This window comes from Triticum dicoccoides, chromosome 6B (genome assembly GCF_002162155.2).
Source record: "Triticum dicoccoides isolate Atlit2015 ecotype Zavitan chromosome 6B, WEW_v2.0, whole genome shotgun sequence".
In the NCBI taxonomy this organism is placed as follows: Eukaryota; Viridiplantae; Streptophyta; class Magnoliopsida; order Poales; family Poaceae; genus Triticum; species Triticum dicoccoides.
The window spans coordinates 580,784,067-580,856,155 of NC_041391.1; positions in this window are offsets into that span (position 1 = coordinate 580,784,067).

A 72,089-nucleotide genomic window follows, 5' to 3' on the forward strand; every position below is an offset into this window, starting at 1 on the left:
GGGGCGGCACTGGACGGCGTGTGCAGTGGCGGTGTCGGCGGCGGTCGACAGCGACGAGAGCGGCGGAGCTACGACGGCGGTGGCGAGATGCGGTGACGGCAGCGCGAGATGCGGGGCGAGGCGAGAGGAGGAAAAGAGGGGCGGCGGTGTCGGGGCTGGCCTAATAAAGAGGGGCCGGGGAGGAGCTGCTTGGGGAAGGGGGCGGCGCGGCGGCGTGGCTCGCTCGGACTTCGGCGAGTCCGGGTTGAGCACGGGAGGAGGAAGGCGGCGCGACTTGGGCCGGCTGGCTGGGCTTGGGCCCAGTTGGCCCGGGGAACTCTTTTAAAAAAAAAACATTTTCCGGGAAACAATAGAAATAAACCACCAAAATGAAAATATACTATAGGCATATAATATATCAAAATTTTCAGAAAAAGATTTCCTACAAGCTGAACATTATTTTAGCTTTAAATAAAACCTACAAAAATTCAAATAATTCAAATAGTGCTACTGTTCTAATAAAATCCAATACAAATCAATTTAAAAATACCAAAATGATTCAAATTTATTTCTCTCCAATTTTTCTGATGTAGGGAATCATGTTACCCTAATTTCTGTATATTTTATTTTTCGAGAAAAATAATTTGAATAAAACTCAAATAACTCCAAATTGAAAAATAAATTCAAAAGAACTTTGAATTTAATTCTTTTAAACTCCCAACTCATATTTCATATGTTTTGAAGAAGTCATTTTATCTTCTCTCATGAAAATCATTAAGCTGCTTGAAGTTTATGAATTGGAAATAATTTCAAATGAAATTCAAATATTTTGAACACCCCTTGTCATTTAAATAAATGGAAGAAGTCATGTCATCTTCTCTCCAGGGTTTTGTGGTGAAAAGAATTTGAATTCATGTAGATCAGAAATGCAAAATGAAAGTTTGGGAAAGTCCTTTTATTCCCTCTCATTTAACTTTCAAAAAGTTTCGAATTGCACTCAATTTCACACAATCAAACAAACAATCCATCAAATCTATCTATTTAATATAACATTCCAAAATTTAGAATTTTGGGATGTTACAAACCTACCACCCTTAAAATGAATCTCGTCCTCGAGATTCGGAGAGGCTAGAAAGAAATAGGTTAGGGTCGGGGTCTTCAAAATCCATCGATCGTCTCCGGGGTCTCGGGTGCTACCACCCTTAGAAGCATTGTTATTGTTCCATCAAAACTCATATACTCCATCCTTATTCTTGACAGTGTTGGTCTTCTCAGATTCTCGGGAAAATTCCTTCTCTAGGCTCTTTCGGTAGTGGCATAACCTTTTTCTCAATTCTTTTGTCCTTTCATCATGGTAAGGTTATTCTGAGACTGGGTCTTCTCAGCTGACGGGTCTGGCGCCAATACTAAACAACTATTGATATCTCCTGGTGGTCAACAATTTATGGTTTCTCCTGCAGAAAACGGGTCTGGGCTGAACCTCACCATATATCCTACGATTGGCAAGAGCTGTCATGTACAAGGGAAAAATACTTATACCATTCTAAGGTTTAAACAAGGTTTTGATCGTCGTCTCTCTACTATAGGTAAGTCACTTATATTTACCATCCCATATAGGAAGGCGAATAATAAGAGTAAGTCGGTATGGTGATCAATCCATCCCGCACCCAAATCATTACCCTGTATATGGTTTAGTGAATCTCGTATTCTAACACTCGGTCATCCTCACAAGCATTGTAGAATTTCTGTTGTCAACGAACCAAGTTCGGATAAATCCATTGATTCTGCAAGCTGGACAAACAACTATCGTTTCTTCACACCTCTCAGGTTTTGCGTTGCTCCTATATCGTCTGTGGGTAAGGTCGTAATCTCTTACAGGGCTTCTTGGCAGGTCCTGGGGCCTGTGGGTTATGGCCCATCTCATCACTTGTAAACCTTGAGCTCATCTTCGGGGCAACTGATCAATATTCCAACTTCCAACTTCTATCCAATTGTACTATCTTCCATCCTTCTATTGGCACCAAACTAGGACATGATTACTCAGACTCATCATGGAATTTCCATTGATCCCTATTTCCAACATCATACCTTCTTTATATCCAATAGTAATACATCTCTTCATCCTCGTGGGATGTCCCACATACGAAGATAAAAACTTATACTTATGAAGTCCATACTCCACTTTGTGGAACATCATTATCCTTTCCAGGGTCAAGCGTCCTTACAGGGGAATATTGGCCATCTCTGCATGGCACTTCTTCAACTGGGAAACGTGAAACACATCATGAACTCCTGACAGTGCTTCGGGTGACTCCAACTTGTTGGCCACTTCTCCCATACGCTCCAAAACTTGGTATGGTCCTACAAATCTCGGGGCTAACTTTCCCTTAACTCCAGATTGTTTAACTCCTCGCAGAGGGGACACACGAAGATATGCTCTGTCTCCAATTTCATAGACTACCTCCTTGCGTTTTTGAGTCTGCAATACTCTTCTGCCTGGACTGAGCTACCTTTAGTCTATCTCGAATCAATTGACATTCTCTTCTAACTCCTTGATCACATTTGGTCCAAACAACTGACGGTCTCCAACTTCATCCCCTATCAACGGTGTCTGGCTCCTTCTCCCATACAAAGCTTAAAAAGGGGCCATCTTCAAACTTGCTGGGTAACTGTTGTATGAGAACTCCACGTAAGGTAGAGTAACATCACTACTAGATCCATAATCTAGCGCACACGCTCTCAACATGTCCTCCAGAATCTGATTGACTCTCTCGGTCTATCCATCTATCTGCGGATGAAAGGCTGTACTGAACTCTAGCCTAGTACCCAAAGTGTGGCGTAGCTGATTCCAAACTTTGAGGTAAACTGTGTTCCTCTATCTGATATGATGGTCCTCGGAACTCCATGCAGACATACGATCCTGGTCAAATATAGCTTGGCCAACTTCGCACTTGTATAGGTGGTTTTCACTGGGATAAAGTGAGCCACTTTAGTCAAGCGAATCAACTACTACCCAGATAAAATCATATCCCGTTCAGGTTCTCGGAAATCTGGTAATGAAATCCATGCCAAGCTTATCCCACTTCCTTTCGGGTATCGGCATAGGCTGTAGTAATCCTGCTGGCTTCTGATGCTCTGCTTTTACTCTCTCTGGAATACATCACCTACGACTACATACTCCGCAATATTCTTCTTCATGCCAGTCCACCAGAAACACTCCTTCAAATCCAAATACATCTTGGTGTTTCCAGGGCGAATCAAGTATGGTAAGTCATGAGCCTCCTGAAGTATTTACTTCCTGATCTTTGCATTATTGGGAACATATACACGGTCCTCGAACCATAAGATGTCGTGCTCATCCTTACGAAAACCTTTGGCTTTTCCTTTGCTCATTTTCTCCTTACCTCAGCAATCTCTTTGTCATCCTTCTGAGCTTCATGGATCTTTCCCAACAATGTAGACTGAACTTCCATGGCTGAAACAAAACCTTTGGGAACAATCTCCAACCGAAGTTCCCTGAGATCCTCGACTAACTCCTTTGATAATCCTCCGCTTATGAGAGTATTCGTCCTTGTTTTCTTTATGGTTGGGTCCTGTTTCTCCACAAAGCTTGTATGCACAAGGTTTCTTCATATCCTTTCCATAAGGCTTCAACTTCTGGGACACAAACTAAGACTTTAGCAAAGTCAACTTAAATTCTTCCCAAACGGTTACTCCTTGCCATCCATTGATGGTTTGGTACATCCTCCACCAGGTAGCAGCACCTCTTTCAAAGCATTGAAGAGCATGTTGGGCCATATCCTTTCTAACTATAGGTTATTCTTCATGTGATCCTCCATGTTCTGAATCCATCGGTCCGTCTCCAATTGACTCATCGGTCCAGAAAATATAAACTCATGTCCATTCATCATCTATTGGGTCCATGAGTTTTGGGGTGGGATAGGAGAGATAGAGAGGGATGCACACAATACAATAATGGTTTTGAAAATGCGGATTTTATTGTGGCTGTCGGAAAAACATCAAACAAATGACAACTCATAAACGTTGCATCTAACGTAGGTATAAAACAGGGGTTTGGTCTTCTAATGGTCTATAGATCTCAACATCATCAAACTCTTCAAGTCTTGGTCATGTCTCCGATGGCTTCTTCTGATCAGGCTTGTCCTTCTCAAGTTCTTTTGCCAAATCATCTCTGTTGACACGAAGTCTCTTATGACATCCTTTAATATTTCTGGAGTTGCATTCCAAACTTCTAGGTTTCAACACCCTTGACATGATCCATGGTCCTACTGTCCTTGAGTTCTGGACAAATCTTTGGTATCTCGAGGTTTCGCTCCTCCTGCTTTGCTACTTTCAGCTTCTGGTTCCTGAGTTCTTCACAAACTGCTTCCTTGTCAAATACGGCTTCCTGCAGATCCACCCTAAACCTCTTGATGTAATACTCCAGATCCTAGTGATACACAAGCTAAGGTTAAAACTTGATCTCTTGCTGGTAGGTGCTCATCAACCTTCTACCATCCAATTCTTCCATGCATGTGCATGCTTAACACCTCACGATGACAATAACATGAGCGAGCGATAGCATCATGGATAGCCGTGTTTATGCCCATGTTATTGCCATGAGCTATCATTCCATAATTGATATCTCCTGCCTTGGAGCTTTCTTGACAAAACTTTGAGTTCTAATTCTCCATCTTCCGGTCTTTCTCCGATACACCTTGATCTCGGATATTGACAGCTTCCATAGTATGCCAAGTTCCATAAGGGGTGCCTTCCTTGGTCATACCAAATCTGGAAATTCTTCATATTCTCCTACTCTTCGGAGTCTTCATCGTTGTGGTTTCCATCATTGTAATGCATGGTAAAATCCTCTTCATTCCGAAGTGGTCTTAGTTGTCCGATATCTAGTCCTTCTTGGAGTAGTCTCATTAGCCGAATCTTCGAGTGGTCAAAAAGGGGAAAGGGGTATAGTCTCACTAAAAAGGAATATTTGAATAAGCTCAGAAGAGAAGAGAGGTAAAAGATTCTTTTGAAAAGAAAGTTGTAGAGAAAAATCATTCCTATGGGCTTGCCAGTTTCTAGGGTCACGTCCTCCAGTTAACATGTGCTCTGATACCATCTTGTAGCGACCCAACCCGAATGGATCAAGTCTCTGTGCTTACGTGCCATCCCTGGATCGGTATGCTGACACACACAGTACTCGAGGATTTATAACAGAGGTAAATCACATGTATAAAGTAACGTAAATACTATTACCTCAATCCAAAATAGCGGAAGCAACAAGGTTGTGGATTCCCATCAACACCAACGGCAAAGTTGAGTATAGGAAATCGTAACCCTAACGTATCACTTACTCGTCGTAAGATCCTGCAACATGAGACGTTGCAGCCACAAAGGGTCAGTACATTGAATGTACTGGCAAATTCACACCATAGAGCAATGATGAATAAAGGCTATCACTGCATGCATATTTGGCTGGTGGAAAAGCTCTATGGTTACAGTTTTGCATAAAGCCAATTTTTCCCTACTACAAAGGAATAAATTTATTTAACTATCATGGTGGTTGTTAAACATTGAGAATGGTTGACAGCATTCTCAATCCCAATTAAAAGTACTCATTAAAACCCAACAATATTAATTAAAGTAACATGATGAGATTCACAGGAAAATCAAGTACTAGATACTCAAGATGTCCATAACCGGGGACATGGCTAATCATGATTAGTTTATACACTCTGCAGAGGTTTGCGCACTTTTCCCCAAAAGACTCAATTGCCTCCGTTTGATTCCTCGCACTACATGATGTTTGAGAAACGGATGACCGAGACATAGTCTTTCGGAAGCGCTAGCACCTTACATAGGGTAGACCGGTACACCTACTTTCCCCTACATCTGCTAGTCTACCCGTAAGAGTTCGCACGACTTAATCAACTATGCCAGAGCCCATAATGGCTTGTGGCTGCACATGTAAGTTTCTAGTTTGAATAATCTCATGATCCCTTTGAGCCTGGGTGGCGGTCCGAAGAAATATAGGCAAGTCCTGGAAACCCAGGTGCCTAGACAGGCAAGTCCTGGAGTAACCAGGTGCCTCAATCCACCCAGATGTGTGTTTAAGTTGCCACCTTAAATAAACCATTAATTAACAATCTCACATCTGTCATGGAAATTCACTCAAACCCAATCCACGTCTACTAGCATAGCATGGCATAATAAGCAACGTAGAAGTAACTCCCAAGGGTTTGATAATAAAACAGGTAATAGGTACTACCTCAACTACTTCCCAAAACCCACAATTTAATTAGATCCTAATCATGCAATGTTTGAGGATTGATCTAATGCATAAAAACTGGGTATGAGAAGGGATATGATCAAAGTGTGAACTTGCCTGCAATGTTGATGAAGGTGATTCGCACTCAAAACTCTTGATAGTTCTACTCGTCACACTCCGGTCAATCTATCGTGAGCAAGCAATAGTAACCACACATAAGCAATCACTCAAAAGATCGGAAAGAACGAAAAAGACGATTCGGAAAACATCAAAAGCAAGAAAATGACTCTTCTAGCATAAAACAATTTCTAACAGTACCAAAATTATGTGAATTTGTCCTTATCGGAAAGTTTAGGTCAAGAGCTTCGAAATGCAAAAGGAATCAACTCAAACGGAGTTATAAAACTCAAGTTACGATCAAACGAATTTCAAATTCAAATCTAATCTAATTCAAATTTTAAACTTTCAAAAACATGTTCAAGTTGTTTTATTGGATAGAGGAGATCATAACGAAGAAGTGGGCATTGGTTTCGTTGGATTCCGACTAACGGGTAAAAAGTAGTGAGGGTTTGAAGATCAGGGACTAAATTGTAAATAAAACATCTACAAAGAAGTCCTCTGAGTAAAACTAATAGAAAAAGAAAAGTCTAAATAATGAACGCTCGTTTATAAGATATAAACAATGGGCGTTCGCTGCTTAATAAAACCTAAAAAAACAGATCTAGTCTAAGTTTTTTTAGAAAAACCAAACTTAAAATAAAACCATATCGGACGGCGATTATACCGGTTTGCGGCGGTTCGAGGAAATCCGGTGGTTCGCGGAGCGGATCGGACCGGCGAGCTCCGGCGAGGCGGCGCGGGGCTCCGGCGGGCGGCTTCGGTGGTCGGCGGTGGCGGCGTAGTAGACGGGGAGGGGCGGCGCTGGACGGCGGGTGCGGTAGCGGTGTCGGCGGCGGTCGACGGCGACGAGAGTGACGGAGCTGCGGCGGCGGTGGCGAGATGCGATGACGGCGGCGCGAGATGCGGGGCGAGGCGAGAGGAGGAAAAGAGGGGCGGCGGCGTCGGGGTTGGCCTTATAAAGAGGGGCCGGGGAGGAGCTGCTTGGGGAAGGGGGCGGCGCGGCGGCGTGGCTCGCTCGGACTCCGGCGAGTCCGGGTTGAGCACGGGAGGAGGAAGGCGGCGCGACTTGGGCCGGCTGGCTGGGCTTCGGCCCAGTTGGCCCGGGGAACTCTTTTTAAAAAAAACATTTTCCGGGAAACAATAGAAATAAACCACCAAAATGAAAATATACTATAGGCATATAATATATCAAAATTATCAGAAAAAGATTTCCTACAAGCTGAACATTATTATAGCTTTAAATAAAACCTACAAAATTCAAATAATTCAAACAGTACTATTGTTCTAATAAAATCCAATACAAATCATTTTAAAAATACCAAAATGATTCAAATTTATTTCTCTCCAATTTTTCTGATGTAGGGAATCATGTTACCCTAATTTCTGTATATTTTAGTTTTGGAGAAAAATAATTTGAATAAAACTCAAATAACTCCAAATTGAAAAATAAATTCAAAAGAACTTTGAATTTAATTCTTTTAAACTCCCAACTCATATTTCATATGTTTTGAAGAAGTCATTTTATCTTCTCTCATGAAAATCATTGAGCTGCTTGAAGTTTATGAATTGGAAATAATTTTAAATGAAATTCAAATATTTTCAACACCCCTTGTCATTTAAATAAATGGAAGAAGTCATGTCATCTTCTCTCCAGGGTTTTGTGGTGAAAAGAATTTGAATTCATGTAGATCAGAAATGCAAAATGAAAGTTTGGGAAAGTCCTTTTATTCCCTCTCATTTAACTTTCAAAAAGTTTCGAATTGCACTCAATTTCACACAATCAAACAAACAATCAATCAAATCTATCTATTTAATATAACATTCCAAAATTTAGAATTTTCGGATGTTACATCGGGCCTCCTCTTGCGGTGGGAGAACGAATACTCCTGTGGCTCCGGCTGGCTCTGCACCCTCACGAACGGCACACCATACTCGATCGACTCGTTATCCTCTGAGTGCTCGACCTTCAACCTATACACCCACCACCTCTGTCTGACTGTCGCCTTGGGCGAATCTGTTTGCTCCATCGCCCAGAGGAGATACTCGATGAACTTGGAGGACTGCGGCGTGACTGCCGCCGAGGAGTACATGTACATCGCTGCCATCTCGCTCGTTTGCATACATTGCCACATGGCCCGCACCATCCTCGAAATCTCCCACTCATTGTCAAACCAAGTAAGGATCTCCTTCAACCTGGCTAACTTTGTCTGGTCGCTGCCAGTGATCTGCCTGATTCGCTTCTGCATCCTCTCCATAGATGTCCTTCTGAGTGGCCCGGTGCTAGCTTTGGAAGATGGGAGGAGAGACGGTGGTCTTGCAATAGAGAAGAGGGAGAGGGGAGACGGTGGTTTTGAAATGGAGATGATGGAGAGGAGGAGGTGGTTTTGCATTGGAGAAGATCAGAAGAGGGAGAGGCGAGATGGTGGTTTTGGAATGGAGATGATGGAGAGGAGAGGAGGTGGTTTTACAATGGAGAAGAGGGAGAGGAGCGTGCGGCAGTGATTTAGGATTGGACGAGAAGGCCGGCGCGCTGTGACTAGATCAAAATCAAAATTAATTTACCCTTCAATTAAGAAAGCGACCCCACATTAACTAGTCTCCCTTTTATTCTGGGTCATAATTGACCATGATTTTCGCACATAAAATATATGTTATATGTTGCAAAAAGAATATAATTTGAAAGTACATTCAGTTATGAACCAAACGATACAATTTTTGGTGACATGCATTCACATTTTGCTTGTCAAATACAGTACGTGGTCAAACTTTGACCCAAAATATGCAAAACAACAAAAAAATACTTCCAAGACCAGCGCCGCTCTTCTGCTCTTCTCCTCTTAAACCACTGCTGCTCCTGTCCTGTTCCCATCTAAATCCAGCGCCGCTCCTCTCCTCTTCCATTTCAAAACCACCGCCCGTCTCCTATTCCAGTCCAAAACCAGTGTCGCTCCTCTCCCGTTCTAATCCAAAACCAGCGCTGCTCCTCTCCTCTTCCATTCAAAAACCACCGTCGGCCAGTGAAGGTGTTGTGGAGAAGTAGATCGACAGACGGCGACCCTGTGAAGCTAGCGAGGATGTTGGAGATACAGTCTTGGTTTGACAACACGGACCAACTAGCGGCGACGGCGACATCCATGGCCAAATATCTGCAATAGAGCAAAAAGGCGGTGATACACCCGGAGGGAGTCACCCCTGAGTACATAGAGCTGCTCCTCTGGGCCATGGAGCAAACAGATTCACCAAATCCGATCATGAGGGAGCGGTGGTGGGAGTATCGATCCCAGATGGAGCATCCACTAGAGATTGAAGGATCGGGCATCTACAAGGTGCCATTTGTGAGGGTGTCCTGCCAGAGCAAGCTGATGGAGTCTTCGTCGACCGAACCCAACTGCAAGAGGAGAAAAGCAGTTGGCCTGACGATGCTTCCCCGCCATCCTCTCCCTCACCGTTCACATCATCTCACGGGGCGGCTGTCTGCCGCCGAGGAATAGGAGGGGACTGCCCCCCCAGCCCAATAGTCGGGCAGGTTGTGAATTGTCAGGAGGAGCTTAGGGTTGTCAGTATTTGCAGGTTGTGAATTGTGTTTTGTGTTGTGTATTTTGAGAGTACTTTCAGATATGAATGTCTTTTGAATTTCAGATTTGTAGTATTGAGCATATGAAGTATTTTATGAATTCTAGAGATCTATTTTTAGCACTTAAAAAATGTGATTCTCAGAGAAGAAACTGCAAGTTTCAGTTTCAGATAAGAAACTGCAAGTTCAGTTTCAGACTAGAAACTGCAACTTTTAGAGGCAGAGCATTTATATTAACACAGCCTTTTCAAACAGGGTTAACATCATGTTGGAAGTTTTATTCATGGTCGAAAATGGAACTACCAGCCAGTTAACATCATGCTGATCAACATTCATGCATAGCACATCTTCATATGATGCACAGTCAAAATGCCCACACAATGTCGAGTGTGCGAAACACAGAGAAAACAAGGGAGGAAGTTTTGGCAAGTGTTGGACGTGGTGTGCGTAGATGACAATGGGGACCCACATGTCAATAAAGGCACTTGGGTAGTGTCACTTGGCCATTAGGCTAGTTCTGTAGTTTCGTTAATAATAAGGCACTTCCTCAGGTCGTTGGATCCCCTCCTGCGCCTTTGTGCGCTCGCCGCGACACCGCTGTCTGCCGTTGTGAACATGCTGAACAAACGAGAGGAATCTGGAGAGGACTGTATGTGGAGAGGCGGATAGTCGGGACCCACCTGGTCTATGGCCGTACGCAAGCAAGTGCCTCATCGAAAAAATACTTCCTCCTAATGCTATACTGACATTGGGGCCCACGGGTTTGTCAACATAGTTACATTTTTTAGGTGCTTCAACGTAGTTACTATAGGAGATAAATTCACAATGAAGCCGGGGAGCTGGCAGGTATCATTTATTATCACTGGGGCAGCAAGTATCAGCTGGGTTTTGGGCTGCCCCGTCTAGGCTTTCATTTTTAACATGTGCTTCAAACAGGCCTATGGACCTCCCATTCGAGGTTCTATTTTTCCTGAATATCGGCACCCCAATTTATGCATTTTTTTGAAGAAAACGCACATGTCTGTTCTATTTTTCTATATAAGAATAGGAACGCCAGGTCCAACTTATGTTTCCCTTCTAACTATATTATATATATTTAAATTATTTTATATGTTATTATATATTATTTTTATTGTCATCACATATTTAACAGATACTTACATATGTAAGAACACAATATCCCACATCTTATTAACTTATAAAAATAATTTCTTAACAATAAAATCCTGGATTGTTTTGGCACGAAAATCCTAGTAATTGTGTACAAAAGCTTGGTAAGATTTAAGGATGAATGTAATAATATCACTTATTATTTAAATATATTTATAACAAAATTATCAACCCCTTTTTATTTTTTCATAACATTGCTGGCCCAACCCAACATTATAATTAGAATCAACCTAGCAAAATCGTGTATTTCGAGAAAGTGCAAATGGCCTGTAATTTTTTAGGAAATAAAATAAATGGGTCACATGGACGCTACATTATTTGTTCACCCAGCCCAGCTAATGGCTGTAATTCAAAAAAAAGATCAAATTGACTGTAAATTCTATCGCACAAAAAAGACTGTAAATTCTGAAAAAATGGGTTGAATACGTGCCACATTTTTGGAGACCGAAATGTGGGCCAATAGGTAGAAGCCAACGCAAATCATTGTCAATTTAGTCAACAAATGATTCTGACATGTTAGCCGTTGTATTTACATCCAACGACCGGCATCCATCTTCAATATCTCGTTTTCTTCCTCCAGCGCCACCGGGACCACCTCCCGCCTCCTGCTGCTAGCAGCTCTGCTTAGCACACTTCGCTATGAAGCGCTACTCCACCGTTGGCCAGGCCACCCTCCACCCCTCCACACCTCCTGTTCTTCTCCACCAACTGCCGAACCACACCGCACTAGAACCAGTTAACCCTCGTACACCTCTCTGTCTGTGACTCTACTCCTGCGTCTTCCCATCTCCGGCTCGTTGCTGTCCGGGGCCTCGCCGTCGTCCACCACCTTGGATGCACTTGGTGCGGCATGGTCAACATGGTCAACGAAAGACACCATCAGAAGTAGACTGTGCATGGAGAGGCTGACAGCTGGGTCCACGGCTGCACATAAGGAAACGTACTACTCCCACCGCTGGCCAGGCCATCCCTCTACTCACTCACACCCCTAATATTCTGCGGCAATGGCAGCCTCACACCGCAGTCGAACCAGTGAACCCTCATACTCTTCTTCGCGTGGGCATCCACTGCTGCGTCTTACCCGGCTCCGCGTCGTCCACCGCCGTGCTGCTCTCGGCGCAATGTGGTCAATGTGGTCAACGACCGACTTCCATCGAAAGAGTAATGTGCGTGGAGAAGCTGACAGCTGGGTCCACGCCGGCCGCAAGGAAGTGCCTCCTTCTTACGCGCAAAATAATTATTCCTCCATCTGACAGCAGGGACCCACCGGATGGGCCACCATATTTTAAAAAAAAAAATATTTCCCCCTGACTGCTGGGACCCACGAGCTACACCTTCGCAGACAAGGAAGTGCGTTCGGGTAAAAAAAAACGATTCACCCCCCTGGCTGTTGGGACCCACCAGCTACATCTTCGCACACAAGGAAGTGCCTAACAGTCGGGACCCACCTTGTCGAAGCGTACATAGCATTGTCATTCTGGTCGCGAACGTTTACGTACATACTGGTGGATCTAGAGGCGTGCATGTGTCGTAGTAGAGGTGCGCACGTGTCGTAGTAGATGCGCGCACGTAGCATGTACACGTACGTACAGCGGCCAGTGTGCAAGAAAGAAAATACGGCCACGTATGTGTACATACGGGCGGGGTCCCGAACTCCTACTCGCGCATACGTATGGCCAGGGCTTGTGTACATGGCTGGGTCGGAACGGAGAAACAACGTCATCGTCGTGTTCATGGGGAGCCAACCGGCTGGGTCAGAACGGAATGCAGCGAAGTGTTCATCCGGGAGGGCTTGGACGGAACAGGCGATGGAAACGAGGCCTGGCGTACCGCAGAATGGAGGAAACGGCCTTGTGTTTGACCGGCCACATTTGAAACGGGATCCTGTTCATTGGGAGGGGTTTGGCGTACCGCAAAATGGAGGAAATAGACCTCCTATGGTCGAAACGGGGGTCCTGTTGATCGGGAGGGGTCTGGCATACCACAAAATGGACGAAACGGACTTGTGTTGGAGCGCTACGGTCGAAACGGGGGTCCTGTTCATTGGGAGGGGTGTGGCGTACTGCAAAACGAACGAAATGGACTTGTGTTGGAGCGCTACGATCAAAACGGGGGTCCAGTTCATCGGGAGGGGTGTGGCGTACCGCAAAATGGGACTCCACGGGATACTGTTCATTTCCACCGTCGACCTCCTCCAGCCTCCACGGGCTCCTGTTCATCCAGCCTCCACCACATGCTACTCCACCGACTACTGTTCAACCACCCCTCCACGGGCACCCCTCCACCGTCTACTATTCATCCAGCCCTCCACGGGGTCGTCCTGTTCATCCAGCCCTCCACACCATCGGGTCATGTTCATCCAGAGGCAACGCCACCACTCACTGTTCATCCAACCCCCCCCCCGCAACGCTCACTGTTCATCTAGAGGCAGCATCGATCGGCTTCAGTTAGCAGCAGTAGCGCGAAGGAATCGCTTGATCGCTCGGGTTCAGTAACGCATAGCCTACAGTGCAATCGCTCGGGTTCAGTTAGGCGACGCCTCGCTCGGGTTGAGTTAGAGCCCAACGCCTCGCACACACACACGTACGTGTACCAGAGAAACACACATCGCTCGGCCCCCGACCACGCACCGTAACCGGGAACTCCCTGAAATTTTCCTGGCCCTCGCTTCTACCACGGGTTTTTTCGCAATGGACGGCCCAAAGAATGTCATGCAGCTGCATCTCTGGCCCGCCCAGGATGAAAAGCCCATTTTCTGTCATGATTTTTTGTCATAGAAGTAGGAGCCCACCACATCTATGATGATACTGGGTTTTGTCCCAATTATCGTCATAGAAGTGTCATAAGTATGACAGGAAAAAAAATTGTTCGGCCCAAAATGTCAAGAATGTGTCTTTTTTTTGTAGTGAATGCTCATATTCATCAAGATCAATCAAGCAGGAAGTAGGGTATTACCTCCATAGAGAGGGCCCGAACCTGGGTAAACATTGTGTCCCCCGTCTCCTGTTACCATCGACCTTAGGCGCACAGTTTGGGACCCCCTACCCGAGATCCGCCGGTTTTGACACCCACAGCTATGTTGATTTTGTTTCAACTACATGCGTGAACATGTGCCAAGTCAAGCCACTCGAATCATTCAAAGGAGGATGCCACCCTATCATACCACATGACAACCATTTTAATAGCATGTTGGCATCCAAGGTAAACCATTATAAGCTCCTAGCTAATTAAGCATGTCATGAGCAACTATAATCTCTAATTGTCATTGCAAACTTGTTTCATCCATAATAGGCTGAATCAGGAACGATGAACTAATCATATTTACAAAAACAAGATAGGTCAAGTTCATACCAGCTTCTCTCATCTCAATCATTTCATCATATATTGTCATTATTGCCTTTCACTCGCACGACCGAACGGTGTGGATAATAATAATAGTGCACGTGCATTGGACTAAGCTAGAATCTTCAAGCATTTAATTCAAAGGAGAAGACAAGGTAATATGGGATCTTGGTTAGATCAACAATAATGCATATGAGAGCCACTCAATATTTTCATCGTGGTCTTCTCCTCTCGACCCCAAAGAAAAGAAAAGAACTAAAACTATTTACACGGGAAAGCTCCCAACAAGTGGAAGAAGAACGGGAAATCTTTTTGGGTTTTCTTTTAATATTACTACTACAAGCATGGAATGTAAACTAGCTAAAGGCTACAACTAATTTTTTGTTTGTTTTTCTTAAGGTTTTTCAAACACACAAGAAGAAAGCCAGAAAAGAAAATAAACTAGCATGGATAGTACAATGAAAAAGTATGAGCACCGACAACTAGAATGAGTGTGTGAACATGAATGTAATGTCGGTGAGAGATACGTACTCCCCCAAGCTTAGGCTTTTGGCCTAAGTTGGTCTATGCCCACGGATCGAAGCTACCTTCTCCGGTGTACTGAGGAGGGTCCTCGGGGTGCCACTGGTTAGCGAGCTCCTCCGGATCCCACTGATAAACAGACCGTCGATAAGGGTCAAGTGGTGGCTCTGTCTCAGGCTCTAGAACTTGTGTCAGATTCCGGTATGCATAAATGTCCTCGGGCAGGATGAGGTACGTGCCTGAAAGTATGTTAAACAAAGAGGGTGCAGGCAAGGTAATAGTCTCACAATGAGTTTTAGCAAATATCAAGTTATACTTAAGCAGTTTCTTCTTATTTTTAACAATAAAGTCATGTGCTACCATACTCTTATAGTCTAGAAAAATAGCGGGCACCAACTTTTCCTCTTTTTCATGATGCCTAATAGGTATCTCGAAGTGTTTAGCAAGGCGTGAGGCAAAGATACCTCCGAAGATGGGGCCTTTTGTACGGTTCAAACCTAACTGTTTAGCGACCATGGCGCCTAGACTGAAGTTGTATCACGAAATAAAGCATGGCGCAAAATAGCAAGATCAGGAGCACTAAGGTTTCCACTATACTCGCGACCAATTAAGCATCTACTAGCAAATATCGCAAAGTAATGTAGAACAGGAAAATGTATACTAGTAGTTCTTGCATCTGAAACCTTTCTCGTTTCCCCTACAACAATCCTATAAATAAATCCATCCACATCACTAGGATGTGGTTCCTCGATACTTCCCACAAAGGGCAACTTGCAAACCAAACAAAAATCATAGAGTGACATCTCCTTAAACTCGTCATATAAATAAAACTCCACTGAAGGTGGTGATTTTCTAGCATGGAAGTAAAAGTTTTGCATGAAAATATTAGCTAGTAGGAGATACTGTTCACGCTGGTCATGGAGGAAGTCGGTGACGCCTGCATTTTCAGCCAAATAATAAAAGTTGTCATAAATTCCGGCGGCCCTCAAGAACGCATCACAAGGCCATTCACACGGCCGGACCTCCGCGGTGCGAGGAAGATTGTATTTGGGCTTTTTATTCTCCTAATTCTACTTGTCCTTCGAGCTTCGGCTTGAGGAGCCCCTCAACATTCTCTTCAGCATTTTTTCTCTGAAAAATTTCTGAAATTTTTAGTGACTCGAAATAAAAGTGAACCAAACTCAACAAGATTGATAGCAACTACTCCCAGAAGTGCCCAGAGGCTATATCGTGCATTAAAACTACTTTGGACCATATAAAATTTGACCTGCAAGCTCAAGAACAGGGTCACCTTAGAAGCAAAAAATTTCAATAAATAAATCACTAGAACAAAAACTAATTGGACCATTGGAGGAGTCATACCAACGAACAATCCCCCAAAGCAGTTTTGTGAATGGAGCTTTGATATGTCTCCAATGTATCTATAATTTTTTATTGTTGCATGCTATTATATTACCTGTTTTGGATGTTTATGGGCTTTACTAAACACTTTTATATCATTTTTGGGACTAACCTGTTAACCGGAGGCCCAACCCAAATTGCTGCTTTTTTTGCCTATTTCAGTGTTTCACAGAAAAGGAATATCAAACGGAGTCCAAACAGAATGAAACCTTCGGGAGAGTTACTTTTGGAACAGTCGCAATCCAGGAGACTTGGAGTGGACATCAAGAAGCAACCGAGGCGGCCATGAGGGTCCAGGGCATGCCTTAGGGGGGTGGGCACGCCCCCTACCCTCGTGGCTCCCTCGTGGCTCCCCTAACCGACTTCTTTCGCCTACATATATCCATATACCCCGAAAACATCCAGGAGCATCATAGATCGGGAGTTCCGCTGCCACAAGCCTCTGTAGCCACCAAAAACCAATCGGGACCCTGTTCTGGCACCCTACCGGAGGGGGGATCCCTCACCGGTGGACATCTTCATCATTCTGGTGCTCTCCATGACGAGGAGGGAGTAGTTCACCCTCAGGGCTGAGGGTATGTACCAGTAGCTATGTGTTTGATCTCTCTCTCTCTCTCTCTATCTCTCTCTCTCTCTCTCTCTCTCTTGTTCTTCATTTGGCATGCTCTTGACGTACCACGATCTTTGCTATTATAGTTGGATCTTATGTTGTTTCTCCCCCTATACCTTCTTGTAGTGGATTGAGTTTTTTCGTTGAAGTTATCTTATCAGATTGAGTCTTTAAGGATTTGAGAACACTTGATGTATGTCTTGCATGGGATACCCGTGGTGACAATAGGGTATTCTATTGATTCACTTGATGTATATTTTTGTGATCAACTCGCGGGTTCCGTGACCTTGGGAATCTATGCATAGGGGTTTGATCTCTCTCTCTTTCGTGTTCTTGATTTGGCACGATCTTGATGTATCATGAGCTTTGCTATTATAGTTGGATCTTATGATGTTTCTCCCCCTCTACTTTCTTGTAATGGATTGAGTTTTCCCTTTGAAGCTATCTTATCGGATTGAGTCTTTAAGGATTTGAGAACACTTGATGTATGTATTGCATGTGCTTATCTGTGGTGACAATGGGATATCACGTGATTCACTTGATGTATGTTTTGGTGATCAACTTGCGGGTTCAGTGCCTTGTGAACTTATGCATAGGGGTTGGCACACATTTTCATCTTGACTCTCCGGTAGAAACTTTGGGGCACTCTTTGAAGTACTTTGTGTTGGTTGAATAAATGAATCTGAGAATGTGTGATGCATATCGTATAATCATGCCCACGGATACTTGAGGTGACATTGGAGTATCTAGGTGACATTAGGGTTTTGGTTGATTTGTGTCTTAAGATGTTATTCTAGTACGAACTCTATGATAGATCGAACGGAAAGAATAGCTTTGTGTTATTTTGCTACGGACTCTTGAATAGATCGATCAGAAAGGATAACCTTGAGGTGGTTTCGTACCCTACAATAATCTCTTCGTTTGTTCTATGCTATTAGTGACTTTGGAGTGACTCTTTGTTGCATGTCGAGGGATAGTTATATGATCCAGTTAATATATTATTGTTGAGAGAACTTGCACTAGTGAAAGTATGAACCTTAGGCCTTGTGTCCTAGCATTGCAATACTGTTTACGCTCACTTTTATCACTTGCTACCTTGCTATTTTTATATTTTCAGATTACAAATACACATATCTACCATCCATATTGCACTTGTATCACCATCTCTTGCCGAACTAGTGCAGCTATACAATTTACCATTGTATTGGGTGTGTTGGGGACACAAGAGTCTCTTTGTTATTTGTTTGAAGGGTTGTTTCAGAGATACCATCTTCATCCTATGCCTCCCACGGATTGACAAACCTTAGGTCATCCACTTGAGGGAAATTTGCTACTGTCCTACAAACCTCTGCACTTGGAGGCCCAACAATGTCTAGAAGGAGATGGTTGCGTAGTACACATCAAGCTCTTTTCTGGAGCCATTGCCGGGGAGGTGAGTGCTTGAAGGTATATCTTTAGATCTTGCAATCAAATCTTTTAGTTTCTTGTTTTATCACTAGTTTAGTTTATAAAAGAAAACTACAAAAAAATGGAATTGAGTTTGTCGCATACGCTTCATCTTTTTAATGTCTTTCGTGAAAATGATGGTAATGAGTTTGATGAAGATGATATGTTTAGTCCCCCAAGTTTTGATGAGCAAATTTATTATGATGAAAGCATGACTCCCATTTATGATGATTATTGTGATGATATGCCATAAAGGATAAACACAACCATGAAACTTGTCATCATGATGTTAATTTTCCATTGGATTATGCTTCACATGATAGTTATTTTGTTGAGTTTGCTCCCACTACTATTGATGAGAATAAATTTGCTTATGTGGAGAGTAGTAAAATTTCTATGCAAGTATATCATGAAAAGAATGCTTTATTTGCTGGTTATATAGTTGAATTCATTCATGATGCTACTGAAAATTATTATGAGGTAGGAACATATGCTTGTAGGAATTTCAATAATATCAAGTTTCCTCTCTATGTGCTTAAAGTTTTAAAGTTATGCTTGTTATGCCTTCCTATGCTAGTTGATTATTGTTCCCATAAGTTGTTTGCTCACAAAATCACTACGCATAGGAAGTGGGTTAGACTTAAATATGCTAGTCATATTCTTCATGATGCTCGCTTTATGTTTCAATTCTTATCTATTATGTAAGCATCATCGAAATTATCATGCCTAGCTAGGGGTGTTAAACGATAACGCTTGTTGGGAGGCAACCCAATTTTATTTTTGTTCTTTGCTTTTTGTTCTTGTTTAATAATAAATAATTCATATAGCCTGTCGGTGTACTAGATTAGGGGTACCCTAGTACCCCGAACTTGTGCACGGGCAGTTGCAGCACCCCGCGGCAAAGGCTTGCCGGGTGATCGCCAAGATCCCCCAAGGTTCCCTTGGAGCCATCCAAGAACAAAGTATTTAAGCTAAGGAGACAAGACCCCGGCAAGAGGAGCTTGCCGGGAAGGCCAACCAAGACGCTCTAATGAACTTGCCGCGACGCGCCACGCGCTCCGGCAAGGCGACAAGGCCCCGGCAAGAGGAGCTTGCCGGGAAGACAAACCAAGGTACCTCGAAACCCGGTGAGCGACAAGCTTCCGGACCCGACAAGATAACAACAGCAGCAAGGCGCTTGCCACGGCAGGCGGCCACTCTGCGTCCACGCTCCAGCGCATCCACCAACGTGTCGCTCTGGGGGCCTCTCCGGGCGTGCGTGGCGGGAGGCTGCACAGCCAGCGGTGCGCAGTGGCATGCGAAGCTCACAAGATCGCCATCGTGGCGAGCGGTGGCGCCCCTAACGGTCCTTTTCTGCACTGTTCGGGCGACTCAGACGGGTATTTAATGCCCTTGTCCCCTGCCGTCAGAGTTAGGTAGGGTGCACTGTACAAGCAACTATATCAACTACCTCACTTTTTACGTTTTTACCCTCCTCTGCGTTGCCACCTGTCGGTGTCCCCTTTAGCGTATAAAAGGAGGCCCATGCGCAACATAGAGGGGGTTCGGCTCATAGGTTCGAAGCCTCAGACAGTTTGCTTCGATCCATCCGTAGCCCAGAGAACATCACACTCTCGCTTTGGAGAGCAAGAACACTAGATAATACAATCAGACAAGCAGCAGTAGGAGTGTTATCTCTTCGGAGAGCTCCGAAGCTGGGTAAACTGCTCGTGTGCCTCGCCTCGATCCGCTCTTCGTGCGATCTCCGCCCCCCGCCAAACCGAAAGGGGCCTGGTCCGGCGGCCCCATAGGTGTTCGTGGATCAGTTTCCCCGACATCTTTGGCGCGCCAGGTAGGGGGCGTCGAGATTGCGTGAACCTGATCCGGTGTTCACACGAGCTATATCCTTATTCCCTTCATCAACATGCCACCGAAGAAGAAGACTTCGGTGGCGGCCGCTCCATCCACGTCACTTCCGCCACCGTTGGAGCAAACGAGTGGTGGGATGGACGCCGGCGGAAGAAAGGGCGTCGACGAGGAAGTCCATGATGCCTCCAGGTCCAAGAACAAGGCTGCACAGACCTCGGCGACTGTACATGTTCCACGCCACTCCCAGGAGGCACAAGATCAACAGCGTCATGGCACTAGCAGTGCCATACGCATGATAGCCCAAGACCAAGCTGGTGGATCTCGGGGCGCTCAAGACCAGCATGCACGCCAGCGTGCTGGCACGAGCGGAACACGGTCCCCTGGACGGGATACTGCTCCTTCTAACATAGTTAGAAGTTCGAGCACATCCCGCTCCTCGCGCCGTCCGCCACTGCCACCCACCACTCCAGCAAAAGCTTTGGCGCGAGCTCAACTTCTCCTAGATTACCCTCCGACGTCAGACAAGATCGACGAATGGAGGGCCACCATTCAGAGTCTCATCGGCTACGCTAACGGCGACACTCCACGGCAGCCGAGCGCGTCGCCGCCGCGGCAGGACCGCCGGACGCGAGCCGGTGGCGACGAAACGGGCGGAGGTGCAACTACCATGCAATCACCGCCCCGAAGGCCAACATCGCCGACTCGTCGGATCCACCTCGACAGCGACTCCACTGCATCGTCGGATCCACGAGCTCGTCGTGATCAGCGCCAAGTTCTTCATGATCGACAACAAGAAGACGCTCGAACCCGCATCGAGCGCCGAAGAGAAGCGCGACGTCAATCCGACAAGCGCGCTGGGCCCTCTATTGACATGCATGCGCCAGGGGAACCAGGCGATCTGCCGTATGTGGTAGGTTGTCCTGCGTTCACTCGTGAGCTGCGGCAAGTCCAGTGGCCCAGTACAAAGAACTTCAAGCCAGACGTACCGGAGAAGTACGACGGCAAGACGCATCCGTCAGAGTTCCTCACCATCTACACCATTGCGGTGCAAGCTGTCGGGGGACGAGATGACAAGATCCTTGCCAACTACTTCCCGCTGGTGCTCAAGCCCAATGTCAGATCCTGGCTCATGCACTTGCGGGGCAACTCCATATCCTCTTGGGCTGATCTGTGCCATCAGTTTGTCGGCGCATTTACCGGCGGACACAAGCCTCATGGCCAGGAGAGTGATCTTCATTTGCTCACCCAGAAGGAAGGAGAGCCCCTGCGCAAGTACATTCAGAGATTCAGTAGCGTGCAGCACAACATCCCAGACGTCCACCCTACCGCGGTGATCAGCACATTCCATCAGAACATGCGGAACCACAGGATGCGAGAGGAAATGGCGATGTGCAAGATCAGGGACGTCAGTGAGTTATATGCACTGGCCGACAAGTGCGCGCGTGCTGAGGAAGGGAGGAGACTCCCCGGAGAAAATATAGGAGCGGGAGGATCTGACAGCGAAGATGCCGCCCCGACAAGGAAAACCCGGCGGCGGAACAACAAAAGAAGGAAAGGCAAAGAAGTGCTAGTTGTTGAGCAGTCCGGCAACGGTGGCGGCGCCAAGGAAGCCAAAGCTGGTGACTCCGGCAAGGAGGTTGCCGCGGAGGTGGCGGTCACCGACAAGCAGGACGGCACCAACAAGCAGTATTGCAAGATTCACCGCACCAAGGGCCATGATCTTCAAAACTGCAAGAGGGTCGAGCAGCTTGTTGAGCAACAGAAAGCTGAATACGAGCGGCGCGACAAGGAGAAAGCCCAGGAAGGAGCTGGTGGATCCGGCAAGAAAAGTCCTGGCCGAGGAGGACGCCACGGTAAGGCCAAGCAGCGGCAAGGAGACAGACCTCCTCGTGGCCACGACAAGGATGAAGATGACGGCGACGATGAAGATATGGATGATGAGGAGACTGATGAGCAGGAGTTCCAGAAAGCCACAGATGTCTTGTGCGTTGACGGTGGTGCTTCTCTGCATGCCTCGCACCGCCAGCTCATGCAGTGGGTGTGAGAAGTTAATGCAGCAGAACCACCCGTTGAGTCACGCAAGCCTCTGAAATGGTCCGGCACGCCTATCATCTTTGATATTGAGGACCACCCAGATCGCATAACTGCGGTCGGGTGCTTGCCGATGTTGGTTTCACCAACAATCCGCAACCTCAAGGTCAATAAGATGCTAGTTGACGGCGGGGCCGACTTGAATTTGATCTCCTCCGCAGTGCTCCAGAAGCTCCAGATCCCTGACAGCGAGCTCGAAGAGACCGGCACATTTCAAGGAATCAACCCAGGAAGGAGCAAGCCAAAGGGAAAGATCACGTTGCCGGTAACATTTGGCAGTGAGCTGAACTTCAGGACCGAGAGGGTCACGTTTGATGTTGCCGACATTCCATTACCTTACAATGGAATCCTTGGCCGTCCGGCACTCGCCAAGTTCATGGCAGCCTCTCACTATGCGTACAACGTACTGAAAATGCCAGGCCTAATAAGTGTCATCTCTGTCCCTGGCGACAAGAAGGATGCTCTTATTTGTGCCGACAAGATCTACCGGGAAGCAGCAGCCACAGCAGAACGAAGGACACTTGCCACTGAAGCTCCCGGGGCGAAGAAGAAGACCAAGTCCGGCAAGAGCTCTGATGCCCACTCCGGCAAGCGCACCTCTTCGGAGTGCTGCACTACCGTCGAGGACGCACCATCGAGCTCCACCGGCAAGTGCAAGAAGACAATGGCAGCTCCACCTGAGACTAAGAAGGTGTCCGCCAAAGAGGATGGCACTGGTGGTACCTTCACCATCAGCGCCACTCTTGACCCCAAATAGGAAAGCGCGCTCGTTGCTTTCCTGCGGGCGAATGTCGACGTGTTTGCGTGGCAACCGTCTGATATCCCCGGTGTTCCCAGGAAAGTGATTGAGCACCACCTTGCCGTTTGTCCTCATGCGCGGCCCGTCAAGCAGAGAGTCAGGAAGCAGGCAGTAGAGCGCCAAGAATTCATCGCAGAAGAAATCAAGAAGTTGGAAGCAGCAGGCCTTGTCAGAGGAGTACTCCATCCCACGTGGTTGGCCAATCCTGTTGTTGTGCGCAAGGCTAATGGGAAATGGAGACTTTGTATTGACTTCACTGATGTTAATAAAGCTTGTCCCAAAGACCCATTTCCCTTGCCGCGTATTGACCAGATTGTTGACTCCACAGCCGTATGTGATTTGCTTTCATTTCTTGATGCATACTCAGGGTACCATCAGATCTTCATGGCAGAAGAAGATGAAGAGAAAACCGCATTTATCACCCCGTGTGGCACGTACTGCTTCGTATGGATGCCTTTCGGTTTGAAGAATGCTGGTTCAAAATTTGCAAGGGTAGTCCACCATGCTTTTGAGCCACAAATACACAGAAATGTGGAAGCTTACATGGATGACATAGTGGTCAAGAGCAAGAACAAAGCGACCTTGACTCAAGATTTGGATGAGACATTTGCAAACCTGCGCAAGATCAACCTCAAGCTTAACCCCGAGAAGTGCGTGTTTGGAGTCCCTTCTGGCAAGCTTCTCGGGTTCTTCGTGTCTCAACGGGGAATTGAAGCCAATCCCGACAAGATCAAAGCCATCGAGCAGATCGAAGCACCAAAGCGCGTCAAGGATGTATGAAGGCTTGCCGGTTGCGTGGCAGCTCTCAGCAGGTTTATCTCTAGATCTGCTGAGCGCGCCCTACCATTTTTCAAAATTTTGAAAAAGGCAGGTCCAATGAAATGGACTCCGGAAGCGGAGGCTGCGCTGCAGGACTTGAAGAGATACCTGTCCTCCACTCCAACGCTTGTCGCACCTAAGCCGCAAGAGAAGTTGCTGCTGTATATAGTAGCAACCAATCAAGTGGTTAGTGCTGCGTTAGTGGCGGAGAGGGAGGCGGATGATGAGCCAGCAACCAAGGCAGATCCATCCAGCGACAAGCAAGAAGCTTCGCCGACAAGCTCTGGTCCCGACAAACATAGGTTTGCGCAGGAGCATGATGAGATGCCAAGGAGAATGGTGCAGCGCCCAGTTTACTTTGTCAGTTCCCTTCTGCAGGGGGCTAGATCAAGGTACTCTGGTGTGCAGAAGTTGCTTTTCAGCCTCCTCATGGCCTCGAGAAAGCTGCGCCATTACTTCCAAGCACATGAGATCAGAGTCGTCACTCGGTTTCCGCTGAAGAGGATACTGCAAAATCCAGAAGCAACGGGCAGGATTGTCGAGTGGGCGCTGGAACTGTCAAGCTTTGGCCTCAAGTTTGAGAGTACCTCAACTATCCAAAGCAGAGCATTGGTAGAGTTCATAGCAGAGTGGACACCAACCCCAGATGAAGAAATTCCAGAAACGAGCATCTCCATCAAAGAGGCAAGCAAAGAGTGGCTGATGTACTTTGATGGTGCCTTCTTGCTGCAAGGCGTCGGTGCAGGCTTACTGCTTACCGCACTCACTGGAGAGCACCTCAAGTACGTAGTCCAGATGCACTTTCCCAAAGAGCAAGCAACCAATAATACTGCAAAATATGAAGGATTGCTTGCCGGTCTCAGAATCGCAGCAGACCTTGGGATTAAGAAGCTCATTGTCAGGGGTGACTCACAGCTTGTCGTCCGACTAGTGAACAAGAACTACCAGAGTCTGTTGATGGAAGCGTACGTCGATGAAGTGAGGAAGCTAGAGGAGCACTTTGACGGCCTACAAATGGAGCATATCCCACGTGGTCAGAATGATATTGCCGATGGCCTGTCAAAGTGCGCCGCACTAAAGTTACCTATGGAACCAGGGATCTTCGTGCTTAAGTTGACTCAACCATCCGTAACACCATCAACTGGACAAAGCAAGAAGAGGAAGTTGGTTTCTGGTGACTACTTTCCGGCAGAGCTCCCCGAAGCCGCCGCCAAGAAAGTCCCCAAGATCAACACCACAGATGCTGAGGGGCAGTCTGCTCCAGCAAGCCTTATGGTTTGTTCCGTTGAAGCAGACGCTCCCGACAAGTTTTGCTCCGGCAAGCTTGCCGGGGAACATCAAGCTCCGGCAGAGCCGCAAGTCCTTGCCGTAGAAGCAGATGTTCCCGCAGCAGCAGATGTGCATTTAATCCTTGTTGTCGAGCCACAAGCTCCAGCATGGGCACAGCAGATTGTCCGTTTCCTTCTGACAGGAGAACTTCCCAAAGAGCAAGAAGAAGCGGAAAGAGTAGCCCGGCAGTCAAGTATGTACCAGTTTGTCGATAGCATACTGTACAGAAGAAGACTCAACGGTGTGAAATTGAAGTGTATTCGCCGGGAAGATGGACAAAAGCTGTTGGCAGAGATACATGGAGGCATATGTGGCCACCACATAGGCGCAAGAGCACTTGCCGGCAAAGCTTTCCGGCAAGGTTTCTTTTGGCCGACAGCCCTCCAGGATGCAACTGCACAAGTAACCAAGTGTGAAGCGTGCCAGTTCCACTCCAAATAGATACACCAGCCAGCTCAAGCTCTCTAGACGATCCCTTTATCCTGGCCATTTTCGGTCTGGGGGCTCGATATCCTCGGCCCCTTCCCCCGAGCTGTCGGGGGCTTTGAGTACTTGTACGTTGCAATCGACAAGTTGACAAAGTGGCCGGAAGTGCAGCCAGTGAGGAAGGTGACAGCACAGTCAGCAGTCAAGTTCTTCAGGTCAATTGTTTGCCGTTTCGGGATCCCTAACAGGATCATCACCGACAATGGCACGCAATTCACGAGCCGCACCTTTATGCAGTACGTCCAAGACCTTGGCGCCAAGGTCTGCTTCGCTTCTGTTGCTCATCCGAGAAGCAACGGTCAAGCAGAGAGGGCAAATGCGGAAGTGCTGCGGGGGCTCAAGACTAGAACTTTCGACAGGCTGCACAGGTGCGGAAGGAAATGGATCGAGGAGCTGCCGGTGGTTCTTTGGTCGATCAGAACGACGCCAAATCGAGCCACTGGCCAGACACCTTTCGCTCTAGTCTATGGAGCAGAGGCAGTTCTCCCCACGGAACTCGTATACGGATCACCTCGAGTGCTTGCTTATGATGAGCTTGAGAAAGAACAGCTGCGGCAAGACGACGCGCTGCTCCTTGAGGAAGATCGTCTTCAGGCTGCTGTACGAGCTGCTCGATACCATCAAGCTTTGCGCCGCTATCATAGCCGCAAAGTTAAAGCCAGAAGCTTCGAGGAAGGCGACCTTGTTCTTTGGCGCGTTCAGTCCGCCAAGAATTCCAACAAGTTGACGCCGAAGTGGGAAGGCCCTTATCGGGTGAGACGAGTCACAAGGCCTGGCGCTGTCTGCCTTGAGACCGAAGATGGCATTCCAGTGAGCAGCTCCTGGAACATAGAACATCTTCGTAAGTTTTTCCCATAAGGCGCGGTTGCCGGAACCCGTTCCGGCAACCACCTTTTGTACAAGTCTTGCCGCTGTTGCATGTAATCCTTTGTACAAAGCCGCGCGCAGATCCCGTGCATAAGTAAAAACCCATGTGCTCCGCACAGCTTGTCCATTTCATGCATTGGTTCCTTTCTTGCATGTGATTATCTGACACTTTGTGCAGCACTTACATCCGGTAAGCAGTAGCAAGCCGAAGTGCTCCATATTATTATTTTCTCTCGCACACAAGTTTGCCGGGGGGGAAGGAGAAGATTGTGGTATGGGCCGGGCGTCGTTCAAGCAAAGACTTGCCTTACCGGGAAGCAAATGACAGAAAAGCTAAGTTGCCAAAGTTTGAGCAATCTCTTTTTAAATTTTTGGGTTATCTTCCTCGAACGACCCTGCTTTGTATGGAAAACCTGTGCGCGGAGGAACCAACTCGTGGCTAGTTGCGCCCTTACTTTGTTTCGAGTCCGCTCAACAGCTTAAGTGTGCTGCATCTAGTCGCGACAAGGCTTCTTGTCGGAAGCGGCGCCGCCAGCACGCTGCTGAAGTTCCGCACTTAGCGCTCGCGGCTCGGGCGCCTGCGCCGACAAGTTCCCTAAAAGCGTAGGGTGAAAACATACAAAGGAAGGAATCTAGTAGAGGAAATAGCATTGCAATTGATAACAGAAATAAAGTTATATTACAAAGATAACTTGTCGCAGCTCTAATAGACTGTTTCCATGACATGACTAGCAGCGACAAGGGAAAAGAAGAAATGGGCGGCCTAATCTACTCGCCCGCCCTCGACTCGCTTGATCTCGCTCACCTTGTCCACAATGGTTGCGACAAGGGCCTTGAGTGCGTCCAGATCGGCGTCAGGCGGCAAGGATCGGAGGACGTTGGTGAAGCTGAGGCCTGGATTGCGGAAGGCTACCTTCATCAGCACCTTCTGAAGAACCCCGGCGCAGATTTTGTGTGACTCATCGGCCAGCTGCTTCGGGATCCTCTCCCGGAGTCGCCGGAGTGCCGTCGCCACGCCCTTGAAGCATAGACTGAGCTTGGCACTGGGTTGAACGCTCTTGTCGGAAGGATGCCCAAAGTCCTCCATCCCCAGCTGCGCCAGCTCCTCGTTGATGACGGCGGCAGTGTTCACCAGGCCCTCGGTCCAGTGCTCCACCGTGTCTCTGAACGAGTTCTGGGTCACTGCAATGCTCTCCAGCAGCGCCGCATCAGCCTTGACCTTCTCCGCCAAGGTCTTCTCCCGTTCCTTGGCGGCCTCCAGCGTCTGCGTCAGCGTGGCCAGCTTCAGCTCCAGATCTTCTTTGGAATCCCTGGCGGCGCTGAGCTCCTTGCCCCTCTCAGCAAGAAGGCCTTGCAGTTCACCATGGGCGGCAGCATCCTTCTCGCGCTCACGTTTGAGAGCGGCAATTTCCTCGCCGCTCTTCCCAATTTCGGCCTTCCACTTAAACAACCACCCACGATCTCTCCCACGATGCCGCAATCAACGCGTGCCATTATGGGAGAGTGCGGTGGATACGGAACAAGATTTGGCGTGGCCCAGCCTGCGTGTGCCCATGCCCTGTCTTGGGCCTGGCCCAACAGCGCTCGGCATCGTGTCTGGCCCAGGCCCGGGGGCTCCTGTCGGTGTACTAGATTAGGGGTACCCTAGTACCCCAAACTTGTGCACGGGCAGTTGCAGCACCCCGCGGCAAAGGCTTGCCAGGTGATCGCCAAGATCCCCCAAGGTTCCCTTGGAGCCATCCAAGAACAAAGTATTTAAGCTAAGGAGACAAGACCCCGACAAGAGGAGCTTGCCGGGAAGGCCAACCAAGACGCTCCAATGAACTTGCCGCGACGCGCCAGGCGCTCCGGCAAGGCGACAAGGCCCCGGCAAGAGGAGCTTGCCGGGAAGACAAACCAAGGTACCTCGAAACCCGGTGAGCGACAAGCTTCCGGACCCGACAAGATAACAACAACGGCAAGGCGCTTGCCGCGGCAGGCGGCCACTCTGCGTCCACGCTCCAGCGCATCCACCAACGTGTCGCTCTAGGGGCCTCTCCGGGAGTGCGTGGCGGGAGGCTGCGCAGCCAGCGGTGCGCAGTGGCATGCGAAGCTGACAAGATCGCCATCATGGCGAGCGGTGGCGCCCCTAACGGTCCTTTTCTGCATTGTTCGGGTGACTCAGACGGGCATTTAATGCCCTTGTCCCCTGCCGTCAGAGTTAGGTAGGGTGCACTGTACAAGAAACTGTATCAACTACCTCGCTTTTTACGTTTTTACCCTCCTCTGCGTTGCCACCTGTCGGTGACCCCTTTAGCGTATAAAAGGAGGCCCATGCGCAACGTAGAGGGGGTTCGGCTAATAGGTTCGAAGCCTCAGACAGTTTGCTTCGATCCATCCATAGCCTAGAGAACATCACACTCTCGCTTTGGAGAGCAAGAACACCAGATAATACAATCAGACAAGCAGCAGTAGGAGTGTTATCTCTCCGGAGAGCTCCGAAGCTGGGTAAACTACTCGTGTGCCTCGCCTTGATCCGCTCTTCGTGCGATCTCCGCCCCCCGCCGAACCGAAAGGGGCCTGGTCCGCCGGCCCCATAGCTGTTCGTGGATCAGTTTCCCTGACATAGCCTTTGGTTAGATGTGGTTTTATGTTTTAATTAGTGTTTGTGCCTAGTAGAACCTTTGGGAAGACTTGGGTGAAGTCTATGCGATCTTGCTGTAAAAAATAGAAACTTTTGCGCTCATGAGATTAGCTGCCATTTTTTATTGGAGAGTGATTTTAGGTTAATTCTCTTTGCATATGGTTAATAGACAAATTCCTCAGGTCCACCAATTTATTTCAGAATTTTTGGAGTTTCAAAAGTATTTGAATGATACAGATTACTACAGTCTGGTCTGTTTTTGATAGATTCTGTTTTCTATGTGTTGTTTGCTTATTTTGATGAATCTATGAGTAGTATCGGAGGGTATGAACCATAGAGAAGTTGTAATACAGTATACATTACACCAATATGAATTTAGAATGAGTTCACAACAGTACCTAAGTGGTTATTTATTTTCTTATACTAACGGAGCTTACGAGTTTTCTGTTGAGTTTTGTGTTGTGAAGTTTTCAAGTTTGGGTAAAGATTCGATGGACTATGGAATAAAGAGTGGCAAGAGCCTAAGCTAGGGGATTCCCAAGGCACCCCAAGGTAATATTCAAGGACAACCAAGAGCCTAAGCTTGGGGATGCCCCGGAAGGCATCCCCTCTTTCATCTTTGTTCATCGGTAACTTTACTTGGAGCTATATTTTTATTCACCACATGATATGTGTTTTTCTTGGAGTGTCATTTTATTTTGTTAGTATTTGATTTATGTTATTTATAATAATGTTTTGCATCTATATTTTCAATAAAAATGTCAAGGATAGCCTTTACCATGCTTATTTTGCAAGTATACATGTTGTTGTTTCAAAATAGAAAGTTTACCGCTGTTGAAAACATTCCCTAGAAAAGTCAGAGAATGATATAATATTAAAACTTTTTGCATATTGAGATCTGATAAATCTTATACAGTGTAGTATTTTTCTCATATTTTTTGGAGTTAGGGAAGTGTGATGAATCTTGCATTCTTTACAGACTGTACTGTTTTGGCAGATTGCTGTTATGTTTGCTTGTTTAATGATTCTATCTGAGGATAGGAGTACTAAATATGCAGAGACATTTAGTATGCAATGTTGAATAATAATTTTAGTGATTTTTATAGTAGAAAATGATAAGGTTTTTGCATTGGTTTATACTAACTTATCTCACGAATTCTTGTTGAGTTTGGTGTGGACGAAGCTTTTGAGATTTAGGAAACCAAGATATAAAATGAATTAAGGAGACACAAAAGCTCAAGCTTGGGGATTCCCAAGGCACCTCAAGATAATATTTCAAGATGTCTCAAGTATCCAAGCTTGGGGATGCCCTGGCAGGCATCCCACCTTTCTTCTTCAACAATTATCGGTTAGTATCGGTTGAACCTAAGTTTTTGCTTCTTCATATGATGTGTGCTATCCTTGAAATGTCATTTTCTTTTGTTTTGCCTGCTGTTTGAATAAAATACCAAGATCTGAAATTCTTAAATGTTAGAGAGTCTTCACATAGTTGCACAATTATTAGAATACTCTATGTGCTTCACTTATATCTTTTGCAGTAGTTTGTCATTTGCTCTAGTGCTTCACTTATACCTTTTTAGAGCACGGTGGTGGTTTTATTTTGTAGAAATCATTTATCTCTCATGCTTCACTTATATTATTTTGAGAGTATTTTAGAACAGCATGGTAATTTGCTTTGGTTATAAAATTGGTCCTAATATGATGGGCATCCAAGTTGGGTATAATAAAAACTATCATATAAAGTGCATTGAATACTATGATAAAATTGATACTTGATAATTGTTTTGAGATATAAAGGTGGTAATGTTAGAGTCATGCTAGTTGGGTAATTATGAAATTGAGAAATACTTGTGTTAAAGTTGGCAAGTCCCGTAGCATGCACGTATGGTGAACGTTGTGTTAAAAATTTGAAGCATGGGGTGTTCTTTGATTGCCTTCCTTATGAGTGAAGGTCAGGATCGCGCGATGGTTAACTCCTACCAACCCTTCCCCTAGGAGCATGCGTAGTAGTACTTTGCTTTGAGGGATAATAAACATTTGCAATAATTATATGAGTTCTTTATGACTAATGTGAGTCCATGGATTATACACACTCTTACCCTTCCGCAATTTGCTAGCCTCTATGGTACCGTGTATTGCCCTTTCTCACCTTAAGAGTTGGTGCAAACTTCGCCGGTGCATCCAAACCCCGTGATACGATACGCTCTATCACACATAAACCTCTTTATATCTTCCTCAAAACAGCCACCATACCTACCTATTATGGCATTTCCATAGCCATTCCAGGATATATTCCCATGCAACTTTCCACCATTCCGTTTATTATGACACGCTCCATCAATGTCATATTGCTTTTGCATGATCATGTAGTTGACATCATTTTTGTGGCAAAGCCACCTTTACAATTATTTTATACATGTCGCTCTTGATTTGTTGCATATCCCGGTACACTGCCGGAGGCAGTTACATAGAGTCATATTTTGTTCTATGTATCAAGTTGTAATTCTTGACTTGTAAATCAATAAAAGTGTGATGATCTTCATTATTAGAGCATTGTCCCAAGTGAGGAAAGGATGATGGAGACTATGATTCCCCCACAAGTCGGGATGAGACTTCGTACTTTATGAAAAATAAAAGAGGCCAAGAAGCCCAAATAAAAAAAGGCCAAAGAATCCCACCAGAAAAATGAGAGCAAAAGAGAGAAGGGACAATGTTGCTATCCTTTTTCCACACTTGTGCTTCAAAGTAGCACCATGATCTTCATGATAGAGAGTCTCCTATGTTGTCACTTTCATATACTAGTGGGAATTTTTCATTATAGAACATGGATTGTATATTCCAATGATGGGATTCCTCAAAATTCCCTAGGTCTTCGTGAGCAAGCAAGTTGGATGCACACCCACTTAGTTTCTTTTGTTGAGCTTTCATACATTTATAGCTCTAGTGCATCTGTTGCATGGCAATCCCTACTCCTCATGTTCATCAACTGATGGGCATCTCCATAGCCCGTTGATTAGCCTCGTCAATGTGAGACTTTCTCCTTTTTTGTATTCTCCACACAACCTCCATCATCATATTCTAATCCACCCATAGTGCTATATCCATGGCTTACGCTCATGTATTGCGTGAGAGTTAAAAACTGAAGCGCGTTAAAAAGTATGAACCAATTGCTTGGCTGAAACCGGGGTTGTGCATGATGGGAGTATTTTGTGTGACGAAAATGAAGCATAGCCTAACTATATGATTTTGTAGGGATAAGCTTTCTTCGGCTATGCTATTTTGATAAGACATAATTACTTGTTAGTATGCTTGAAGTTTTACTATTTTTATGTCAATATGAACTATTATTTTGAATCATTTAGATCTTAACATTCATGCCAAAATAAAGAAAATTACATTAAGAAATATGCTAGGTAGCATTCCACATCAAAAATTCTGTTTTTATCATTTACCTACTCGAGGACGAGCAGGAATTAAGCTTGGGGATGCTTGATACATCTCCAACATATCTATAATTTTCGATTGTTCCATGCTATTATATTACCTATTTTGGATGTTTATGGGCTTTACTGAACACTTCTATATCATTTTTGGGACTAACCTATTAACCGGAGGCCCAGCCCAAATTGTTGTTTTTTTGCCTATTTCTGTGTTTCGCAGAAAAGGAATATCAAAGGGAGTCCAAACGGAATGAAACCTTTGGGAGAGTTATTTTTGGAACAAACGCAAACCAGGAGACTTGGAGTGGACGTCAAGAAGCAACCAAAGCGGCCACGAGGGGCCAGGGTGCGCCCTAGGGGGGTGGGTGTGCCCCCCACCCTTGTGGGCCCCTTGTGGCTCCCCTGACTGACTTGTTTCGCCTACATATATCCATATACCCCGAAAACATCCAGGAGCATCATAGATCGGAAGTTCCGCCGCCGCAAGCCTCTGTAGCCACCAAAAACCAATTAGGGCCCTGTTCTGGCACCCTGCCAGAGGGGGGATCCGTCACCGGTGGCCATCTTCATCATCACGGTGCTCTCCATGATGAGGAGGGAGTATTTCACCCTCGGGGCTGAGTGTATGTACCAGTAGCTATGTGTTTGATCTCTCTCTCTCTCTCTCATGTTCTTGATTTGGCACGATCTTGATGTATCGCGAGCATTGCTATTATAGTTGGATCTTATGATGTTTCTTCCCCTCTACTTTCTTGTGCTGGATTGAGTTTTCCCTTTGATGTTATCTTATTGGATTGAGTCTTTAAGGATTTGAGAACACTTGATGTATGTCTTGCATGTGCTTATCTGTGGTGACAATGGGATATCACGTGATTCACTTGATGTATGTTTTGGTGATCAACTTGCGGGTCCAGTGACCTTGTGAACTTATGCATAGGGGTTGGCACACATTTTCATCTTGACTCTCCGGTATAAACTTTGGGGCACTCTTTGAAGTACTTTGTGTTGGTTCAATGGATGAATTTGAGATTGTGTGATGCATATCGTATAATCATGCCCATGAATACTTGAGGTGAATTGGAGTATCTAGGTGACATTAGGGTTTTGGTTGATTTATGTCTTAAGGTATTATTCTAGTACGAACTAAATGATAGATCAAACGGAAAGAATAGTTGTGTGTTATTTTACTATGGACTCTTGAATAGATCGATCAGAAAGGATAACTTTGAGGTGGTTTCATACCCTACAATAATCTCTTCGTTTGTTCTCTGCTATTAGTGACTTTGACTGACTCTTTGTTGTATGTCGAGGGATAGTTATATGATCCAGTTATGTTATTATTGTTGAGAGAACTTGCACTAGTGGAAGTATGAACCTTAGGCCTTGTTTCCTAGCATTGCAATACCGTTTACGCTCACTTTTATCGCTTGCTACCTTGCTGTTTTTATATTTTTCAGATTACAAATACTCATATCTACCATCCATATTGCACTTGTATCACCATCTCTTCGCCGAACTAGTGCACCTATACAATTTACCATTGTATTGGGTGTGTTGGGGACACAAGAGACTCTTTGTTATTTGGTTGCAGGGTTGTTTGAGAGAGACCATCTTTATCCTACACCTATCACGGATTGATAAACCTTAGGTCATCCACTTGAGGGAATATTTGCTATTGTCCTACAAACCTCTGCACTTGGAGGCCCAACAACGTCTACAAGGAGAAGGTTGCATAGTAGACATCAAGCTTTGAGCAAGGAGATCGAAAATGGCAGCAAAATGAGCTAGAACACGGGCTTGAGCTATGGGATGATTTTTTCTGGAGGAATACGAAGTGAGTGGGTGCTGGAATAAGTGGAGTGGGGCACGTGGGGCCCACGAGGCAGGGGGGCGCACCCAGGGGTGTGGGCGTGCCTTGTGCGCTCGTGGCCAAATGGTGGGTCCCCCTAGTGTGTTATGAGTGCTAGAAATTCTTAAATATTCTACAAAAAAACATACTTCATTTTCAGGACATTAGGACAACTTTTGTTTTGGGGGTATTTTTTATTTCATGGATAATTCAAAAAACAGACAGGAAATAACATTTTTTCTTTATTTAATCTAAATAACAGAAAGCAAAAGGAGGGTACAGAGAGTTGTGATTTCTAACTCCATCCATCTCATGCTCGTCAAAAGGAATAACTAACAAGGTTGATCAAGTCTTGTTAACAAACCTCTTCCGAATAACATGAAACCGGAGAATTTTCAAATAACACTAGGTTACCTCAATGGGGATATGCATGTCCCCAACAATAAGAATATCATAACTCTTTTTGACAGTAGTAAGAGGAAATTCAAAACCTCTAATAGTAATCGTTGAAAATTTTCCAATAGAATTTATACTATGGAGTTGAGGTTGTTTCCTCGGAAAGTGTACTGTATGCTCATTACCATTAACATGAAAAGTGATATTGCTTTCATTGTAATCAATAACGGCCCCTACAGTATTTAGGTCTAACAAGGATCATCGACATACTGTCGTCCTCGGGAATACCAAGGATAACAAAGTCTGTTAAAATAATAACGTTTGCAACCACAACAGGCACATCCTCACAAATACCGACAAGTATAGCAGTTGATTTATCATCCATTTGCAAAGAGATTTTAGTACGTGTCAACTTATTCAAATCAAGTGTACAATATACAAAGAGAGGCATAACACTAACACCGGCTCCAAGATCACATAAAGCAGTTTTAACATAGTTTCTTTTAATGGAGCATGGTATAGTTGGTACTCCTGGATCTCCTAGTTTCTTTGGTATTCCACACTTAAAAGTGTAATTAGCAAGCATGGTGGAAATTTCAGCTTTCGGTATCTTTCTTTTATTTGTAACAATATCTTTCATATACTTGGCATAAGGATTCATTTTAAGCATATCAGTCAAACACATACGCAAAAAGATAGGTCTAATCATTTCAGCAAAGCGCTTAAAATCCTCCTCATCCTTTTACTTGGATGGCATAGGAGGAAAAGGCATGGGTTTCTCAACCCATGGTTCTCTTTCTTTACCGTGCTTTCTAGCAACGAAGTCTCTCTTATCATAATGTTGATTCTTTGATTGTGGGTTATCAAGATCAATAGCAGGTTCAATCTCTACCTCATTATTATTACTAGGTTGAGCATCAACACGAACATCATCATTAACATTATCACTAGGTTCATGTTCATTACCGGATTGTGTTTCAGCATCAGAAATAGAAATATCATTGGGATTCTATGGTGTATCAGCAACAGGTTCACTAGAAGCATGCAAAGTCCTATCATTTTTCTTTTTCTTTTTCTTAGAAGGACTAGGTGCATCAACATTAGTTCTATGAGAATCTTGCTCAACTCCCTTAGGGTGGCCCTCAGGATACGAAGGTTCCTGGGTCATTCTACCACCTAGTCATAACTCTAACAACATTATCATTATTCTTATTATTTAACTCATGAAGCAATTCATCTTGTGCCTTAAGTTCTTGTTCTACTTGAGTGGTAACCATGGATGCATATTTACTAATGAGCTTAAGGTCACCTTTAACTCTAGACATATAATCACTCAAGTGTTCAACCATATAAGCATTACATTTCAATTGTCTACCAACATAAGCATTGAAGTTTTCTTGTTTAATAATAAAATTATCAAACTCATCCAAGCATTTGCTAGCAGACTTATTACGAGGGATACCACCTTCATCAAATGTATAGAGGGAATTTACCTTTACTACCTGTGTCGGGTTATCAAGACCATGTATTTCTTCAATAGGTGGTAAATTCTTAACATCTTCAGCTTTAATACCTTTTTCTTCCATAGATTTCTTTGCCTCTGGCATATCTTCAGGACTGAGAAATAGAATACCCCTTTTCTTCGGAGTTGGCTTAGGAGTTGGTTCAGGAAGTGTCCAATCATTATCATTACTCAATATATTATTCAACAAAAATATGGCTTGCTCAACAGCTCTTTCCCGGAAAACGCAACCAGTACAACTATCGATGTGGTCTCTGGAAGCATCGGTTAGTCCATTATAAAAGATATCAAGTATTTCCTTTTTCTTGAGAGGATGATCAGGCAAAGCTTTAAGTAATCGGAGAAGCCTCCCCCAAGCTTGTGGGAGACTCTCTTCTTCAATTTGCACAAAATTAAATATTTCCCTTAAGGCAGCTTGTTTCTTATGAGCGGGGAAATATTTTGCAGAGAAGTAATAAATCATATCCTGGGGACTACACACACAACCAGGAGCAAGAGAATTAAACCATATCTTAGCATCACCCTTTAATGAGAAAGGAAACAATTTAAGGATATAATAATAGCGAATTTTTTCCTCATAAGTAAATAGAGTGGCTATATCATTCAATTTAGTAAGTTGTGCCACGACAGCTTCAGATTCATAGCCATAGAAAGGATCGGATTCAACCAAAGTAATTAACTCAGGATCGACGGAGAAATCATAATCCTTATCAATAACACAAATAGGTGAAGTAGAAAAAGTAGGGACATATTTTATTCTAGCATTCAAAGACTTTTTTTAAGTTTGGCTAATAGTTTCTTAAGATCATATCTATCTTTGCAAGAAAAAAGGTCTCTAGCAGTTTCTTCATCCATAACATAACCCTCAGGTACATCAGGCAGTTCATATCTAGGGGGAGAATCTTCAAAATCAATATTATCAGTGTTAATAATTTCATTCTCTCTAACCCTAGCAAGTTGTTCATCAAGAAATTCACCTAATGGCACAATATTATCAAGCAGAGAAGTAGTACCATCATATGCATCATGCACAGCAGAAGTGTCATCATCAATAACATGCGACATATCAGAATCAATAGCAGGTGCATGTGTAGGTGTCGCAAATTTACTCTTAACAGAAGGTGAATCAAGTGCAGAGCTAGATGGCAGTTCCTTACCTCCCCTCGTAGTTGAGGGAAAAACCTTAGTTCTTTCATATTTCAAGTTCCTCATAGTGATCAGCAGATTTAAATCCCAAGTGACTCAAAGAATAGAGCTATGCTCTCGGAAACGGTGCCAGAAAAGAGTCTTGATAACCCACAAGTATAGGGGATCGCAACAGTTTTCGAGGGTAGAGTATTCAACCCAAATTTATTTATTGACTCAAAGAATATTCTCAATTATTAGTAGCTGAGTTGTCAATTCAACCACACCTGAAAGACTTAATATCTCAGCAAAATATTTAGTACTAAAGTAGTATGGAGGTAACGGTAACGGTGGCAAAAGTAATAGTAGTGGTTTTCTAGTAACCGCAACAGTGGCAACGGAGAAGTAACTAAGCAAAATCAATATGTGAAAAGCTCATAGGCAATGGATAAAAGATGGATAATTCTGTCAGATGCAATTTCTCATGCAACAGTTATAACATAGGGTGACACAGAACTAGATCCAGTTCATCAATGTAATGTAGGCATGTATTCTGAATATAGTCATACGTGCTTATGGAAAAGAACTTGCATGACTTCTTTTGTCCTACCCTCCTGTGGCAGTGGGGTCCTATTGGAAACTAAGGGATATTAAGGCCTCCTTTTAATAGAGTACTAGACCAAAGCATTAGCACTTAGTGAATACATGAACTCCTAAAACTACAGTCATCACCGAATTGTCCCGATTATTGTCACTTCAGGGTTGTCGGATCATAACACATAATAGGTGACTATTGACTTGCAAGATATCATCAAGAACTCACATATATTCATCAAAATGTAATAGGTTTAGATCCGAAATCATGGCACTCGGTCACTAGTGACAAGCATTAAGCATGGCAAAGTCATAGAAACATCAATCTTAGAACATAATGGATACTAGGGATCAAACCCTAACAAAACTAACTCGATTACATGGTAAATCTCATCCAACCCATCACCGTCCAGCAAGCCTACGATGGGATTACTCACGCACGATGGTGAGCATCATGAAATTGGTGATGCGGGATGGTTGATGATGACGATGGCGATGGATTCCCGTCTTCGGAGCCCTGAACGGACTCCAGAACAGCCCTCCCGAGGAATATTAGGGCTTGGCGGCGGCTCCGTATCGTAAAACACAATGAATCCTTCTCTCTGATTTTTTTTCTCCCTGAAAGTGAATATATGGAGTTGGAGTTGAGGTTGGTGGAGGTCTAGGGGGCCCATGAGGCAGGGGTACACACCCCAAGGGGGCGCGCACTACACCGTCGTGGACAGGGTGTGGGGCCCTTATGCTGATTCTTTCGCCAATATTTTTTATTAATTCCAAGATGTGTCTCCATGGATTTTCAGGTCAGTCCGAGAAAAAAAATTCTGCACAAAAATAACACCATGGCAATTCTGCTGAAATTAGCATCAGTTCGGGTTAGTTTCGTTCAAATCATGCAAGTTAGAGTCCAAAACAAGGGGAAAAGTGTTTGGAAAAGTAGATATGTTGAACTTGTGAGACCACATTGGAGCAGCCCTCTGCTAACAGGGGAGGAGGCGGTGACCAAGCATTATCTGGACCACGTTGGTCAGCTTGCTGCCGGTCTCCATCATGTTGGAGATACATTTTTGCAGCATCTTCACCTCATCGGTGGATCCCCAGTTCAGACCTTTCCTGGTCCATGAGGTCAATCTAGCGGGGGGGGGGTCCGGATCTGAATTCGCGAGCTGCCGCCCAGGCTGCCTCCCATGGTTCTGTGATATAGAACCATTCCTTCTGCCAAACCTTGACGGTCTCGATGAATATGCCCTATGGCCATTGGACTCGGGCGAGCTTGCTGACCATCGCTCCATCGTAGTCCGCCTGGGCGCCACCGACTATCTTCGGCTTGACATTGAAGACCTTCAGCCACAAGCCAAAGTGCGGCTGGACTCGTAGAAGGGCCTCACAGCCGATGATGAAGGCCGAAATGTGGAGGAAGGAGTTTGGGGCTAGATCATGAAAATCTAGCCCATAGAAGAACATCAGTCCCCGGACAAAGGGTGTAGCGGGAATCTGAGCCCCTGGATGAAGTGGGGGATGAACACCACCTTCTCGCCTGGCTTGGGCGTGGGGACAACCTGGCCCTCCTCTGGGGCCCGGTGCGCGATCTTGACGGATAGGTACCCAACGTGCTTCAGATCTCCAATGTTGTTTCTGGTGACGACATAAGCCTCCCACTTGCCGTTGGCCCCAGACCCAGCCATGTTTTGAGAGAGGGATGTCTTGGATTGATTATTTGCCGAGGAACTAGACTGGGCACTGGAGCTTTAGAGTTGGGAGAGCAGCGGCGGGAGAAGGAAGAAGGCGTGGGCCGATAGTGGCAACCGTTCCCCTTTTTATATGCCATTAAGATTCCAAGCGTCCATTTTTCCGCATCGCAGGCCTCCCCATTTCCCAATATACTCACGACGTTATGCGTGGGTGGGATGATTATTGATCATATCCCCTAAAAAGCGGGGCATGATCTCCACCTTGATGAGACATGCCAATGGAGGGGTGACCTCGAGCTGCGCAACAAATACTTCCAACCGTTCGGTGTTATGACCGGATGTGACCCTTCACCAAAAGTTGTCAGATAAGGGTATTGTTCACATTGGAGCGCCTTGACCTTCTGGGCTAAGTGAAGCTAATGCTCCGTATTCCGGGCACCACTCAAATCCGAGCACGCACAGGACGGGATGGAGAACTTGCCTCGCAAGATGAAGACTGCGGGATATGCAAATGCCAATCACAAACCCTAGCATTGGAGGCTAGTTCGGGGGCTACTGATGGAGTCCTAGATTAAGGGGTCCTCCGACCCATTCCTTATGGGCCATACTGATGGGCTATTGTGGTGCAAGCTAGGGCATGGACCCATGACTGGATAGAAGACCTCCGAAGCCTTGGGGTGTCCTCCAAGTCAAGATTTAGCATGATCTTCCCTTTATTTTAACCGGCCTTCTGTAACCCTAACCCTATTGGTGTCTATATAAACCAGAGGGCTTTAGTCTTTAGGGTTAGAGCAACACGCATTACCCTATCAACCTAGGGTTTAGCTCGCCTGATCTCGCGGTAGATCGACTATGTAATCATACCATACACATCAATACATTCAAGCATGACATAGCGTTTTAGCTCCTAGAAAGGGCCTGAACCTAGGTAAACATTGTGTTCTTCGTCCCTTGTTCCCCATTGATCCTAGATCCACAGCTTGGGACCCCCTACCCAAGATCCACCGGTTTTGACACCGACATCATGTAAGCAAATTCGTCACAGTAATGTTTGTCAGTACACCACATATATTTGGCACATGAATAATTTATCATCGTAAGATTTTGTGAAAAGAGGGTCAAGTGAACCGGGTTTGAAGCCTTTCTTCATGAGGAATTCCTTCATTGTGTCATACCATGCCCGAGGGGCCTGCTCAAGGCTATAGAGGGCCTTGTTGATTCTGAAGACTTTGCCTGGATGCTTGGCTTGAACAAAATATACTTCTTCCTCAAGCTTACCATTCAGGAATGCACTTTTCACATCCATTTGATATAAGATGATGTTATGATGGTTAGCATAAGCAAGCAATATGCGAATAGCTTCAAGTATAGCAACAGGTGCAAAAGTTTCATTAAAGTCAATTCCATCAACCTATGTGTAGCCCTGAGCTACAAGACATGCCTTATTCCTCACCACTTGGCCATTTTCATCTTGCTTGTTGTGGTAGATCCAATTGGTACCTATAATATTGTGCTTGCGAGGATCTGGTTGCTTGACAAGCTCCCACACATTGTTGAGCTCGAATTGATGCAATTCTTCTTGCATTGCTTGAATCCACTCAGGCTCCAAAAATGCCTCATCAACTTTGGTGGGCTCTGTGATAGAGACAAAAGCGAAGTGCCCACAAAAGTTAGACAAATGTGTAGCTTTTGAGCGTGTGCGAGGACCTGGTGCATTTATGTCGTCGAGGATTTTGTCAATCTGCACTTCATTAGCCACACGAGGATGAGTAGGTTGACGACTTTGATTGGGCTGAGCATTTTCTCCAGCGCCATTTTCCTCAGGTGCACCAGCATGAAAATCTTCATTATTTTGTATAACTTCTTCAATAGGTTCTTTAGTGATTATGATATCCTCAGTAACGTTGAGCTTAATGGATTCCTCAGGAGGCATTTCATCTAGCACATGAGGTAGGTGCTCTCTTTGTGAGTCATTAGTCTTGTCGAACCACACATCTATAGTTTCAACAACCTTGTGGTGATAGGTGTTGATGACTCTATAGGTGTGCGAGTCCTTTCCATAACCAAGCATAAAACCTTCATGTGCTTTCGGTGCAAATTTAGAATTGTGATGAGGATCTCTAATCCAAAATTTAGCACCAAAAATTTGAAATAACTCACATTAGGTTCCTTGTCTCTGAGGAGCTCATATGAGGTTTTCTTCAAGAATTTGTGAATATATACCCTGTTGATGATGTGGCACACAATATCAATAGCCTCATGCCATAAGTGATGAGGTGTCTTGTATTCATCAAGCACAGTGCGAGCCATCTCAACAAGAGTCATGTTCTTGCGCTCCACGACGCCATTCTACTAAGGAGTGTATGGGGCGGATAACTCTATAGTAATACTGCTATATCTTGAGCATGCGTTGGTTTTCCCTTGAAGAGGAAAGGGTGATGCATCAAAGTAGTGTAAGTATTTCCCTCAGTTTTGAGAACCAAGGTATCAATCCAATAGGAGACGGTAGACAAGTCACCTAGTACCTGCACAAACAATCAAGAACCTTGCAACCAATTCGATAAAGGGGTTGTCAATCCCTTCACGGTCACTCGCAAAAGTGAGATCTGATAGAGATAGTAAAGTAAATATTTTTTGTATTTTTGTTGTATAGATTGGAAAGTAAAGATTGCAAAATAGTAAACGAGATGCGATGTAAATAAAAGAGATGTAATATAATAGAAAAGAGACCCGGGGACCATAGGTTTCACTAGTGGATTCTCTCGAGATTGCATATATTACGGCAGGTGAACAAATTACTACCGAGCAATTGATAGAAAAGCGCATAATTATGAAGAAATCTAAGGCAACGATCATGAACATAGGCATCATGTCCGTGTCAAGTAGACCAAAACGATTCTGCATCTACTACTATTACTCCACACATTGACCGCTATCTAGCATGCATCTAGAGTATTAAGTTCATAAGAACGGAGTAACCCATTAAGCAAGATGACATGATGTAGAGGGATAAACTCAAGCAATATGATATAAACCCCAGCTTTTTATCCTCGATGGCAACAATACAATACGTGCCTTGCTTCCCCTACTGTCACTTGGAAAGGACACCGCAAGATTGAACCCAAAGCTAAGCACTTCTCCATTGCAAGAAAGATCACTCTAGTAGGCCAAACTAAACCGATAATTCAAAGAGACTTGCAAAGATATCAAATCATGCATATAAGATTTCAGAGAAGAACCAAATAATATTCATAGATAATCAAGTTCATAAATCCAAAATTCATCGGATCTCGGCAAACACACCGCAAAAGAGTATTACATCAAATAGATCTCCAAGAAAATCGAGGAGAACTTTGTATTGAGAATCAAAGAGAGAGAAGACGCCATCTAGCTAAAAAGTATGGACCCAAAGGTCTGCGGTAAACTACTCACGCTTCATCGCAGAGGCAATGGTGTTGATGTAGAAGCCCTCTATGATCGATTCCCCCTCCGGCAGATTGCCTGAAAAAGCCCCAAGATGGGATCTCACGGGTACAGATGGTTGCGGCGGTGGAAAAGTGGTTTCGTGGCTCCCATTGATGTTTCTAGGGTATAAGAGTATATTTAGGTGAAAGAAGTACATCGGTCGAGCTACGAGGGGCCCATGAGGGTGGGAGTGAGGGAGTCCTGGATTAAGGGGTCCTCGGCCGTCCGGACTATGTGACGTGGGCCAGACTGATGGGCTATGAAGATACATGACAGAAGACTTCTTCCCTTGTTCGGATGGGACTCTACTTGGCGTGGAAGGCAAGCTTGGCATTCGGATATGAAGATTCCTTTCTCTGTAACCGACTTTGTACAACCCTAGTCCCCTCCAGTGTCTATATAAACCGGAGGGTTTAGTCCCTAGGGCAGAATCATAATCATACAGGCTAGACTTCTAGGGTTTTAGCCATTACGATCTCGTGGTAGATCAACTCTTGTAATACTCATATTCATCAAGATCAATCAAGCAGGAAGTAGGGTATTACCTCCATAGAGAGGGCCCGAACCTGGGTAAACATCATGTCCCCCATCTCCTATTACCATCGACCTTAGACGCACAATTTGGGACTCCATACCCGAGATCCGCCGATTTTGACACCGACATTGGTGCTTTCATTGAGAGTTCCGCTGCATTGTCACCAGAAGGTTTGATGGCTCCATCAATCATCTACAACAATACAGTCCAGGGGAAGGTTTTCCTCCCCGAACAGATCTTCGTATTCGGTGGCTTCACACTGCGGGCCAACTCACTTGGCCGTCTAGAGCAGATCGACAGCTACACCCCTGGCAATCAGGTCAGGTTTGGAAGCTTGAATTATGTGGCCGATATCTGTGGAGACTCGATCTTCGACGGATTCGAGCCCATGACAGCCGCTCCCTGCCACTGCAATGAACATGACCTAAATTTGTCATCGGACCATGCTCAGGAGATAGCGCCTGTAACTGCTTTGGCCCTAGATCCGGAGCAGATTGTGTCGCCCGAGGACGGGAAGCTCAACCCCGCCACGGAAGCCGTAGACTCAGCAGCATTGGAGCCGTACACAGACCCAACCTCGAGCGGGCTTGTGTCACCGGAACCTCGGATTCTTCTCCGGCCATAGGTTCCGAACCACGTGCATCCGCGCCCATCGAACCTGATATGGCGCCGATCGTTGAGTTCAGCTCCGCGGACATCTTCCGGCACTCGCCCTTAGGCGATGTGCTAAGCTCATTAAAAGCCCTCTCCTTGTTAGGAGATTCTTAGCTGAATTATATCCAGTTTGAGTTGGATGCTTATGGCGTAGAATTCCGCCCCCACCCACCACCCACTTCATAGCCATTGTTGAAGACTTAACCGACATGCTTGATTATGACTCCGAAGACATCAACGGTATGGATGACGATGCCGGAGAGGAGCAGGCACAAAAACCACTGCCTACAGGGCGCTAGGCAGACACCTCCTCGTATTACATATACATGGTGGATACACCCAAAGAGAATAACAGTGACAATGGAAATGATCCAATCGAGGATAAGCCTCCTAACATACAGCCGAAGCGCCAACACCAGCGACGCTGCTCTAAACCACGCTGTGGAAAAAACAGCAATACCATCATGGGAGAAAATAATACTCCGGACGATGCCTAAGACAATGAAGATCCCATTGAGCCAACCTCCAAACAAGACGAACGGGAAGATGGGCGAGTTAGCCCTGATGAACATGCCATGAATGAAGACTCGGAGGACAGTAACTACCTTCTGCTCTCCGAGGACGAGGTGAGCCTCGGCGACGAAGACTTTATCATGCCTGAGGAGCCCGTCAAGCAGGAGCGCTTAAAGTGCCGGTTAATATCCACTGCAAGGAGCCTAAAAAAGAAGCAGCAGCAGCTTCAAGCTGATCAAGATCTGCTCAATGATAGATGGACTAATGTCTTGGCAGCCGAGGAATACTTCCTCGAGGGCCCAACCAAAAGTTACCCAAAGCGCAAATTACTACCCCAATTCGATGACGAGGCGCTAGAGTCCGTCCTACCAGCGCATAATGCGGCTGACCGACCACCACGTGGCTGAGACAAAGCGGCAACTCAAGCCGAACACCAGCCCGCACTACCTCACCGTAAAGAAACACAACAACTTGGGGATACACATATGACCTACGGCATGACTTGGAAAATAGAGCATGCCAGACCAGATCGATCTATGGATCGTGGGGGCGTGCCCCGATGCGCGATGATGGCCACCCGGCCGGACGTGATAAATATAACCACATCCGAGCCGAAAACCGTAGACGAACTCCATCCGAGTTACGTCACGACTTGGCTCTATATAGAGGCGGCGCACACCCCCTATGCTTCAATGACGAAGTAATGGAACATGAATTCACAGAAGGGTTTAAACCCGTAAACATCGAATCATATGATGGGACAACAGACCCCGTGGTATGGATTGAGGATTTTCTTCTCCATATTCATACACTACTAGGGAAAACCCTATACACAGAACTTTAGCAGTAGCGTGGGTTAGAAAAGCACGCTGGTGCTAATTAGCAGTAGCACGCTAGTGGAAACCGCGCTGCAGATAAAGATCTAGCAGTAGCGCGTCTTGCTGAACTCACGTTACTACTAAAATTCCCACGGCTTAGCCCATAGGCTACACATAGTAATAGCGATCTATGACGAACCGCTCTACCGCTACGTTGTTTGTAGCAGCGCGTTTTAGTATAAACTCGTTGCTGCTAAAGGTTATAAAATTAAATGGAAAGAGAATGGAAAGGTAATTGAAAATGAAAGAAATAGAATAAGGTGAAAGGAAACAAATAAAATGTGAAGAAAACTAAATGGAAAAGGGAAAGAAGAGAAAGGAGTAGTAGTAGCGTGTATTAGAGAACACACTATAGCTAAGATAGCAGCAGCGCTTTTCCCGGAACGCGCTACTGCTACTTCTGACTTAACCACGGGGTTCGTCCTTCCCCACGCCACTTTCCCCCAAATCCAACTCTCTCCACTCTCGCCGCCGCCGTCTCCCGTCGGCCGCCGCGCGCTCTCCGCACCCTCTACGCCACCCCCGCCCCCGACCTCAACGCTGCCCCGGACGCCGCCCCGACCCCAAATTCAACGCCGCCCCCGCCCCCGACCTCAATGCCACCCCGGTCGCCGCCCTGACCTCGATGCCGCCCTGCCCCTCCCTCGTCACAGTCACCCGAGGTGAGCACGCCCGCTCCTCCCTCTCCCCTACCTCTGACTAGGGTTTCTTTATATTTTAGTTGCACATTAAGTTTATTTTTATTTATAGTAAGTTTATTTTAGTTGCATATTAAGAACTAGGTACTAATTAGGTAGTAGAATATTTTTATTTATATTAAGTTTATTATTAGTAAGAACTAGTTGAATTAATAGAACTAGTTAGTAAGAACTTGTTTATATTTTTTAGTTAAAGCAATTTTTCCCGCCTCGACGTGGACGATGCCTATCCCACATCCTCGTCATCGAGTCGGCGGAGGACGACACCTGCTTGACCAGATCGGCCATGTCCGGGACTGGGCTCCGCCGGGGTGGTACTAGGAGGTGCTACCTACCGGGGGGCGCAGGTTGGTGAGGAGCCAGCCTGTCGCTGACCCGAACCTTCTTTGGTGGCGGTCGCGTGGGCCAGTGACGATCGAGAGGCTCGAGGACTCCGCGGAGGTGGTGCGTCACCGTGTCAGTGGGGAGGACGTGCACGTCCGTCGCTACTTGTTTGCGTTGGAGCACAGGTCGTTCTCCAATACCTGGCAAGTTCTCCGGGGATCTCACTAGAGCTACGATCCCGTGATGGTTCCTTCTCTGTGGGTGTCCACCGCCCGCGCCGATACCCGGCGTGTGCTAGGGTTTTAGTTGTATTAGTGATGTTATATGTATGACACTATTCGTGATGTATTAGTGATAATATTCAACGATGTACGGACGTATGAGATGATTTACTTTTGCTTATTGAATGCATGCTAATTTGAGTCCTATAAGATATTTTGAAATGTATATCTTGTGTTGCTCAATATCCAAGTGGCCCGTCATGTTTGCAGGTTACACCTCCGAGTGGCCTATGTTTTGCCGGAGTGTTGATTCATTTCTGTTCCGGCAAATTTCAGGCCTTCGATATGTCCTATTTTAGCAAAGGTCATGCCGGATTTTTCCGTGAATTTTGGCATGACTTGTGCCAGAATATGTAGGAAATATCGAGTGCCCCGGATTTGTGTCTTGAGTATCTTGGTAGTTGTCTTCGATCGATTTTCAATTAATGTTTTAACTATGAACATAGGAAATGTCTGACGATGAAAAGGATTTCGGTATTTGCAAATACTGCGAAGACGAGCGCGGCCTGTGCGAGGGAATCTTCCTAGATGATGATAGGCGCTTCAGCATCAAGCTGGATGAGAACTTCGATGTGGATACAGTAAGTCACATCGACAAGTCTTTTTTCGTAATTAAGCATGACATCTGCTTCATTTGCTTCCACTTATATATTTTTTTTACTATTCTACTAGCATATCCCCTGCCATGCAAGAGTTTTTGTATTGGACGAGATAGGTTTCAGTCATAGTATGGAAGAAAAGAAAGTTTACTTGAAGACCGAGCATGGTTATATTTTCCATGCAAAATTGTACAATTCAGACGACTACACCTATTTTGGATGCAAAGCATGGCGAGCACTATGCAAGACTTATGCATTTGAGCCTGATATGGTTATCACCTTTGATATTCGTCCGGAAGATGATATTGAAGGTAATACCGACATCTGGGTCGATGTGCATATGCCTCCAGTTATACCATTATGTAAGTTTCTCAACCATATTTATGTCTTTGATCGATATTGTTTATTCAAAAATAGTTGACAACTAATTTGTATTGTCAGCTTATTTCGGTGCAAGCAAACATGTCCAGCGCTTGGTAGACAGGACTGTATACTGTCCTGGGGCTGAACTCAACTGCGAGGAGCTCACTCATTATGTTTCATGGCTTGAGGATCTTGATACTATTAAGACAAATTTTCTTCCTGCATTTAGAAATGTTAGTACTGAAAATGTGCGACCAATAGTGTTCGTAATGAACTACGGTCACATCTATTTAGGAAGGATGGTAAGATTTTTACTATTTGTCATCAGTGCATCTTTTCCATACATTATTTTTGAAACTAAACTTCATTGCCAAGTATGTTAACATACGATGTTCTTCAACAGGGACTCCCGATGAATGTTGTGCCTTATGGGATCGAGAATAAAGGTACCATGAGTATTATCAGCTTACGGCCAAGATATCCTACAGATTACTTTAGTGCATTGAAGATTAGCGATGGATGCTTAATAGTGCAAGACTGGACCAAATATGTGATGGGGGAGCGCAGAGAAGTACTAGGGGGAAGCAAACAGATGTGCTACCCACGATTAGGAGACAGGTTCATCTGCATGCTCCAGCTTGATCAAGGAGGAGAGCTATACATGTTTTATGTTATTTTAACTAAGAGAGAGCAGCAGGAGTGATTAACTAGCTAGAAATGAGTTTCAGGATGATGATGTGCTACACTATATTACTATAAGGATAAAATAGCTAGTGTTGGTGGTAATGACTATGATGATTATTATTAGCTAGTGTTAGTGGTGATTCAATAAATACTGTTTTTTTAGACAGAAATAAATACTGTTGGTGGTAATGACTATGAGAATGATTAAATAGCTTGTGCTGGCGGATTAGATTCAAGTGGAGGCAACATGTGGTGCACATCGAAAGTACTACTAGTCCAAACTAGATCAAGTTTGGATTAGTAGTATACTTTTGACATGCACCACATATTGCCTCCAGTTGAACCTAATCCACCTTCATTTGACACACTGTTATGGACATAATGATGTAAACCTCATAACTGGTATTGTATCAATATTTGTACGATGGCGCATAAATACACTAGAAATGAAAAAAAAGTACTAGTAGCGATGGACAAAAAACACGTTGCAAGTAGTTACCTTAGCAGCAGCGTGGTACCGAACAAACGCTGCAGCTATTCGTCCTAGCAGTAGCGCGGGCATGCACGCGCTGCTGCTAAGCAATAGCTGTAGCGCCTTATTAGTAGCGCGCCCTCCCGCGCTACTAGTGAGCACAAAACCCGCGCTGCTGCTAGGGTTTTCCCTAGTAGTGATATGGCCCACAGCGATGATCTTCACGCCATCAAATACCTCCCACTAAAACTCAAGGGACCAGCTCGACACTGGTTGAACAGTCTGCCCGAAAATTTCATTGGCAGCTAGGAGGACTTGGAAGATGCCTTCCTCGACAACTTTCAAGGCACATATGTCCGACCTCCGGATGCCGACGACTTAAGTCACATAGTTCAATAGCCCGGAGAGTTAGCTAGGAAATTTTGGACTAGGTTCTTAACTAAAAAGAACCATATCGTCGACTGTCCGAATGCTGAAGCCCTAGCGGCCTTTAAGCATAGCATCCGTGACGAATGGCTTGCCCGACACCTTGACCAAGAAAAGCTGAAGTCCATGGCAGCCCTTACGACGCTTATGACCCGCTTCTGCGCAGGCAAAGATAGCTGGCTAGCCCGTAGCAATAACAATGCAAGCGAACCTGGCATTTGTGAAGCCAGAAATAGCAACGGCAAGCCCCGACACAATAGACACAAGCGTCGAAACAACGGTGACAACACCGAGGACACGGCAGTCAACACCGGATTCAGTGGCACTAAGTCCGGTCATCTGAAGAAGCCATATAAAAGAAACATTCCGGGCCTGTCCAGCTTGGACCTCATACTCGATCGTCCATGTCAAATCCACGGCACTCCTAATAAACTAGCCAATCATACCAACAAAGAGTGTTGGGTTTTTAAACAGACTAGCAAGTTAAATGTCGAGAACAAGGAGAAGGGGTCGCACATCAAGGACGATGACAAGGAGCCCCGGCCATCGAACACAGGGGGACAGAAGAAGTCCCCCTCCCCCCTGCAAGTTAAAACGGTGAACATGATATATGCCACCCATATCCCAAAGAGGGAGTGCAAGCGCGTGCTCAGGGACGTCTACGCGATGGAGCCAGTCGCCCCAAAGTTCAACCCATGGTCATCCTATCCGATCACTTTCGATCGCAGGGACCATCCAACCAGTATCCGTCATGGCGGTTCGGCTGTACTGTTCCTTGACCCAATCATTGATGGATTCCATCTTACGCGAGTCCTCATGGACGGTGGCAGCAGCCTGAACCTGCTCTATCAGGACATAGTGCGCAAAATGGGTAATGATCCCTAAAGGATCAAGCCCACAAAAACCACCTTTAAAGGTGTAATACCAGGTGTAGAGGCCCGCTGTATGGGCTCAATCACACTGGAGGTGGTCTTTGGATCCCTGGACAATTTCCGAAGCGAAGAGTTGATCTTCGATATCGTCCCTTTCCGCAGTGTCTATCACGCACTGCTCGAACGAACCGCATTCACTCGATTCAATGCAGTGCCACACTACGCTTATCTCAAGCTCAAGATGCCCGGACCACGCAGTGTCATAACAATCAATGGAAACATGGAACACTCCCTCTGTACCGAGGAGCACACCGCTGCCCTCGCAGCAGAAGCACAGAGTGGCCTTTTCAGGTAGAACTTTAATTCGGCGGCCAAGCTTCCGGACACTTTCAAACGAGTCTGAACTACTCTATAGTAGGACAGTCCAGTTCATCAAGAGCTTGACTAGCAATTCGGCCTCCATCCCAGTCCCGATCAAACAACGACATTTTTACCGCGCGTACATAACTATGCACTCAAAATACCATGGTCATATACAAAGGCACGGCTAGATCGTGGTCCATAATACGGCTCAACCGCTCCTAGACCCACATACTTTTACTTTTTGTTTTTCTTTTCAGGTTTCTTTTCCCCCAGGCCTTTTCCTGGTGACCTGATCGTCGGACCTAACAAGGGACGGATACACCAAGACGGCAAGAAGCTTTGACATATAAGGGAATTTCCAGGTGGTATCTTTTAATGATCGTTATACCTGTTTTAAGGACCCACATGCAGCTCGCCCTTGGTCGTGGCATGTTAAATATCCCTATTTGCTTATCGCACTACTTGTACAAATACGCCTTGACGTATTAATAAAATTACATTAGAAAATATTTTGCGGCTCAATTTTTGCGGCATCAACTTATTACTTGATTTTTCATTTTCTTTATATTCTTATCAATTGCACCCGTACACTCTGGTATGCCTTAATTTGCCAGGGGCTTCATTACGCCCCATAATACGACAACAAAGTCCGAACACTTTTACAGTATAGTTCAGCATCCCGAACTTATAACATTATATGCATCGACTCCGAATCATGTCTTTGGTCAATAGTTGGGTTGCCCGGCTCATGTGCTTACTACCTTACGTTCCGCTATATCATCTAGGGTAGTAAAGGGAGAACTACTACGATTGTGTTCTGGTTCTTCGGGATGAGCACATCAGTAGAGAAAGCCGAAAACTGACTGTCATGATGCGGCAAGAGCCGGTCAGCTGTTCCATAGGTTACAAATCTTTAGCGATTTCTTCCGCATTGTGCGATGAATCGGTTTTTACCCGATCAGGTGTTTACAGCACCCCAAGTTCGGACTTACGAACACTAGGGGTTGTGCCTAAATTTTTATTGTCAAACTCCTATGGCTAAGTGAGGGTGATAAAGCCACATTGTCCGATTGCCTGGTTAGTTGTGCTAAACACCTCCTTAAAGGACCAAAACTTTGGATAAAGAGTGTTTAGATTCATCCCGAAGACCCCCGTACTGCCTATGTGGGGGCTGAAGTCGACGACTGGCCAACTATCAGATTTAACAAAACGGCCGCACAGGAGGTAAAAATTTCAAATAACAGACATTATATTACATAACTGATCTGTTTCATAGTACATGACATGATAACATGAATGTATTCATGGAAATATAATATCCTTAGCACATTGCTCCGCCACAAGGCGGGATCCTTCCAAGACATTGTCAAAATAAAGCTCGGGTGTGCAGTGTTCCTTGCCTGCGGGCGGTCCCTCCGTCATTAGCTTCACGGTGTCCATATTCACCCAGTGCATCTTGACTCAGGCGAAGGCCATTCGCGCGCCTTCGATACAGACCGACCTCCTGATAGCGTCAAGCCAAGGGCAGGCACTAACCAGCCTCTTCGCGAGACCGAAGTAGCTGTGGGGTATACCTTTGGCAGGCCATAGCCGGATTATTAAATCCTTCATGGCTAGTTCGGCCACCATATGCTGCTCGACCAGCTGTTTTAGCTGATCGCTAAAGGGCACCGGATGTTCTGGCGCAAGATATTGCGACCAAAACAGCTTCTCGTGGAGCTCCCCTCTTCTGCTCGGAAGAACACCGCAGCATCTGAAATGTTCCACGGCAGATCCGCAAACGCCCCGGGAGAACTCCAAATTCGGGTCAGTGAGAGGAACCTTTTCTTCACATATTTGCTCTGCATAATAAATGCCTTACCCGCCGCGATTTTTCTGGCCTCCTGGATTTCCCGGAGGGTGCCTTGGGCTTCAACCCGGGCATCGTGTGCACTTTGACGGACCTTGGTGAGTTCGGACTCTTGATCCGCAATATTGCGCTCCAAGGACTCGCATTTCTTCACGGCATCCTGGAGCTCCTGCTGAACCTCATTGACCCTGGCCTCATGCTTCTCACGGGTGGCTTGTTCCTTGGCCGCTCTCTCCTCGGCCTCGGCCAATGCCTTCTTGAGGGTCTCCGCCTTGGTCGCCGCTCCTAATCAATATCATGGCACTTTAGTCAGAACAAATCATTCATACTTCCTCAATATAGACAAGGTTATTACATACCTTGGTTATCCTCCAGCTGTTTCTTCACGCGACCGAGCTCTTCCTCAGTCTGTTCCAGACTCTGTTTCAGTCCAGAGACCTCAGCAGCATGGGAGGTCGTAGCTAACAATGATGCCTGCTTGTTCACATTGACTCATCTGGTTAGTCTCCTCCAAAACTAGTTTGATCCTCTATCCGGATTTTCTTTTCGAACACCGGACAGTGTCTCAGGGGCTACTGTCTATACTATGACATTCTTCTTATATAATTGTGTTGCTTACCTCAAAGCCTATTAGAAGGCTTGTTCAGGCTTCGATCAACCCGCTTTTCGCAGACTGGATCCTCTCAACCACCGTACCCATAAGGGTACGATGTAACTCGACAATGGAAGCGCCTCGCAGCGCTTCCAGCAAAGTATCTGGTGCCTCTGGATGGACAGAGGTCACCAGTGGAATGGGCGTGCCTCCTTCTCTTGAAAGAGGCTGATTGCCTAATTCCGGAGCCGTATGGGTCTCCGGAATTGTATTCGGCTGGGGGCCGAATTCGATATGGCCCCCATCATTAGTGTCCATGGGGGTTTTCTCTCCCATGTGTCAGGCTGCCGAGGTTTCACCCTCCGGCGCCTCCCTGACGGCCTCCTGAGTCTCTCCCTGGCCTGGGATCCTTCGGGACAACACCTCGGTGTTATTCATGGCCTTGGGAGAGGAGGCCGCCGGAAGGGTCCCGCTGTCCATCGCCTCCGGGTCCGGTGAATCCTTCGATGAGGATCGCTCGAGGTTGGACCGAGCCGGACTACAAATATATGATTCAACACGTTAATACTATAAAGTAGTGAGGCCGGATATATGGATATGTCCGGGTTTTGGGGTACTCACGATTTGGCCAGGAGCTTGACCTTGGGATGCCACTCCGAGCTACTGTCGGTGGCCGTGGTGGAGTTGTCCAGGAGGGAAGCTTTCCCCGTCTTGGACGCTTCAGCGTCTAGGTGCGTGGAGGTCGTCCTTTTCTTCCTCCCTCTTTAGGGGGGAAATGGCTTTCTTATTCTTCCTCCTCTTCCTCGTCGTCCTCGGCGGTGGAGGAATGAGTCTCGGCGTCTTCGAACATCACGCCCTAAGTGCCCTTGCGACGGAGACCACCCCTGGTCCCCTTGGCCTTCTTCTTCGGTGCTTGATAGGGCGCCGGAACCAACATCTTCGTCAGAAGTGGGATTTCTGGGTCTTCGGGCAGCCAAGCTGGACAGTGAATCCGCTCCGCCTTCTTTGGCCAGCCCTGAGAAAATCAATGGGGAAGCTTAGGCGCCTTCCTCAAGTATGTAAGTAAAGGATACACCTTGAAAACATGGAAAAACTTACCGGACTAGCGGGGTGGGCCAAATCGTGCCCATGGTCCTCGGCGGTGTCCGACCACGTCTCACTGGACTTGAAAAACACCTTCCAGATGTCTTCGTGCATAGTGTCGAAGAAATGCAGCAAGGTCTGGTGCTTGGCCGGATCATATTCCCACAAATGGCATGTCTGGCTTTGGCACGGAAGGATCCGGCGAATGAGCATCACCTGGATCACATGAAAAGCTTGATGTTCTTGTCCCTCATGCTCTTGATACGCGTCTGAAGTGCTGTCAGCTCATCCGACAAAGACCAGTCCAGGCCCTTCTCTGGCCAGGAGGTGAGCGACATCGGGGCTGCGGACCGGAATGCAGGAGTCGTGGCCCAGGTGGTGTCGTGCGGCTCTGTGATGTAGAACCACGATTTCTGCCACCCTTTGATAGTCTCCACGAAGGAGCCTTTGGGCCATGTGACGTTGGGCATCTTGCTCACCATGGCGCCTCCGCACTCTGCGTGTTGGCCACTCACCACCTTCGGCTTCACATTGAAGATCTTCAGCCATAATCCGAAGTGGGGTGGGATGCGGAGGAAGGCCTCACACACGACAATGAACGCCAAGATGTTGAGGATGGAGTTGGGGGCTAGATCGCGGAAAATCAACCCATAGTAGAACATGAGTCCGCAGACAAACAGGTGGAGAGGAAATCCCAACCCGCGAACGAAGTGGGGGATGAATACAACCTTCTCATGGGGCTCCGGGGTGAGGACAATTTGTCCCTTGGCCGGAAGCCGGTGGGCGATTTCCTTGGCCAGATACTCAGCCTCTCGGAGCTGGGTAATGTCCTTCTCCTTGATAGTGGAGGCCATCCACTTGCCCTGCTGATAACCCACAAGTGTAGGGGATCGCAACAGTTTTCGATAAGTAAGAGTGTCGAACCCAATGAGGAGCTAAAGGTAGAATAAATATTCCCTCAAGTTCTATCAACCACCGATACAACTCTACACACGCTTGACATTTGCTTTACCTAGAACAAGTATGAAACTAGAAGCACTTTGTAGGTGTGATAGGATAGGTTTGCAAGATAATAAAGAACACGTAAATAAAAAGTAGGGGCTGTTTAGATAAAGATGCAATAAAGTAAATATAGCGAGTGTGGAAAAGTGGTGGTAGGAGTTGTGGAATTATCCCTAGGCAATTGACTATGTTACTAGACCGGTTATCACTATTGCAATTCTATTTGAGGGAGAGGCATAAGCTAACATACTTTCTCTACTTGGATCATATGCACTTATGATTGGAACTCTAGCAAGCATCCGCAACTACTAAAGATTCATTAAAGTAAAACCCAACCATAGCATTAAAGTATCAAGTCCCCTTTTATCCCATACGCAAACAACCTACTTACTCGGGTCTGTGCTTCTGTCACTCACGCCACCCACCATAAGCAAATCATGAACATATTGCAAACCCTACAGCAGGGATCCCTCACGCTTGCACGAGCACTATAGGACAGCACCAATAATAAAACATGCAACTCAAACCAATCATAGCAATTCATCAATCACCGATAGGACAACGAAAATCTACTCAGACATCATAGGATGGCAACACATCATTGGAAAATAATATGAAGCATAAAGCACCATGTTCAAGTAGAGGGTACGGCGGGTTGCGGGAGAGTGGACCGCTGAATATAGATGGGGGAAGGTGATGGAGATGTTGGTGAAGATGGCGGAGGTGTTGGTGAAGATTGCGGTGATGATGATGGCCCCCGGCGGCGTTCCGGCGCCAACGGAAGCAAGGGTGAGAGAGCCCCCCTTCTTCTTCTTCCTTGACCTTCTCCCTAGATGGGAGAAGGGTTTCCCCTCCGGTCCTTGGCTCCCATGGCGTGGGAGGGGCGAGATCCCCTCCAAGATTGGATCTATCTCTCTGTTCCTGTGTTCTCAGATTCTACCCCTTCACCGTTTCTTTAATATCCGGAGATCCGTAACTCCGATTGGGGTGAATCTTTAGCCCAGATTTTTTCTCATAAAATTAGCTTTCTTGCGGCAAAATAAGGGCATCAACTGCCTTACGGGTGGCCCACAAGAGTGCCAGGCGCGCCCAAGGGGTGTGGGCACGCCCCCCTGTCTCGTTGCCACCTCGGACACTGTTTCGCGTTGATTATTCCTCCGAATAATCCCAAATATTCCAAAATAAATCTCCGTCTGTTTTTATCCCGTTTGGACTCCGTTTGATATTGGTTTTCTGTGAAACATAAAACATGCAACAAACAAGAACTGGCACTGGGTACTGGATCAATATGTTAGTCCCAAAAATAGTATAAAAAGTTGCCAAAAGTATATGAAAGTTGAAGAATATTGGCATGGAACAATCAAAAATTATAGATACAACAAAGACGTATCAACATCCCCAAGCATAATTCCTGCTCATCCTCGAGTAGGTAAATGATAAAAAAGATAATTTTTGATGTGGAATGCTACCTAGCATAATCTTGATCATATGTCTAATCATGGCATGAATATTAAGACACGAGTGATTCAAGGCAATAGTCTATCATTTGATATAAAAACAATAATACTTCAAGCATACCAACCAAGCAGTTTTGTTTTATCGAAATAACATAACCAAAGAAAGCTCATCCCTACAAAATCATATAGTCTGGCTATGCTCCATCTTCGTCACACAAAATGCTCCCATCATGCACAACCCCGATGATGAGCCGAGCAATTGGTTCATACTTTTTAACACGCTTCAGCTTTTTCAACTCTTACGCAATACATGAGCGCAAGCCATGGACATAGCACTATGGTGGTATATGGTGGTGGTTGTGAGGACAAAAAGGGAGAAGATAGTCTCACATCAACTAGGCGTATCAACGGGCTATGGAGATGCCCATCAATAGATATCAATGTGAGTGAGTAGGGATTACCATGCAACGAATGCACCAGAGCTATAAATATATGAAAGATCAACAAAAGAAACTAAGTGGGTGTGCATCCAACTTTCTTGCTCACGAAGACCTAGGGCATTTTGAGGAAGCCCATCATTGGAATATACAATCCAAGTTCTATAATGAAAAATTCCCACTAGTATATGAAAGTGAAAGCATAGGAGACTCTCTCTATGAAGAACATGGTGCAAATCTGAAGCACAAGTGTGGTAAAAGGATAGTAACATTGCCCCTTCTCTCTTTTTCTCTCATTTTTTTATTTTTATTTTCCTTTTTTTCTTTTTTTATTTTATTTTTTTGGTGGGCTTCTTTGGCCTCTTTTATTTTTCATAAAGTCCGGAGTCTCATCCCGACTTGTGGGGGAATCATAGTCTCCTTCCTCCTTTCCTCACTGGGGCAATGCTCTAATAATGATGATCATCCCACTTTTATTGATTTACAACTCAAGAATTACAACTCAAAGCTAGAACAAGATATGACTCTATATGAATGCCTCCGGCGGTGTACCGGGATATGCAATGAATCAAGAGCGACATGTATGAAAATCATGAAGGTGGCTTTGCCACAAATACGACGTCAACTACATGATCATGCAAAGAGCAATATGACAATGATGGAATGTGTCATAATAAACGGAATGGTGGAAAGTTGCATGGCAATATATCTCGGAATGGCTATGGAAATGCCATAATAGGTAGGTATGATGGATGTTTTCAGGAAGGTAAATAATGGGTGGATGCTACCGGCGAAAGTTGCGCGGTAAAATAGAGGCTAGCAAAGTGGAAGGATGAGTGTGCGTATATCCATGGACTCACATTAGTCATAAAGAACTCATATACTTATTGCAAAAGTCTACTTAGCCCTCGAAGCAAAGTACTACTACGCATGCCCCTGGAGGGATAGATTGGTAGGAAAATACCATCACTCGTCCCCGACTACCACTCATAAGGAAGACAATCAAAAAACACCTCATGCTCCAACTTCGTTTCATAACGGTTCACCATACGTGCATGCTACAGGACTTGCAAACCTCAACACAAGTATTTCTCAATGTCACAATTACTCAACTAGCACGACTCTAATATCACCACCTTTATATCGCAAAACTATTGCAAGGAATCAAACATATCATATTCAGTGATCTACAAGTTTTATGTAGGATTTTATGACTAACCATGTGAATGACCAATTCCTGTCATCTCTCTAAATTGGTATAAGTGAAGCAAGAGAGTTTAATTATTTCTACAAAAGATATGCCCATGCTCTAACAAATATAAGTGAAGCAAAAGAGCATTCTACAAATGGCGGTTTTTTATGTGAAGAGAAACAGGCAATCCAAACTTCAAATGATATAAGTGAAGCACATGAAGCATTCTATAAAGCCATACTCAAAAGATTTAAGTGAAGTGCAATGAGCATTCTATAAATCAACCAAGGACTATCTCATACCAGCATGGTTCATAAAGGAAAAATGAAAACTAAATGCAAAAGACGCTCCAAGACTTGCACCTAATGCATGAACGAAACGAATCCGAAAACATACCGATACTTGTTGAAGAAAGAGGGGATGACTTCCGGGGCATCCCCAAGCTTAGATGCTTGAGTCTCCTTGAATATTTACTTGGGGTGCCTTGGGCATCCCCAAGCTTGATCTCTTGCCTCTCTTCCTTTTCCTCATATCGAAACCTCCTCGATTAGACACTTCATCCACACAAAACTTCAACAGAAAACTCGGTAAGATCCGTTAGTATAATAAAGCAAATCACTACTCTAAGTACTGTTGCAAACCAATTCATATTTTGTTTTTGCATTTTGTCTACTGTAATATAACTTTTCCATGGCTGAATCCACTGATATAAATTGATAGTTTCATCAAAACAAGCAAACTATGCAACAAAAACAGAATCTGTCAAAAGCAGAAGAGTCTGTAGAAATCTGAACATCCACCATACTTATGGTACCCCAAAACTTCTACCAAAATTAGGAACAATAAACAAGTTGTACAGAAAGACAATGCAAAAGGAATCATAACCATTTGACGTTCCAGTTAAAAATGTAAAATCGCGCACTACAGCCAAAGTTTCTGTCCTGCACCGTACAAACCAACAAGCATTGTCAACATCCTAAAGGCAAACCTTGGCACATTATTTTTATAATACAATGGAATTGTACAAAGGGATAATTATTTTTGATGAAAAGTTTATGTAATTAAGATTCACAAAGTTTCCGTGAGCATGAACAAAGTTCAAGGAGCTCTCCCACTTCAACGATGCTTGTCTCCCTCACTTTCACTTTCCTTTTTGAAAAGTTTTTAGGTTCCCCTCTTTATTTTTTATTTTTTTAAACTATATAAAAGCACTCAACAGAAATAAATGACTCTCTAAAACTTCCGGATTGTCTCCCTGGCAGCGCTTTCTTTAAAGCCATTAAGCTAGGCATATAGTGCTCAAGTAATGAATCCACCCGGATCCCAAGGTATATCAAAGCCAATTTGAATTAACAATGATTTGTAATTTAGTAGTGAGCACAAAGTAACATATATCAAGCAACAACAAAGTCTAACTATCTTTCTATGCATCGGCATGTCATAAAAGAACAATTCATGCACACCAAGTAAATGCCAATGCATAGTATAAGCAGTTTCTTGCAATTCTATCGCGTTGGAAACATAAAGAGGTGGAGATGTAGTTCCTCTCTCATAATAATTGCAAGTAGGAGCAGCAAGCACATGCATATTATATTCATCAAAATCATCATGTGCAACAGTAAAAGGCAACCCATCAAAATAATCCTTAATAAGCACAAACTTCTCCGATATAGTGTGGTAGGGAGATTTCAAAAAGATAATAGGATTATCATGTGTGGGTGCAATAGCAACAATTTGTCAGGACCCCGACTCAATTCCACATCGATCTAGCATGTAACACCTCATATCACTTTGCGGCCTCACGCACGGTATCCCCACGGGTGTCGCCTTACCTTTGCCCGAGACCGTTTGCGTCTTTTGGCACACGTATATGATAGTGTCGCTAGCATCCATATGATAAGGAGCCCGGGCTGACATGCTAGTTGTAAACCCAAAGTGGCACAAACTTACAGGGACAGGCATCCATGACCCAACATCGAACGTGTCGGTCATCAGCGAGTGAATCCAGGCTGTAGCACTGGGCTAGCAGGACTCCGGTGAACCGGGCTGTAGCGGGCTAACAGGACTCCGGTATTCATCGCGTGACATTTCCCTGAAGGGACAGACACAGGAACGAAGAAGGACACATGCCGGCCAGCCTAAGTGTTCCGGAGCAGTAGCAAGCTACCATGGCTCAGTGGAAACACTAGGAGACATTTCCCGGTAAGAGAGGCTACTAAGGATAAACAACTAGATAGTCAGATCCCACACATACCAAGCATTTCAATAACATACACACAATATGCTCGATATGTGCAAATACAACATGGCATCACAACATGACTCTACAACTCAAGTATTTATTCAATAGGCTCCGAGGAGCGAGATATTACAGGAATGGGTCTCACGACCCGACATTCAGAGCATACAAGTCAAAGCACACGCGGAAGCTTAACATGTCTGAGTACAGACAACTATAAATGAAAAAGGCTGAGAAGCCTGACTATCTACCAGATCCTGCCGAGGGCACAAGATCGTAGCTGAGGTAACAAGCTAGACGTCAAAGTCCACGCGGTACTACTAGCGAGACTGAAGTCTCTCTGCAAAAACATAAATTAAGCAACGTGAGTACAAATGTACCCAGCAAGACTTACATCAGATCTAACTACATATGCATCATTATCAACAAAGGGGATGGTGGGGTTTAACTGCAGCAAGCCAGCTTTGACTCGGTGGCTATCCTGAACTACGACCGCAAGTAACTCTTTTGAGGTGGCGCACACGAGTCCACATATTCGCCATATCAATACACCACTATGGATCCGCTCCCGTCTCCCTACGAGAACGCCATCCATAGCACTCACGCTTATCTTGTGTACTTTAGAGTATCCACTTCAAGTTATCTATGAACTGTACAGGCAACCCAGAAGTCCTTTACCGCGGACACGGCTATTCGAATAGATCATATTAACCCTGCAGGGGTGTACTTCTTCACACACGCTCTCACCACTTACTGCCGTTTACACGACATGTACTTGGCAACCTTCAAGTGGAAGCCCAGCGAGGGTGTAGTCCACGACCTGACTAACCACACAAGTCTCTCGTCCAGGTTTATCACCTATTCGGGTTCCATCCGCAAGGAGATCCGGCCGGGGTGTCGCTCATGGCCCCAAACGATGTGAGCAGGGTTCCCAAGCCCACCATCCGGGTGCCACTTGGTACACCATGCCACTGTGCCTAGTCTGTCCCAAGCCCACCTATACCGGGTGCCACTTGGTAGACTACTAACACTACCTACAAACACCAGAAACTAGTTGCAACTCCTGGACAGAGATCATGTTGATTAATAAGTCGAGAGAGTCAATTAAGGATCCCAATGTGTGGTAGTAGCTGTTCATGGATCACAAACACAGAACTCAGTTCTTGAGGACGGCTGCAATGAGACAACCCACCATGTACTCCTACATGGCCTCTCACCGCTACCTTTACCAAATCGTGTTCACACACTTAGCTCTCAACAGTAGGACATGTTCACCACATTCCAATTCATCCCCGATGAATCAGACCTGACACAACTCTAAGCAATAGCAGGCATGACAAACAAGCATGAATGAGTAGGCACATCAGGGCTCAAACAACTCCTACTCATGCTAGTGGGTTTCATCTATTTACTGTGGCAATGATAGGTAATGCAGAGGAAAGGGGTTCAACTACCACAGCAAGTAACAGATATGTCGTTGTTGTCCTAATGCAGTAAAAGAGAGCAGGAGCGAGAGAGTGGGATTGTATCGGAATGAACAAGGAGGTTTTGCTTGCCTGGCACTTCTGAAGATAGCATTGAGTCTTCATCAGTGTCAACGATCACAGTGTCGGAACATCGTCTACTAAGAGGGGACAAATACCGGCAAACAAGGAAGAACACAATCAATGCAATGCACAATATGATGCATGATCATGGCATGGCAATATGCTGTGGTTTGAGCTAATGCAACTAGCAACAAGTTAAATGAAGTTGGTTTGAATCCAAAATTCAAATCCAAACTCCATATGTGAAGGTTTAAATGCCATTTATATGATTTGTGCTAATCAGCAGCTATAAATTGTTCTAACATGCATTAAAATGGTACAGATGGATAGATTGGATTTTTTTGATAATTTTTCATATATAAATTATTTCATTCTGAGCTACGGTTGAATTTCTATGATTTTTTGAAGTTTGAATCATTTTCTGGATTTTCCTGGTTATTTAGAAATAAAACAAATCTAGAAAATGACATATTGCGTTAGCATGACGTCACTGTGATGTCAGCGCTCAACAGGAGACGGTCGAGGTCAAACTGACATGTGGGACCCACTGGTCAGTGACTCAGGGCTAGCTTGAGTGAATGACAGGTGGGACCGGTCAACGATGACTGGGCCAGAGTCAAAGCTGACACGTGGGGTCCACAGCATTAACACTAATTTAACAGAAGAATTATACTACCTAATTAAGTGCTGGGGCCCACATGGCAGTGGCTCATGGGGGTGCTTATAGTGGTCATTAGCGCTAACTAACTGGCGCCACGTCAGCAGGTGACGCCGGCGACCACAACAGCGGCGGAAACTCGCCGGAGTTGGTCGGGGCGGCGCCACCGGCAACGGCTGGGGGTATGGCTTGCTCCTATGGACTGCTGGCGCTCTCGCGCATCCAGTGGTTATGGCGGCAGCAGCTGGGATGGCCGGAGTTAATGGCGGCGAGCACTTCCGCGGCGGACGGAGTTCGGGCACGCTCGGACACGACGTTTTGGTGCACGGGAGGACGAGATGCGGGTTGCTACGGAGTCCTACGGACTCGCTAAGCACGGGGGTAGGCTCAAATGCGTCGTGGGTGTTCTCTAGCTACGGCGGCACCATGGCCGGCGGCGGGGAGCGTTCGGCTCCAGTGGCTGATGCGGTTAGAGAGCGAAGTAGGCTACGGGTCATGAGGGAAACGGTACAGCGGCTCACCGCGGTTCTTCTAGTGCTTCTGGCGAGGCAGGGGAGGCACGGGGTCCGGCGAAATGACGACGGGGATCTCCGGCAACCGAGGTCAGAAACGGCGGCATTGGCGAGGCTTCAGGGCGTCCGGCGTTGCGTAGCTCAGCGAGGAGGTCGAGGACGACGCTGCAGAGCTTCTGGACTCATCGGCAGGGCGAGGGGTGGTCAGTGGCCATGGTGACAGCGAACGGCGGCGTCGGGTGCGCTCGGGTGTGGCGCGGGAGATTGCAGAGGAGGTGGGAGAAGCACGGGAGAGAGTGAGAGGGGCCCAGGGTGGTGCGTGGCATTGCGAGGGAGGTCCAGGGCGACAAGGGTGAAAGCAGCAAGCAGGAGGTGGCTGGGGCGCGTGTGCGTGCACGGCGGCCACACGCCCTCCTGCCTACTGGCAGGAGGTGGAAGATGACAGAGAGGAGCCCTGGTGGGCTGGGCTGGCTTTGCCCAGCTCGCTGCTACAGTACCCGGCCAGGTGGGCTTTGCCAGGTAAGTTCCTTTCTCTCTCTCTTTATTTCTATTTTCTATTTCTGACATTCGTTTTAATTTGATTTTTGAACCAAACTAATTTTGTTGCTTCTGATAAATTTTGCAGAGACTAAAAAGGATTATTCCAAAGCCCCTCAGCAAAAATCAGAATTATTGGAGCAATAAATTATTTATAGTATTTATTTGCTCCAATTCAAAATACACTATGTGTTAATTCAACAATCCAAAATGTCATGCAAAAATGTGCATCACCTCTGGTTGCTGTTTCCAGCACTTTCCAAAAATGATGAACATTTTTGAAGGCCATCTGGGTTCACTGAAAAATATTTTAGTTGAACCTGGTGGATTCAATTTTAATGCTAGGGTTTGAACATCCCCCATTTCAGGTTTAAGAGAAATTTAAACATGATGCAACACAAGACTAGCTAACCCAGAGCAGACCAGAACTAGGGACGTGACAACTCACCCCCACTAAACAAGAATCTCGTCCCGAGATTCAAGCATAGGGTAGAGTGAAGGGGAAACGTAACTAACACAATCTTCACGACCTAGGTTGCACTTAAAATGAACGTTGATTCAATCACCATCTTGTCTCGTCGTCTTGCTCTGAGAACTCAAGCCAACATGACGAAGAGACGATAAGGAAAAAGTCTAAAGGATCGATCTTATTGAAGGTCGAACAACTTAGGATCAACTTAGGGAATGAGACATAGCAACATCTCTCAAGCCGAGACACAAAGCATAAAACTAGAATGATGGTGTAAGACAGATGACGAAGGTTCAGTAGGTAGGCAACAATTCCACACTTAAGAAGGTGGTGAACCGTTGTCGACGTAGCGAGGAGTTGGGTTGCCATGATACCATAACAGGGCACCTTAGGGAAGGTGGCTCATAGAAATATCCCCTTAAGTGGCAAAAAGAAATACCTTTGATTCAGATATCATTTAAACTCTCTATACCCGCATGGGCAATCTCAAGCGATTGTTTGGAGGAGTTCGGTAGAATGGCATACTTGGACTAGTATGGTTGATGTGGATTACCTTGTTGAAGACAACACAAGGGTTGATTTTGCTTATCATCGGAGATGGATGGGACCCAAGGTAGGATGACACAATGACGGTGCAAGATGGGAGAAAAATTGCAAATGCTGGGAATGATGCTAGTAACTGGGGGGAGCTCAACCAGTAGAGAGTGAGTCTACTGTTGAAAATTTATAGCATAACCGAGGAAGCTAGGAGCAATCCTAGTTATGACGATGATAACACCTAGTGCTTGTGCGTGCTCTCAAGAACTTGAGCATTTCCATAATCATCAAGGTTTTACCAATATCCGTGTCAAGGATCCTGGCAACACAACTTACTACCATGATGAATGGTGATGGATGATGCAGATGCAAAAGAAGGTAACACCTTCTTAGATTTCACCTTAGCAGAGCCAAGGGATCAAAATCTGGATGATCGACCGAGAGACATTTAGCACTCCGCTTCTAATGTTCTCCTTGATGTGCTAGCATAATCCATTCATAGATATGGTTTGATATCTAGAACATCAAGTAAAAGGTTGGACTTCGGGAACTCAAAAATCCATAAGGGTCAACTAGGAAGTAAATCCCACGAAATCCTTATGGGGAGGTAGCCAACTTTCTCAATCAAGAGCCTACAATAATGGGTCTTCCGACTAGATGTGTTGGCCACGACATCCACTTTACAGGGTTACAAAGAGACCAATATTATAGTTCTTGGGAAAACGTTCCAACCATCATATCTGCCTGAAATTCAGATCTGGTTGGTGTCAGAATATTCCAGACTCATCAAGTCTAGAAAGAAAAATGAAAGTTTGCAACACAAATCGATGAGATGATGTTGCGAGATTCTCGGGGAATGAACTACGATAGCAAGCTCCAAAACATGAGTTGGTTCTGCTACAAACATGTGAATACGATGTCCCAAACAATCATGCCCACGTAGTAGTCTTATAATGAAACACTACCGAGTTCAGGTTGGGGAACCATCATCAAGGATATTGAAGTCCTTACATAAGTCCGGATTAGCTCTTATGAAGGAACTCCTTCTCCTTGAACAAATCTGTCAGTGGCTTGGTGTGCTAAGGATACATATAGAATGGAGGTTGCAAGTCTCCAAACCAGAGAATGCTTTGCACGCATGCATGACCGATTTGGGATGATTCCAAAGGAAGCAACATTGACTTTCTCGAATCCACGGCGGCAACTTGCATCAAATACACATGAACTGGAGGAAGTCACTTCTTACATCCGAAGATATGCTTCATGAGCTAGCATGAAGAAATGCTTTCAAAAGTTTCCAATGCTAACTAGATGCTCAACACAAATCATGGAGAAGACAAAATGATGCTGATGGGCTCAACAACAAATCATCGGGATTTCCATATAAATGGAATTCCATAATTATGAGATCAAGTGATAGCATTGGTCAGAACCAAAAGATATAACAGTGTATGCTCGAGAAAAATCCACGAGTAAGACAACATTACGAACATCGTTGGTTCTGATTTGATTTGACGATAACCCATACCCAAATCAAAGATTGGATAAGATGATAGATCCATTAACTGATCACGAGGGTCAATCAATGAAAATACCGTCTTCCTTCAATACGCACACACAAAGATATCCCTTGGAATGAACTAAGTTGCACAGGTTTTTATCTTCCAACTCTCCAAGTTGTTGTTTAGCTTAACCAACTAGCTCAGGGGTATCCAACACAGATCCTTGGAGAAGGGGTGGTTTACAGAAAAACCAACTTGCTCACGAGCTCAACATAGTGGTCAGGTGACGACCTAGTGATACTTCTGAGAAGATATTCAGAAAATCACAAACCACCGACATGTTACTAAGCTCGAGAACAATCTTGCTTTTCAGGGTAAGAAAATACGAACAATGAGCGAAGATTTGAAATAATCCTAACTCATTGATGAAGGAGTGCACCAGGAGAATGGACTAGGTAGCACGATCAATCTTAGAATGATGATTCAATAACCAACATGCTAAGAATGAGAATATTGTCCATTTACTACCAAGCAACTAGTTGCTAGGGGTATTGATTTCACACATCATAGTTCACCCGTCGGCATTCCGGTTGCAACAACATGGAAGCTGAGAAATGAATAATGATGGCGAGAAGTATCACTGCAACAAGAATTCATAAGAGGGTGTGCAATTCCCTTGATATTCCTGATATAAAGATGGTAATACCTCAAGGTAGAACAGACCAGAAGCTGGATTGCAACTTGATCTGCGGAACACAACTGCTTTGACCCAATCCTAGAAATGGAAAAGGGTACTGGAGTTTGTTTCTCCTAGTCACTCTGGAATAGAATGGCTTGACGGACCACAAGAATAACAGGCATTGATGAACACGAGGCACAACTACTCTTGACTATCAATTGATAGACGGGGGTCGGAATACAACTAAGGAGGGACAACTCAAGGAACATGTAACTTTCTGAGTTGTGGATGCATAGACTAGTATGTCGAACCAAGTTCAACAGGTTTCTTCCGGATAACCCATGCGAAAGGTAGTAGTGGCAGAACAACAACATAGAATCAGGAACTCATCGAGAGCACCTTTGTTGTGATTCTTTGGTTCAACGAGGAACTGCTGCCATAAGTAGTTCATGGTATTTGGAAGAACGATATACCACGAACCTCGACGGCTATCACAAGGTTACTAATATCCTAAAGGAACTAGCAAACACTATCAATATGAAATAAGTAGGGTGAATCTCGGGTTCAAAACCCAGGAATAGAATGCCTACTAACTAAATGGCATCACGGGATGCTTTCGAGAATAATGGCCAGAATCATCACACTGGGAACGCAAAATATGGTTCGATTACTAGGTGGCACTCTAAGACACCTAGGGTCATAATAATAACTCCAACATATATTTCAAGGCAACAGAGTACCTCAACTCAGTAATTAGTGTGATTAACCTGGCCCAAAGGGACATCAAAAGGGAGGAAGGAATTTTGCAAATGCTTCAGACTATTTAGAAACCTGGGATGACTCGGACAACATAACGGGTGTAAATGCTCAAAAAGATTTGGGACATGCTACAAAAATGGTGGCATAACCACTTAGAAGCACAATATCAAGGTTTCGAGGCCAACTATGAATACACGGGAGTAGTAGGAACCGAACTGAAGATTAGAACCATCAATCCTACAAGTCTACAGATTAGTAACACGTGATCCTAATAGAAAAAAGATAAAACCTAGTTCCATAACCCCGTAGGAAAGATAAGATGACTCAGATCAGAAGGGCATAAGGTATAAGGAGTAAAAAGAGCCTTACGTTCCATCCCACAATCAATTCCCTTATATAACTAAAGAATTTCTAGACTCAACTTCGACCAGTTTGGCTTGGTAATCCTACAGGCAGTCAAGCTCTGATACCAAAGCTGTCAGGACCCCGACTCAATGCCACATCGATCTAGCATGTAACACCTCATATCACTTTGCGGCCTCACGCACGGTGTCCCCACAGGTGTCGCCTTACCTTTGCCCGGGACCGTTTGCATCTTTTGGCACACGTATATGATAGTGTCGCTAGCATCCATATGATAAGGAGCCCGGGCTGACATGGCTAGTCGTAAACCCAAAGTGGCACAAACTTACAGGGACAGGCATCCATGACCCAACATCGAACATGTCGGTCATCAGCGAGTGAATCCAGGCTGTAGCACTGGGCTAGCAGGACTCTGGTGAACCGGGCTGTAGCGGGCTAACAGGACTCCGGTATTCATCGCGTGACATTTCCCCGAAGGGACAGACACAGGAATGAAGAAGGACACATGCCGGCCAGCCTAAGTGTTCCGGAGCAGTAGCAAGCTACCATGGCTCAGTGGAAACACTAGGAGACATTTCCCGGTAAGAGAGGCTACTAAGGATAAACAACTAGATAGTCAGATCCCACACATACCAAGCATTTCAATAACATACACACAATATGCTCGATATGTGCAAATACAACATGGCATCACAACATGACTCTACAACTCAAGTATTTATTCAATAGGCTTCAAGGAGCGAGATATTACAAGCATGGGTCTCACGACCCGACATTCAGAGCATACAAGTCAAAGCACACGCGGAAGCTTAACATGTCTGAGTACAGACAACTATAAATGAAAAACGCTGAGAAGCCTGACTATCTACCAGATCCTGCCGAGGGGACAAGATCGTAGCTGAGGTAACAAGCTAGACGTCGAAGTCCACGCGGTACTACCAGCGAGACTGAAGTCTCTCTGCAAAAACATAAATTAAGCAACGTGAGTACAATTGTACCCAGCAAGACTTACATCAGATCTAACTACATATGCATCATTATCAACAAAGGGGGTGGTGGGGTTTAACTGCAGCAAGCCAGCTTTGACTCGGTGGCTATCCTGAACTACGACTGCAAGTAACTCTTTTGAGGTGGCGCACACGAGTCCACATATTCGCCCTATCAATACACCACTATGGATCCGCTCCCGTCTCCCTACGATAACGCCATCCATAGCACTCACGCTTATCTTGCGTATTTTAGAGTATCCACTTCAAGTTATCTATGAACTGTACAGGCAACCCAAAAGTCCTTTACCGCGGACACGGCTATTCGAATAGATCATAACCCTGCAGGGGTGTACTTCTTCACACACGCTCTCACCACTTACCGCCGTTTACACGACATGTACTCGGCAACCTTCAAGTGGAAGCCCAGCGAGGGTGTCGGCCACGACCTGACTAACCACACAAGTCTCTCGTCCAGGTTTATCGCCTATTTAGGTTCCATCCGCAAGGAGATCCGGCCGGGGTGTCGCTCATGGCCCCAAACAATGTGAGCAGGGTTCCCAATCCCACCATCCGGGTGCCACTTGGTACACCGTGCCACTTTGCCTAGTCTGTCCCAAGCCCACCTGTACCGGGTGCCACTTGGTAGACTACTAACACTACCTACAAACACCAGAAACTAGTTGCAACTCCTGGACAGAGATCATGTTGATTAATAAGTCGAGAGAGTCAATTAAGGATCCCAATGTGTGATAGTAGCTGTTCATGGATCACAAACACAGAACTCAGTTCCTGAGGACAGCTGCAATGAGACAACCCACCATGTACTCCTACATGGCCTCTCACCGCTACCTTTACCAAATCGTGTTCACACACTTAGCTCTCAACAGTAGGACATGTTCACCACATTCCAATTCATCCCCGATGAATCATACCTGACACAACTCTAAGCAATAGCAGGCATGACAAACAAGCATGAATGAGTAGGCACATTAGGGCTCAAACAACTCCTACTCATGCTATTGGGTTTCATCTATTTACTGTGGCAATGACAGGTCATGCAGAGGAAAGGGGTTCAACTACCACAGCAAGTAATAGATATGTCATTGTTGTCCTAATGCAGTAAAAGAGAGCAGGAGCGAGAGAGTGGGATTGTATCGGAATGAACAAGGAGGTTTTGCTTGCCTGGCACTTCTGAAGATAGCATTGAGTCTTCATCAGTGTCAACGATCACAACGTCGGAACATCATCTACCGAGAGGGGACAAAAACCGGCAAACAAGGAAGAACACAATCAATGCAATGCACAATATTATGCATGATCATGGCATGGCAATATGCTGTGGTTTGAGCTAATGCAACTAGCAACAAGTTAAATGAAGTTGGTTTGAATCCAAAATTCAAATCCAAACTCCATATGTGAAGGTTTAAATGCCATTTATATGATTTGTGCTAATCAGCAGCTAATAATTGTTCTAACATGCATGAAAATGGTACAGATGGATAGATTGGATTTTTCTGATAATTTTTCATATATAAATTATTTCATTCTGAGCTACGGTTGAATTTCTATGATTTTTTGAAGTTTGAATCATTTTCTGGATTTTCCTGGTTATTTAGAAATAAAACAAATCCAGAAAATGACATATTGCATTAGCATGACGTCACTGTGATGTCAGCGGTCAACAGGAGCCAATCGAGGTCAAACTGACATGTGGGATCCACTGGTCAGTGACTCAGGGCTAGCTTGAGTGAATGACAGGTGGGACCGGTCAATGATGACTGGGCCAGAGCCAAAGCTGACACGTGGGGTCCACGGCATTAACACTAATTTAACAGAAGAATTATACTAACCTAATTAAGCGCAGGGTCCCACATGGCAGTGGCTCATGGGGGTGCTTATAGTGGTCATTAGCACTAACTAACCGGCGCCACGTCAGCAGGTGACGCCGGCGACCACAACAGTGGCGGAAACTCGCCGGAGTTGGTCGGGACGGCGCTACAGGCAACGGCTGGGGGTGCGGCTTGCTCCTATGGACTGCTGGCGCTCTCGCGCATCCAGTGGTTGTGGCGGCAGCAGCTGGGATGGCCGGAGTTAACAGCGGCAAGCACTTCCGCGGTGGCCAGAGTTCGGGCACACTCGGACACGACGTTTTGGTGCACAGGAGGACGAGTTGTGGGTTGCTACGGAGTCCTGTGGACTCGCTGAGCACGGGGGTAGGCTCGAATGCGTCGTGGGTGCGCTCTAGCTACGGCGGCGCCATGGCCGGCGGCGGGGAGCGTTCGGCTCCGGTGGCTGATGTGGTTAGAGAGCGAAGTAGGCTACGGGTCATGAGGGAAACGGTACAGCGGCTCACCGCGGTTCTTCTGGAGCTTCTGGCGAGGCAGGGGAGGCACGGGGTCCGGCGAAATGACGACGGGGATCTCCGGCAACCGAGGTCAGAAACGGCGGCATTGGCGAGGCTTCAGGGCGTCCGGCGTTGCGTAGCTCAGCGAGGAGGTCGAGGACGACGCTGCGGAGCTTCTGGACTCATCGGCAGGGCGAGGGGTGGTCAGTGGCCGTGGTGGCAGCGAACGGCGGCGTCGGGTGCGCTCGGGTGTGGCGCGGGAGAGAGCAGAGGAGGTGGGAGAAGCACGGGAGAGAGTGAGAGGGGC